Here is a 63,851-nt window from a genome sequence, read left to right as displayed (position 1 = left end):
AACCTTTCATGGCGGGGGCAAAGAGCAAAAGCGTTCTTTTTGTTCTTGATTTTCAGTTGCTTGACTATGACTCATATATATATTTGTTGCTTGTTTTGCTTCTTTCTGTATTTAGGACAGGGTCTACAGAGCCTACAGGTCTTACTACATAGATCAGACCCATAGTGATTCTCCTGTTTTCAACCTCCCAAGTGCTGGGATTATAGGCTTGCACCACCACACCCAGTCTCAATCACCATTTTAGCATGCCCAGGGGGTGTGGGCAGCATGGCATGCAGGGGACCGAACCCTATTCCCTGCACCTGCCCAGGCAAGGGGCTTTAGTCTGCTGAGCTATAAGGCCAGCTCTTGTACTATATATATTTTTTAAAAATTTAAATAGCCATTGTATATTTTGATCACATCCTGTACTTATGACTTTAACTTTTCATTATGTAAAATAAGTCTTGGTAAAAAAAAATTCTTATAATAATAAAAAAAATTTACTCTGCACAGGGAAAAAATAATGCTTCTATTATCAGAACCATAGAACATAGGACAGGATGACTCAGGCAATCTGATGGCTACTGGACTGCTTTGCCAGTGGGGAAGGAGGGCTGCCAGGGCAGAGTGGAAGCCAGGGAGGGGGCAGGCAGGACCAAGCCTTCCATTCCCATTTGGCTGTGTCAGGCCTGGAGGGTACCTTCTAGAGGGAGCTTCTAGGACTGACAAGTAGTACTTGAGCATGTGTGGCCAAGCTGGGGTCAGAGAGGCATCACATGATAACACTCTTCTTTCATGATCATCAACCCCCTAAACACACACACACACACACACACACACACACACACACACACACACTTATCTCTATGCCATGGGCAAATAATTTTTTCTTTTAATGTGTCTCTCAGAATTCATGCAAAACAAGTATTTCTCATGCTTTCTAAATTCTCCTGAGCATCCTCAAAATGCTGAGTCATTTAGAAAAAGACTTAGGTTTGCTTTAGTTTTCCTACATTCCCAAATCAGTTTCTACAAGAAAATATCACTTCGGTGTCATAATATGACCTTTCCCCCCCCCTCTCTTGCGCGTGCATGCACACACACACACACACACACACACACACACACACACTGCACATGTACTGCCTCCATCCCCAGCAGGTCGGCTGGAGGCTCTCTCCTTGAATGTACATGTAAAGCAGGGCCTAAATGCATGGGCCCTTGAGGTGGCGTGAGAGCCAGAAGCCAAGTGTAGCAATTGTTCCCACCAGTACAGTCAGAGAAGAGCAAATTCTCCCCCACACATCCACCCACACAGACCTCGAAAGCTAAAGAAGTGTACTGGCTTCAACTGCCACTGCAGCAAAAGGCGCTTAATTCAGTATCAGGAAAAAAGGCCTAAGATGCTTGTTTCTGCCCCCTTTTCCTACTCACCCCCCACCTTATCCAAGTCCCATGTGTGAAACCTTAGGCAACCTAAATTCGTAAGAAACTTGCTGCACCCACCTGCCTCATATCACAGATGGGGAATCTGAGTTTTGAGAGAGAAAAGAATTGTCCAAGGACAGATGATCAATTAGGGCTAGAAACCAAACTAGAGCCCTGAACTCCTGACTTCCAGTCCAGTGTGCTGTGTACTGCAGAAGGCCACCTTTCTGAGGTTTTGTTTCCATTGCAAAGTACAAGAAGGTGGCACTTAGGATACAGGCTCCTCCAGTGACCTGCTGAGGACATGATATGACAGGTACCTTGGTCCTGGGGTGGAGACACAACTAGGATGACTTCAGCATCTTCAATGAAGGCGTGGTCTCTCCTTTATTTTTCCTGGGGTTTGCCTCACAAAGGTACAGAGCCATGGAATAGACTTTAGGAAGCCCAGGGCAGTCAAATCAAGTCAGTGTTGCAGAGCCAGGCAGGTGCTCTGGGACCTGCAGCTTATAGGAAGACATGGAGAGAAAAGGTAAAATCCACAGTTGGAAATAGTCCATGTTTCTTTCTTATTTTGTGATACTAGGGATCAAATCTAGAGGCTTCACACTGGGCTACATTTCTGACCCTTTATTTGATCTTGCCAAGTTGCTAAGTTATCCAGGCTCGGCTTGAACTTACTATTTTTGAAAAAGAGGGGACAGTATAACTCAGAGATTAAAACGTAGGGTTGGGAATCCAACAAACCTGGATGTTGTACCTCACTGGGCATGTGCCAGGAGACATAGTTCCTGAGCCCGCTGCTGGGGAGAAACCCCGAGCACCTGTGCCACACATGGCAACTAGGGTTGGCTCATTCTGAAGACTCAGTTTCAGAGCTCAGCAGACATAGCACCCAGAGGTCGATTCTGGGCTTCCACAGCCAGTGCTCTTTAAAGCTATTAGAAAGCTGCTGGTGAAGAGGAGGGAGCTGTCCGCCTTCTTGGTGCTGACTTGCCGGGTTCGCAGAGACTTGCAACCACTCAGCTGGCCTGGGATCTTCAAGGCAGTGATTGTGGGTGAATGGGGATGGCAGTGGGACAAGGACTAGGCCAAATGACTTTTCCTGAAGGATCTCATCCTGAGGATACAGGACAAGCCCCACTGGCTTCACTGCATCCCAGAGACAGGAAATGAACAAAGGCAGATGTTTCTAGAAGACAGTACAAACCCAGAGAAGCTGCCGTTTGTGAACCAGTTCAGTGCCTCGAAGTGTAATAGCCTGGAAGATAAGTTACACACTTCTCTGCTCCTGGAGTGAGCTAGAGTTGGAAATAAAGAAGCCACTCTGCCACAGGCAGGTTCAATGCATTTCTAGGGCAAAGCTGGCTTTAGTACAAGTGTATTCAGTGAGAGAAAAAGCTCCATACCTGGACCAGGTAGACTCTAGCTGAATGGCAAATCTTACCCTTTAATCAGCTGCAGTTACAGTGTCAGAGACAGAGTCCCAGATGAGGGGGGGATATCTGTATTTTTCATCTCAGATCTGAACAAGAATATTTGGCAGACCATGAGCAAGTAAGTTTCCTTGCTACAAGTCTATGGTATCCAATCCAAAACATGGCTGGTAAGCATCATACCCACAAATATGAAGTAGGAAAAAGAAGCGCTAGCAGAAGGCCTGGCTCACAGTGTGCTCTTGGAGAGACACTGAGTTCCTGTACTACCTAGCTAGCTGGCATCCAGCCCAAGCACCTCATTTGAGAAGAGAGGTAGAGGAGAGAAGAGTGGGAGTGGTTGTTAATTGAGCTTCATTAGAAGAAGCCAGGCAGCCAAATTCAGTATCAGAATAGTCAGTCCACCTCATTTCTCTTACCAGTTCTGGGTCCTTGGGATGCTAATTAACCTCTTTGAACTTGTTTCCTTTTCTGTTTCATGGTGGTAACTGCAGTGTCTCTCGTATATGGATGTCATGAAAATTAAATAAGGCAAGTCGAGTGCCTGGGTCTTAGCAAGTCTTGGCTAAAAGCATTCTGGGTTCCATCAGAGAATGGGAAGTCATCTTTCTCTATGAGATTTCACTTGAAACTTCAAGGCACTTGGCTTCCTGTTCCCTTGGCTAGGTGTTACTTTTAATAGCTGGCCTGAAGGGGCAGGTATAGCCATAGAAATTCAGGAGTGGCAATGGCCCTGTAAAGTGAGTCAGTTCTTCCTGAAAATGGACAAGTGAGTCAGAAATCTGATGGCCTGCTGAAGGACTGTTCAGTTTGAAGTCTAGGCCAGGTCTGTGTTCATAAACAGGCTATCCAAGGAAAGCCACCAGGCTGATCTGATGGTGGAGCAGAGAGAGCACTGGGTAGTGAGTCAGGACTGGTCCCTCCCTAGCCAGCCACATAACAACAATCTCCACCAGAATCCTGGTGTCCTTACCTGTACAACCAGAGCATCTGGGCTCATTGCTATGATAAGAGGCAGCAGTTGTATAAATGTTTTGAGAAGTGAAGGCAGTTGTAAGGCCCACTTGGTGAGGCTGGTGGGGAGGGACATGCCATCAGGATGAACGTTTCTGAGTGCTCTGGGTCATAGGAGCCACTGTCATCTCCATGGGCTTGGTCTGAGTGCTCTGGGCTTGCCACCACCTTCCTTCCTGCAAGCCCACCTTCTGCTCCAGAACCACAAGTCTGTGAGGTACCAGGCTTCAGGTCTTAGGTATTCTCTCAGACACCTCTCCTACATGGAATGTCAGGTATTTGATCCTACATCTCAACTTGCAGATCAAACCCTTTGTTTCCCCAAAGGGATGTGCTGTCTGTATTCACAGCACTTCTATGGGCCCTCTCTTGGGACACTGGTGCTATTTTAGCTTCTGTTGAGTGTAGATCAGTATTTCATCTTTTTCTGAAAACAACTATGGAAAATACTGATGAAATCACCAAACTCTCGGTGTGTGTGTGTGTGTGTGTGTGTGTGTATTTGAGCAATAAAGATAGTAGCACAGTAGGAAAATGTGGACTTTAATATCCAGTAGTTGTGGATTTGTAGTTAGTTTGTCTTATTTTATCGATTGGTGCCCACTTAGAGTGACTTTGAACAAACTATTGGACTTTCGGGGTCTTGGATCCTTTATTTGTCATGAAGGAATCACGATATTTACACTAGAGAGCTGCCACAAGGATTGGCACTGGCACGTACCTCTGCATCTTCCTGTTGTTCAGCCTCCCTCAGGGCCCAGTTACAGGACTTAGTGACTCATGGTGATGCTGTCATCAACATTCCATCACTGCTGACTGTTTCTGGCGCCATGAAGCATGCTGTGCAGACCTGGTCACGGTGTGCTTCTTAGGCAGGCACACACCGGGTCCCGTAGCCCACGGCCAATGGGTTGAATTCTTGAATCCTTTCATGGAGGGGGAGTAGGGAGAGTATCAAGACCTGGACAGGCTATACATCTTTCTAAGCAGCAACTCTGACCTCACTGGTGGCGTCTAACCCCGTGTTAGAATGTGGATTTTCTATGAGGTCAAGGAGGCCAAGGACTCTGGTGTTATGGAGATCAGTCTTCTCACTCCCCAGTGGGGCCAATCTGTGGGGCCAAGGGTGCTGGCTTCCCCTGTTATCAACACTGTCACCCTCTCCAAGCTTCAGTGTTCTCATCTCTAAGATAAGGAATATAATAAGCTATTATTATTATTATTATTATTATTATTATTAGGATTATACAAGTGTGGAAATGTTTGCATGTGTTTTGTAAATTCCAACGTGTTCTGAGGATACTAGTTAAAAAATTTATCTTCTTCTTGTAACCCTTTAGAGAGTACGTCTGGGCCAGAACATTAGGAAGGAGGATGTGTCCTGGTGGTGCTTAGCCATCTGGTTGTCTTATTTGGGCACTTCCCCTTGGATATAGTCCTCAGAGTGTGTGTTACAAGTGACTCTCATCAAAATCACCCAAGGAGCTCACGAAAAATGTAAAATCCCAGACTTTCTGATGAGGAAATACTGGGAAATCCAAATCTTTACCTAGTATTCCAGGTTCACTGAGTGATGCTAATGAACACTTAAAATGTGAGAATCAAGGATCCAACATTGTCGCCCGATATAGTGACTGATGCTCTTCCTCTACGAATACTGCCCGAGCACCTGATTCCAGTACCTCTCTGCTTGTGTGGGAGCACAGGCAGGTGTGCCCAACCCAGAGCACTAGGGGTCAGTCTCTCCTGACAGAAAAGATGCCCTAGGTGAGCCCAGTGGGACTCTGTGTCCTTTGGGCAGCTTTGAGGATACTGGTGAAGCTCTGGCTCAAGTGATGGGAAGATCTGACAGCCACCACATCATCACAGCAACTGCCCTGGGACAAACTGGATGGGTCCTGGCAGACATCAGGGCCCATGGCTGTGCAACACACAGAGAGGCGGGCTCTTTCCTTTCTCTGTCAAAGGATTCTGCCTAAACTCCCAGCTCAGCTCAGAAATGGAGCAGCAGCATCCCTGGAAAGCTCCGCTGTAGGACTGATAGGCTGGAACACCCCTCCATGGAGGGGGGGGGGTGTCAAGGTCCAGCCAATGTGTCCTTTGGGCTGGGACAGGTGGCCCAAAGGTGTGAAGGTGCTCAGGCATCCTTCCCTTTTCGCAGTTAGAGCGTCTTGACTCAGTCTGTCTTTGACACTCTAGGGAGAGAGTGGAAGGAGAAGGAATGAGGGAGGAGGAGTCACGGGGAGCCAATCACCCTGCACAGGAGCCTCCAGGGCTTGTTCCCTCCAAGTGTGCCAGTGTGTGTGTGTGTATATGTGTGTGTGTGCGCACCAGTGTGTGCCAGTGTGTGCATGTCAGCGAGCGCATCAAGGGGGATTTCCGTGAGCAAAACAGCCAGATTCCAGAACAAGAGAAGAGGAGGGGGCAAGCAAGAGGAGAGGACGAATTGAGAGTAGGAGAGACGGAGGAGAGAGAGAGAGAGAAAGAGAGAGAGAGAGAGAGAGAGAGAGAGAGAGAGAGAGAGAGAGCTGAAAGGAAGAGCAAGCAAGAAGCGCAGAGAGAGGGAGAGAGGGAGGGGGAGAAGAGGCAAACAGCGGGGGGTGTGCGGAGAGCAGAACTGAGCGCGGACGGGAGCGAACCGGCAAAGGCGGAGGCAGAGCAGGACCGCGGGCGCCTGCCTTCAGATCCCCAGCCCTGAGGTTCCAGGTTCAGCAGTGCACTCCACCGCTTGGCAGAGGTGGTGCGGGGATCTGGGTCTTAGCGGGGAGTCCGGGTGCTCGTCCGGAAGGTGGCGGGGGGCTCCGAGGTTACTTAACCCGGACGACTGCCCGGGAGGTGACGCGGGGCTCCAGGGTGGCTGCGCGCTCTCCGAGGAGCCATGTCAGGCGGGGCCGGGGGTCGCCGGGTGGCAGCGCCGAGGGGCTGAGCCGGCCGCGGGCTGCGCCATGGCGGCGCGAGGTTGCGGACCCTGAGCGCCGGCGGCGGGCGCGCACCATGAACTCGTGGGACGCGGGCCTGGCAGGGCTGCTAGTGGGCACGATGGGCGTCTCGCTGCTGTCCAACGCGCTGGTGCTGCTCTGCTTGCTGCACAGCGCTGACATCCGCCGCCAGGCACCTGCGCTCTTCACCCTCAACCTCACGTGCGGCAACCTGCTGTGCACCGTGGTCAACATGCCGCTCACGCTGGCCGGCGTCGTGGCGCAGCGGCAGCCGGCCGGTGACCGCCTGTGCCGCCTGGCCGCCTTCCTCGACACCTTTCTGGCTGCCAACTCTATGCTCAGCATGGCCGCGCTCAGCATCGACCGCTGGGTGGCCGTGGTCTTCCCGCTAAGCTACCGCACCAAGATGCGCCTCCGCGACGCTGCGCTCATGGTGGCTTACACGTGGTTGCACGCGCTCACCTTCCCAGCAGCCGCTCTCGCCTTGTCCTGGCTCGGCTTCCACCAGCTGTATGCGTCCTGCACGCTGTGCAGCCGGCGGCCTGAGGAGCGCCTGCGCTTCGCCGTCTTCACTGGGGCCTTCCACACGCTCAGCTTCCTGCTGTCCTTCGTCGTGCTCTGCTTCACGTACCTCAAGGTGCTCAAGGTGGCCCGCTTCCATTGCAAGCGCATCGACGTGATCACCATGCAGACGCTTGTGCTCCTGGTGGACATCCACCCCAGGTGAGGCTGCGCGCCATGCACCGGGCAGGTGCTGTTGGGTGTGGGAGGTCCCCACACCCTCGGCTCTCTGTGGCAAACAAGGGCAGGGCCAGTAACCAGTGCTGGAGACTTGAAGCTGGCTAGAACATCAACAAAACCAGGGCTACAGAAAATGTGGGTGACATGACCCACACAGGCTTTCTGAAGCAACTGGGTAAGAAGCAGAGCCAAAACTGGCCTGGGTTTCTTTGTGCTTGTAGTTTTCCTGCTAAAGTGGCCCATAGGAGAGCAGTGGGCTTTGTTCCCTGTTTATAGTCTTTAAAAGGTTTGAATCTGGCCTTGAGAGGGGCCTGGAGGCTTAGGAAGCCCTTAAGAGCTCTTCAAATGGAGTGTGCAGCGCCTCTGTGTTTTCCCTCTGTCTCTGATGGCTGGTTGCCTGTGGGTGCCCATGATTCCTAGCCAGATGGACGCAGCCTTCTCTTGCCCCTATAGTGGGCTCTAAGGATGTGAGGTTTTACTGCCCAGTGTCCTTTGGACTCAGAGCCTTAAGGCCCTGCAGGAGGGCCACCCTGCAAGGTTCTGGGTCTAAACCTGCCCACCCATCTCCATCTTCACTGGCTGTTGTCTCTCTGTTAGGTAGTAGAAGGCAGTCAGCACCAGTACCTGCAAGAAAGCCTGCCATGCCCAGGAATACCTTGGAAAAAGGAGAAACTTAGTTCGGTTGTCCTGAGCTCACCTCAGCTTTCCTCATGAGAATAGTGCAGCAAAGACAGAAAGTGCTGTCTGCTGCCTTACAACCACAGAAAGCAGGGCTTTAGCATCAGATGGATGACTGAAAGAGTGAGGCAGGCAGAGAGATCACGGGTGGGGGAGGCTGGGGCCCTTCTGTGAGCAGAGCCCTGGAACTCAGGGAGCCTTGGGGCAGTGGAGTGAGCTCAGTCTTACGCTAGAGTATGCAGCAATGCCTTTAGGACCAAAAGGCCACACCTGAAGTGTTTATCGTAGAAAAGACAACTTGCTGAGATGTTCTGCCTTCAGCAATAACAAACAGCGCTTGAACTTTACTATGCTTGCAAACAGGGTATGATTGTGTCCATTGTTCCTGATTACATGCTGGAGCAGTCTCCTTACCACACAGAGCCACCCTCACAGAGTCATGCACTCACACCAGCTCTCACTGCCCAGCTCTGTACATAGTTCAGAGTGGTTTAAGGAAATATTTTGCAACCAGTTACAGAGGTATCTCCCTTCCCATGACGTTACCCTGGGACTGGGGCCAAGACTGCCCTTGGAAGATGCATAGAAATATAATTTCTGGATTTGAGTGAGTCCTAGAGAGGGCTCTCTTGTCATGACTCTCACATTGGAAGGCGACCCACTATGCAGAAAGAGGAACCAGTTCCCATTCAGACCAGAATAAATTCCTACCCCTTTCAAGCTGTTCTACTTCCAGGATAGGAGAGCTAGTGGTTCCTTTTCAGCCTAGTTAGGGCGGAAAACCAACTCTGCTAGAAATCTCTCTCCCTGTCTGCAAGCCAGAAACTGCAGAAAAAGTCTCTGAACATCTTGGAAGCAGAGGCAACTTCTCTGTTTGCATCTGACCCATTGCTTCTCTGAAGGGTGCCTTGACTTCATCTAAGCACCAGTATCTTTTGAGGAGTCCTTGTTTTCAGGCCCCTGGGTTCTCTAGGTAGCCTTGTTGAAGAACAGAAGAGCTGCTGAGCTAGGACTATCCTGGCCCCCTCGGTTGGCCCCATCTCAGCTGCCTGATGTTATGAACTAGATGGCTTCTCTGTGCACACAAACTGGTCCCAGAAGGCTTGGCCCCCACAGAAAAAGCAGAGGGGATGGGCTGCCCAGGAGGGGATATCTAAGCAGTTCACCTGCTTCTGTCCTCTTTGGCCAGAACTTTGTCCATACAAAGAAGCTGCAGCACTAGCTCTAGGGTTGCCTGGTTGCTTCCACCCCAAGACGCTGGGCCTCTTACCCAACTTGGTGCCAAAAGTCTCTGTACTCTGTGGGTGTCAGTCTTGGTCAGCAGATCCCTGCTTCCTTCTTTGGATATCCAGGAAGCAGATGAAATCTTGGCCCACTAGAATCTTTCTCAGCCACCATCCTAATGACCTGCTGAGACTTAATTAAAAGGGACCTGTTTTGAGTTCTGAGAGGCTCAGCATGACATTTGTCTATTGTTCCTGACAGATATCTATTGCACTTACTAATGCAATACGTAGCCCCACACGCCTATCTTTCAGTGGCAGTTTCTTAATTAGAATGTTGATAAAGTCAGTGGTAGTTTCCAGGGTCTCGTGCACACCTGTCTTCTACCTCCTCAGTGCCCACTGGACAGTGCTTCCTAGCCACAGCTCTAGACAGTGAGTGCCAGATTTGGTGCTGTTGGGGTGGCTGAGCATGTGGGCCAGGGCTGGATGAATGTACTGAGCTGCTCTTTCCAGCTCAGTCCAGGGTCAGCCCCACTGACTTAGGTTAAGGCCTGCAAAGAAGCAGAGTGCTGCTGAACAGGATGCAAGCTGGGGCAGCCTGAACTGAGTAAGCACGTCCTCTAGGTCTCTTCCAGGTCCAGTGGGCCTCCCAGAGTCTCTTGGCTATCCCATGGGTTGTGTCTACAAGGTGGACAATGGCAGAATTGTGGTATGGTAGATGGAACCTTACTGTGTCCTTGACTTTACAGGTGACAGACCTGGGACATCATTGGACAGGGGTACTTGCCCAGTTTTGCAGATCTTAGAAAGTTGCTCAAGCCTAGAGTCATTCCCTAGGATTTTGGATGGGGCAAATAAAATCTCACAAAGAGTATGTATTTAGAATTTCCAAATTAAGCTTGCAAACTGTAACAAAATATGCTCTATCCCTGTACCTTGGTAAATATAAAAAGCTGAAAGGCTGGGTTTGGATTTAGACTTCTCAGCCTCCTGGGAGCCTCAGTGGCTTGAACCTGCCGGGGAGTGCTGAGCTGGCCTACCTGCTTCCCTTCCCCATCCTGGCTCTACCAGTTCTGCAGGGGTCTCCCTTGCGTGGTCATAGACTGTAGGTTGCTTGCCCATGCGTCATGTACATGCAGGCTCACAAGCACCACCCCTTCTATCCTCTAGCCAAGCACACGATGACACCAGAGGACATAGAAGAGTTTAATTTGGAAGTAAGGTCAAGGCATTTGACAAAGAATTCCAGACTGAAGGAAGTCTGGGCCCAGAATGGAAGGCATGGACTATGGGTGGGAAATCCCCCACACCTTGGAAACTGCTTATTTCACAGGGTAAAAGGTAGATCCCTCAGTGTGCAGGGCCCAGGCAATGCCCACTCTTATTAGATGTGAGGGCAGGACAGCTCACATCAATACGCTTTTCCCTAACACAAGGCTCTTCCCAGAATCACTCTCTTACCTAAGGACACATTTTTCCCTTGTCTTAAAAGCCAGAAAACCAATGAGAGCCAGTGAATATTCTAATTCAGTCTCTGGGTAGACAACAGTCATATGGGACCACACAGGATGCAGACCCGTTGGAGAGCAGGGAGGTGTCTGTGGCGGAAGGTTTTATCAGAGCTCACCTCGTGTGCAGATTTCTCAGACATTTCCAGAACCTCCCCTCCCTTCGCCCAATTACCAAAGCTTGAAGGGGAGTATCTCTTTGATACCGAGTGCCACAATGCTTATGGCCAGCCTGCCTCCTTTCATCTCAAGAAAGTCTTTGTCCTGCACAGCTTCAGGACATATCCTGATGCCCACCCCACCACTCACCCCACAAGCTCATGCACTGGCCAGGTTGCTTCTGGCAAGCTCTGGGTTTCTCAACCCTGTGGACCTCAGATTTTGCCTGAGAGCCCAAGGAATCCAGACTTATGGGTCTGTGGATTGTTCAGCACTAGGTGACATTATGGGCAGTAGCGGGAGTCAAGTAAGTGCTCTAAAGCCTGGGGAAGGAGACCTCAGAGGAGGCCTGGTTCGGTCCTGAGCTGCCTGTGCAACCCTGACCGCATCCTAAACATTTCTGATGCTCAGTGTCTCCAATGACAAGTACATACAACAGGGCCACGGTGCTTCAGGGAGCTCAGATCTGCAAAGCTACAGTGGGAGAGAAGGCAGCAAGTGCCTGTGCCGTCACTGAGCACAGGCGCACTGTCTCACCCGTGCTCAAATAGTGATTATAACTGGGGGGTCCTGCTGTTCCTCCTGCATCCGGGGCCCACTTTGCCTCACTCATACCCTGCCTGTCACAGCCTAGTGCTCACCTAGAAAGCAGGAGAGTCAGGCAGGGCATGCAGGAAAGCACCATGTGGCTGAGGACTAGGAGAACCATGCTGGGAGCCAGTGACTGAAGCCAATCCCATCCCGCCTAGACCCCACTGTCGGGGGTGAAAGTCTCTTGTCCCTTGAGCTTCCATCTCCCTATCTCTGTGCTTGCCATGCTAGGAAACTGCACCCAGCAGTCCATGGAGCCTCATAGTGTGCCACAGAGCCCACCTTAAAGTCAGGACTCAATCGCCACCTGACTGCATGGTCCCTCTCCCTGGACCCCTGACACAGGCCCTGGCTACAGCCACTTCTCATAAATGCACAGGCAGGAAGGACTTTCAAAGGTGGAGGGAGCTCCGTCCATTTAGAGTGCAAGGCAGAGCTGGATCATAGCTCTCAGTTGTTCAATAAATACACACTGAATGAAGAATAATTACTTACTGAGTGTTTAACTGTTAAGCACTCCCTTGGTACTCTTCATACATGAACTCAGTTACTCTTAAGTATACCCCTATGGGGTAGCTACTCCAATCACCCTCATTTTATAGACAAGCTAATGCACAGAGAGGCTGTATAACTTCCCTAAAGCCACACAGTAATTAGGTGATGAATTCTGCACTTAAACCTAGACATGTGGTTTGGCTCTTTATCCACTAGGCTACCAATCAAGATGGGTGGCCACACCACTGGGAGTTCTGCATGGCCTCTTGTCTACTGGCAGTCCTTGCTTTGTCTTTACAATTCACAAGCTTTATAAAATTCACTCTTTAAAATCTGTTTTAGAACATATTTCTTGCTTACTATCATCTCTTCTGCAAGGATTACTTTAAAATGGATCAAATCTTAATATTTTGTTATTTTTTTCTAAAGGAGAGTTCACTAACTGTCACAGTACAACACACTAAATATTTTCTGAGTTTAAGGAAGACATTACATGTAGAACCTGGTTCAGTCCTCAGCATTAAATTAGAACCTTCGAGAATGGTTCTAAGAGCCACTCAAAGAAGCCGTGGAAGGCACAGTCCTTTTCTGCACAGTCCTTTGTCCTCCTCGGCTGCGTATGGCCTTAACCAAGCCAGTGCAGTTTGTCCTCGTGGATTTTGCAGCCTGCAAGTGTGATATCTGGCACCCCAGCCTGCACAGGGCCCATTTCTTTTCTCAGAGTCCCTGAAATGATTCTTGCTCTTCTGAAGATCCCCAAAGCCTTCACCCACATCTAGTTTTAAATATTCCTCATGTTCTGGGAAGGATTACTTGGTACGGACACCCAAGAGGACTGCCGCCCCTCAGGGGACACTGCTCTCGCCAAGGGACCCAGCCCTACGAGGTGGACATGGGAAAGTATCTCTGCCCCTGTGGTCCTGGAGGCTGGTGAGTTATGTCTGTCCCACGTGAGTCTGTCCCCATGATCACTGGAGCTCTAGCTCTAGCTATTGGGAAGTTTCTCTTGGATAAATGAGGAAACAGGCTCAGAGAGTTGTGGGACATCCCTGAGACTGTGCAATGCTGTGGGCGGAGCTTAGGACACCTAGGCCAGAGCTGCTTCACTCTCGGGAAAGTTCCTCCACCTCTCTGAATTTGACTTCTCATTGTCTTAGGGAAATTTCATAGTAGATATAACTAAATTCCTGCTCATCACAGGGTCAGACCTTTGTCAGGGACAGGTGGCCCTTGGTCCCCCTGTCCCTCTCTGTACCTTGTATGTGTCACATTACCCAGAGGACATCAGAAGAAAACACGTATGGAATCCCAGGTGTGATTGGAAAGTGAGGGAATTTAAGTCCCACTGCTGTATATGAGCTTAGACAAAGCCACTTCTCTGTCCCCACCATGCTACTGGCTGTACTGTTCTAATTTTCTGGATATAGTGATGCCCTCGTGACTCCCCAGGAAATGGCATCCCATAGGCAAGTTAAGAACCGGTGCCCAAATTCCAGAGTCAGAAGCCTGGGTGCAGAGTCTGCCACTGTCCAAGGTGACCAGCTGTCCTGGGTCTCAGAGAGTAGAATTTTCCTTTTGCAACCAGAATCATTCCCTGTGAATCACTGAGACACAGGACACTCCATGCTGGAATGGTGAGCACTGGGAGAAATCGCTCATCCTAAGGACACTACTACCAACTGTGTGATCTGGGAAGTTACTTGAGTCCTCTGTGCCCCAGTGCCCCTCCCTGAAAAGTAGGGACAATAACAAAATCAATCCTTTATTCATATAGACCTTGTGTTCTGAAGTCAACCATTGTATGTGAAACCATGTCACAGGAGTAAACGTGGTACATATTAAAGAGCTAGAAAATGAGGGTTGTTATCAAAATAAGTCATTAGAGGTTAAGTAGCAACGTTGTGAGCAATGCATTTTCAGCTACTCTGAAACCTGTTTGTACCAAGTTTGATATCAGTGCTGAACTCTATAAAATTCTGGGAAGACAAAAGCCAAGGGAATAATATCTGTAAGCATTCCGAAATCCTTTGATCCAAACTAACATAGAATTGTCCATTAGTGACAGGAAATCTGAATGAGAAAGGTCGTGATAATACATTATGCTCATGGCTCCTCTGGAAGGAAGGGGAGGCTACTCTTCATTAACAATGTACATGGATCTGCCTCATAAACCTTCTCGTGTGGCTTGGTTTTGTAGAGCAGACCAGCCTATTTGGGGAGCAAGCCACTTCCACCCTAGCCGGACTCTGCCAAGTTAGCTGCACTTCCTGGGCAACTGTGCCTGCTGTCTTCCTCTCTGCCCACTTTAGAGCCTTATGAATTATTCAGGACAGCAACGGTAGGGACACATGCTTATATGGGGTTCCTTGAGCTGAAGCACATGATGCCTTGAGCCAGGCTAGGTGAGGTTTTCCAGGCCACTTTTCTGTGCCCCATTGTTTGTGACAATGGGCAGAGTAGGTGTTGCATGAGCCCTTCTCTGCCCCTGCACACAGTGGATTAAAAGAGCCCCTGCTCTCAGCTTGCACTGAAATGACAGTAGTGGAGAGCTCCTAAGAGCAGGGAGTAGACAGAACGTTGGTGGCTAGAGGCTCCTGATTCTCTCTTCCAAGTTGTGCCCCCAGTTCCACAAGGACATGGCAGCCACTCAGCTTCTCTAAGAGCAGTCTCTGGAGGAATTAATTAATTTCTGCCTCAGTGAGCCTGCAATGCTGCGTCTCTAGCTTGAGGCAGGGACGAGGCTTTAGGATAGAACAAGGCTATCGATGCAGAGCACAGGTGGCCCCACCCATGCCACTGTGTATGCAGGGACCCCAGGCTGCCCCTGGCGAATTAGGACACAGCACAAACCCCCCTCCACAGGACAGCCCAGAAAGTCGTTCCACCTCACAGCAAAAGGCTTCAGCTCCTGGTCTTTGCTGTAAAACACGGCAGGTAAAAGCCACCTGGCAGGTAGAAGGCATCTGGCAGGGCTGACTTCTGGCAAAGACAGGAATTAGAGATGCTACAACTTGGAGAGAGTGGCTCTCTGGAGCTAGTGTATAACAGGTGATTGAGTGAACCATGGAAGTAGCAATAGTAAGAGTTAACATTTATTTGTTTCTTAATTAAACCCAATTGTTAATTGCTTCCTGTTCTTCATACATTGAACACATTTCGTGCATCTGTGGGCTTTATGAGTTTAATTCTCTAGATATCCCCTTTTGATGTTTCATTATAAGAAGCAAATAAATAAAAGATGCAATGTATAATATTATAATACAGGATGACCTTGCAGCTTGGTAATGTCACACACTTTGCCCACAATCACATGGCTACACGCAGCCGAAACTTGACCCTAGGTCTCTGGGGTCTCACCAAGTTTTTAAGGTGGAGGCCAATGCCTGTGTTTACCAATAGAACCTCACCACGACCAGCCAAGGCTTCCTGTGAGTCACTGTGTCCCCTCTTTCACTCTCAGTGTGCGGGAACGCTGTCTGGAGGAACAGAAGCGGAGGCGGCAGCGCGCCACCAAGAAGATCAGCACGTTCATAGGGACCTTCCTAGTGTGCTTCGCCCCCTACGTGATCACCAGGTGAGCTGGTCTGTGGGTGTGGGAGCGGGGCACTGGAGAATGAAGCAGGGCTCCTGACGGGGCAGCAGCTGCAGCCTCTCTTGGCCACAGGCATTTCCCAGTGGTGAAGTGGGGGCAAGGAAGAATTTGCCAGGACCCATGAAAAGCAGTGTACATATTTTTCCTTCTTAGACTCAAATTCTTCCTACTACTTGAACTATACATAGTTATGGGCTCTAGTGTGATAATTCAACACATGCATACAATGTGCAATGACCAGACTGGGACAGTTAACCTTCCTATATCCTTGAAGATGAAAAACATTTTGGTTAACACATAATTACTGTACATGTTCATGAGTAACAGCTTGCTAGTCAATACAGTGTAATATGTACTGGTCAAATCAAAGTAATTAATGTCTTCATCTCCTGCTCAGTACTCTGTGTCTGGAGCCTTTTAGCCTCCTCCCCTCCTAGTTGTGCATAAAATATATAATGAGCCACTGGGAGCCACAGTCTCCTCCCTGTGCTGGAGAACACCAAATTTTTATTTTATTTTATTTTGGTGGTACCAAGGATCAAACTCCAGACCTTGTGCTTGCCAGGCATGCTCTTATTCCACCGAGCTATCTCCCTGGCCAGAACACCAGATTTTATTATCTCCATCTCACTGGGTTTTGGGCCCCATCCTCTGACTCCTTTCTATCTCTCCTCCTCTCACCCTTCCCAGCCCGGGTGACTACAGTTCTACATGATGATTGGTTTGTTTAACATCTGCATGTGAGAGAGGACATGTGTTGTTCGTCCTGTGTCTTATATATTTTATTTAACACAATGTCTTCTATCTACTTTGTCACAAACAATAGCATGTTACTCTTTTATGGTGGAATACTCTTCCATTTTGTGTACATTCCACACTTCTTTACACAGTTAGCTGTTGGTGGGTATTTCATTTCCACATATTAGCTATTGTGAATAGTGCGGCAATAAACATGGATATCAGGTATGTTTATGATATGTCAGTTTCATTACTTTGGTATCTACCAGAGGTGGGGCTACTTGATCATATGGTAGATCTAGTTTTAGTTTTTTGAGGAATACCCATACTGTTCTCCTTAACCTCAGTTTCTTTGGGTTAGAATCAAAGCCAAGAGGTTGTAACTGTCTTCTAACTCCAAATCTCATCATTCTAATGCTATATCCCAGGTCCAAACCCCAAGAGGACCTAACAGAATGGAAATGTGAGCTGGGCATGGTGGTGCATGCCTACAGTCCCAGCATTCGGAAGGCCGAGGCAGGAGGATCTCTGTGAGTTCGAGGCTAGCCTGGGTTACAAAGTGAGTGCAAGGCCAGACTAAATGTTGGAGTGAAACACTGTCTCAAAATAAAAAAGGAAATATGGAAAAAAGGCAGAGAAACACATCATTCAGTGCCTGGACTCATGCTGCTCACTGAGTGCTGGATAACTGTGATCCACTGCAGGCCACCAGCCCCTCACGCAGGAACAGGAGGCACCCCTGTGCCCAGCCAAGTGTGGCTACCTCTCCTGTGATGGTGGGCTCCTGCCATTGCTATCAGGCTGGATGCTGTGAACCTGTCACCTTCTCTCCAGAGTGGAAGTCCCAGAGCCAACCGAGGCTGCTGTGCCCTGGCCTGCAGGCTCAGCCATCCTCAAATTTGCCTACTCTGACTCTTATAGTTCCCCCACACTGACTTCATCTAGAAAAAAATTACTCAGTCTATTTTATGGCCTGCAAGGGGAAAGAAGAATCCTGCAGCTTTGTATCCAAAGAGTTTTAATAGTCTGGGAAGTTGGCAGTAAAAAAGGGACTTTGATACTCTTTGGAGGTAGAAGTGGAAGCTTTCATTGAGTTCAGAAAGTAGAATCTGCACAATTGGCCTCTCTCTCCTCTCTCCTATTCTCTTTCTTACACACACACACACACACACACACACACACAGTCTCAGCACCACCAGCGCCCTCAGCTGCAGGGGCTGAGAAGGATGCTCCACACCTCCTTGCCCTGCAGTCCATGCACAGCCTGGCAGGGCGGTGCCCTGTGGGCAGTTTTCTTCTTTTCCTCATTCATCTATAGTGAGCTGAAGCCTGGTCTGCTGATGCTTCAGTCCACCACTCCAACTTCTGCCTTCTGCAGCCCAGAACAGTGTCCTTGGCTCCCCAGATCACTGTAGATGTGCACACAAGAAGTCTGGCCTCTCCTTGGCCAATCTCCTCTTATCTTCCTTGGGCATCATAGCTCCACTGCCTTCCGCTGTCACCTATAGCATGTTACTCTCCCTGGGGAGACCTAGTGGCTTTGCACCTAACTTTGTGCAACATACCTAGAGCTGTCCGCAGGTCCCTGAGTGAATCTGACTAGGGCAGAGCGTCTTTTCATCCATCAAAACTGTCCACTAGACTTCAACACTGTTGATATTTTGTGTACAGATAGTCCTTCACAGAGAGGCTGCCCCAAGCACTGCAGGATTTAGCAGCCTCCCTGGTCCCACCCACTGGATGCTCAGAAGACCTCTCTTCATCCTCACTGCCCCTAGTTTTCATAGCTAAACATGTCTCCAGATAGTGTGAGATGTCCTCTGAAGACGAGAATCACCTCTGATTGAAAATCATGGGTCTAGACCCATCACCTCCAGGTAGAAGCCAGAGATTACTAGGATCTTCACAGGACACCATGCCCGTGCATAGTGACAAAAAGTAGTCTGCTTGCTCTACAAGTGACATGTGGCCAAGTGGTGAGCAGCGTGACTGTGGCATATGCCTCCCTTAGGTCACACCACATCTTCAGCCTCCGCCGTGGCCTTGGACCAGTGACCTTAGCCCTCTGGGCCTCCAGAAGGGAGTTTGATTATCCAGGAGTTCATGAGCACAAAGCAGGGGCATGTAGCACAGGCACGGAGAGAACGATGCCTCTGGCCATCACTCACCGTCTCTTTGATATAGCTGTCCCAGGACTGAACAGATTCAGTCTAACAGAGGAAGGGCTATCAACAAGAGAGGGCAGACAGAGGTCCCTTCTCTTGGACCCTAGACAAAGAGAAGCCATACACTTATGAGGTGAATGTGAACCCTGAGAGGAGAACAGGTAATGTGGCTCCACTTTCAAGTGACTGGATCTTTCTCTGTCTTAATTTAATTTCCTAAAAAAATTTTCTTTGTTTCCTGATTATAGCTTGGTTCCCTCTCTTAGTGCCTGGGAAGAAATGTTTCTGTAAAATAGATTATAGATTCAGTATGTTCCCTCCAAATGGATTTGGTCATTTATAGCTTTTAAAAATATTCACAAAACCATTCATTCCTTATGGAGATGGCCAACAACTTACTAGGGAGAAAGGTATGGCCAGGAAACCCCATGAATACAAAATAGAGCTCTGATGAAGACATCCGGGCCCTACTGCCATCAATCCATGCTCCCACATGGGCTTTCCATGTGCAGGAAGGAACTATCCTAAGTGAACCTAAACCCTCCTAAGCCTCTACAAACATGTCTCATGGCATTTCAGCACATGCTTCTCCAGTACCAATGACTCCTTGCCAATGAAGTATCAGGTGGTGAGACCCTCGGAGTCTCCCTGACAGGGACACTGACCTTGTAGACACAGCCTGTTGTCCAGGTGGAAAACGATGTCACTGGGCAGGCTCTGAGGCAGGGTGGAGTTCCCATAGCTGGGGCTTCATAGATAGGGCTTGTGAAGCAGTCCTGAGCATGTGGGGGAGAAGGGGGGTTCAGGTAGAAGGGACAGGAGGAGCAAGGTGTAGAGCTGTGTCATCCAACGAGGGAACCGCCTGCCATGGAGGCTATGGAGCACTTGGAACATGGCCTGTCCAAAATAAAATAGGCTCTAGCCTCAAAAATTCACTGGATTTCCAAGATCTGTGACAAAAATGCATATAATTAATAACTTTAAATTGATTTCATTGTAAAATGATACATCATAGTAAATGATTTAAAAATTGAGTATATAATTAAAATTGATTTCATTACTAGAAAATGTCACATCACACCTGTGCCCTGATACTTCTCACCACTGACTAGAGCTTCTGCAGGGATGAGTGGACTGGGGCCTGGCCCAGGCAGGGTGCTGATGCGCCATACCTAGCCGTCCTTTCTAGACCTCTGGACATTCACATGACTCTTTAGGCACTAGGAGCCCCATGCAACCCATGCCAGTCAGTCCCAGAAGGTGCTCAGAACCTCTTCCCCTCGTCCTCCTTCCTTGTCCAGAGTCGGGCAGAATGTTGGAGTTACCGGAAATACATCCCCAGGAGCCAAATAAGTGCTTTCCTCCTGGGGGTGGGAGGACTCAAACAGAAGGGGTGTCAGGTTCTAAGATAAGGCACTAGGGAAGGGAGTAAAGGTGGGCAGATCCTTCTAGGAGGTCCTGCTGCAATCACACCTCTCTTAGGACAACCTCCTCTTGCCAGCCCTCCCGCACCCCCAACACCCAATCTGTGACCGAGGCACTAGGGCTATTCAGTGTTGCTGGAAGCCACAGGCGTGGTCAGGGAGAGGGCTGCCCATAAATGTGCTCGTTGCTTGTCAGGATCCCCTTGGGCTCCATGTGTGCGCTGGGACAGCCAAGACCACAACAGAGCTACTTTCACTGCCCAGGCCTCCAACTGCCAGGCTGCTAGGGGCCCAGCAGCCTCTAACCAGACATCCACCTCCAGGAACCTGGTTCCCACTCTCCCCTCTTCCTCCTGGTCAAGGTTGAAAACCAGTCGTTGATTACGAGGAGAAACCAGCCTGTGGCGAGGAGGAAGTCACCTGTATGGAGCCTTCACCATGATGCAGGCATGGCTGACACATGTGTGCGGCAGATGGCTCTTAAAACAATCACCCAGCTGGCCACCCAAGAGTCACCTGCACCTAGGCACGGGGGTGTGTAAGGCCACGGAGGAGAACATTCACACAGCTCCATCTTCACTCTTAACAGGAGTAAAAGCTGCCACTTTGGGTTCACAGTCACACCAGCTCGGGTGTCCTCAGAACCTTGGGTCAATAGGACACTTCCTGAAGCAACAGGGGGTGCGGCCTGCAGACCCTCAGCCTCACCTAGCACTTCTTGCTGAATATTTTCTGAATGAAAGCATGCATACCTAGAAGCAGTTGGAAGGCTATCCTCTCTGCAGCCACATACGCTTACAAATAATTATAGTTGTTCTTAATGATTAGAGTCAGGTTTTGAGGGATTGTAATTCTTATAGGTTCATTGTTATTGCTTTTCAAAATAATGGAATCACGTAGGTGGGAGAGGCGTTTAACAGGTAGCTCCTAAATGCTGATAGTCAATTAACGAACTAACTTTCTCACTGTAATGTCTCATGAAAATTTAAAGTATTAGCTTATGCCTCCAGATCTTCAAATAAAAATTCTCAAGAAGTCTTGGGAAGACCAGGGACTGACTTTCCCAGGAATGCTGTTTGGTCCACATTCCATTCCATATATACCATGCGTGCGAGTGTGAGTGTGTCTGTGTGTGACAAAGAGACAGAGGCGCAGAGGCAGAGGCAGAGGCAGAGTCAAAGATAGAAAAACAGAGACCGACAGGGTGAAAGGAAATGGAGTCAGAGACAGCAAGCCAGGCAGAATGACAGCAACCAAGCAGAGAGGATGGGTGACAGGCAAGGAGGGACGAGAGAGGCTCCACTTTACCACTTTAGCTTTAACATTGGAAAGCAAAGGCGTTTGGCTGGGCCAGGGAACCAGCGGCGAAGTCCACAAGGCCTGGGGCAGGTGCTCCAAGAAGGCACACGGTTGTTGTGCCCACAGACCACAGTTTAAATTCTGGCTTTCCTTTGTCTGGGCCACACGGCTTTGGCACATCACTGCCTCAGCTGCTTCTGTGTACAGTGGGAAGAACGCTTCCCGGTGCTAGCGATGACGCTGTGATGTGGTCACTGAGATGCTGAGCGCAGGCTCAGAGGCGTTGATGGGGACTGCAGCTCCAGCCCAGGAGTCCCACTCCTTAGGGACTCTGCTGGGAGTAAGGTCAGGTGCTCTCTGGGGGCCACAGAATGCCTCAGCTCAGGCAAGTGTTACTACGTCCTCACTCAGGGTACCAGGACTGCCCAGGATGGGGGCGGTGGGAGCTTCCTGTCATCTCTGTTGGGCCTTTACTATGACAGCCGGCTCACAGAGCTGCCAGTGAGCAGCGAGGTGCTGATTCCCTGAGAGGTGCCATGGCTCAAAGAGAAATCCCTTGGATGCACACCAAGCAAGGAGGCCAGAGGCAGGCAGGTACCAGGATTTGGAGGGAGCAACCATGTGCATCTGCCGTGTGTCTCATCTGGACTCAGAAGGGTGTACCTCCCTGTGTCATGCTCCAATTCAAAAAACTATGCACCTGTAATGTTTTCTATTTCCCAGCACATAGGTACATGCACACACGCAGGCATGCACGCGCTTACACACGCACGTACGCACGCACCCCTAGGACACTTCTCCATTTTCTTCCATAAAGGGCTGAAGCCTCCACATCAGCGTTGTCTAAAATGCTTAGAAAAGCAGCCTCCTCCCCTTCCTCCATAGCCCTCCCCTCCCCCAGGTGCTGAGCGGAGGGTCGTCGTGCCAGGGCACACACGTGGACATCTTGATTACACGTGCATAAACTCCCCCCCCCCCCGTACAATGGAACCTGATGGTAGAGATTTTCCAGTGTGTGCCTCAGGGAATACATGGAAAGTCACCTTGGTGCTTTTAAAGGCTGGGCAGCTGTTAGGAGCGATGCGTTTGGAAATCAGTTCTGCTTCCTGGAGGACAAAGGAGAGGTGTTCCCTGCTCGCGGGGCTCTCAGTGCTTTGGCAAATCTACCCGTGCTGCCTGCCACTAGGAGCAGGAAATGAAAATAAGCTACCCATGTGGAATGGGGGAGAAATAAAGGCAGAGAGTGGCAGTGACTCTGCCCAGCCGTAGAATGTGGCTACTGTGAGCCCTGATGCCGGTCTTGGAGGGGAGGGTCCTCGGAAGGGGTGAGCAGAGTGGAACTTGGCGTGAGAAGACAGGCTGGAGCCCTCCCTTTCTAAAAGTTCATCTGGAATGACCAAATGCCCGCCCACACCTGGAATTGGGAAGATGTAGTTCTAGCAATGTGGAAATCCTTGCCTTTGCTCAGCCTCCATAAACGACTGGAGACTTGACACTGCCATCTAGGAGAAAGCCGCCCCCATCAGGCAGGCACACTGCGTCCATGTGCACAGGAAAAGCGGGAGGACACAGCCAAATGCATCTGCACACAGAAGCACGAGCACAGCTGAAGGAGCCGCCCAGAAATCCCCTGGTTGGAGGCCAGGGGGACCCAAGTCCAGGGCTGTGCCCATCCCAAGCTTCCCTTTGCCCTGGACCTGTGACAAAGGCTACATCCTAGCTTTCCAAAGCAGAAGTTGCCACGTGCATACGGGGCAGAGCAAGAGACAAAAATTCTGTCTAATAAAGGACCTCGTGGAAAACAGTTCCCTTCCCACTCCTTATTGCCAAGATTCAGACCCTACCGTGGCTCTCAGCCAGGGCCTGGACTGCAGGCAGACAGGGCTACATTTGCCATACAGGAGGCCCCTGTTTGCTGCTCAACCTCTGCGAGGCTTGATTTTTTCACCTATAAAATGGGAATAATGATATCCACTCTGCAGGATAATTTTAAAATTAGAGACTATGTTTATCCAGTGATTGGCTCACTAGGGACACTAACTAGGACTCTAATTACAGAGCTGGCAGTGAGTTCAGGCTTCACATAAAGTCACTTGGAGAAGCAAATACAATAAGTTTTACCTTTCATTTTCTAATGCTGAAATTTTAAATTATCCTGAATAATTTTATTCTGTGAAATCTAGAGAACCGTCAGATGATAATTTTGATCAAGATAGATGATTTGATGGTATTGGACTCTTTTGAGGAATTCTTTCGGAAGAACCAAAAGGGTGAATTCAGCAATACATAGGAGAGTCACATTTTGGAAATGCGATTTGATATCACCCAGCAGTAGTGGGTGATGGCATCCAGCTATGTCATTATAATTATTAGGTGTGGATTCTAAATTTTTTACCTCAGTAAATTCATCACTGCTCAAAATAGACATCTGAAAAGTACATATTTCCCACACTCTAACAGCTCCAGTTTCTCATTCAGGGTTCCACGGACATGAGAGAAGGAAGACAGCTGTGGGCATCCATGGAGCCAAAGGGCAAGAGATAGAGAGGGGTGCTAAAACTAGGAAGGCAGAGAGAGGGGCTCAAGGTAGATTGCTTGGGGCTCTGTTTGGGACAGGGACACCTCTGTGGAGGGTGGAGCCACATCAGCTTCCTCCTCTTCCCTCTGCTGGCTCTGCAGCCCTTTCTGGAGGCTTCTAGGAGATCAGTGGAAGCTCGCAACAGGGTCATAACTCAACTGCCTCCTTTTCATTACATGCACCCTACCTGGGCAGTCTACCAAGATGAGAGCCACCACTGTCCCTATTTTATAGGTACCTCAGGCAGAACACAAGTGCCAGAATCTCAAGGAATAGAGGTGCTGGGTCTTCCATGGCTACTCACTTCCTTTCTCTCTCCGGACCTCAATTTTTTCATCTGACAAGGCATGGGAAAGAGGGTAATTTATGACCTTACATCTCTGTCCCAGCTCTATGGGGCTTTTTCATACCTTGGGCTAATGCTGGATAATGTCTAAAAATACTCAAGCAAACTAGACCTACTTGAGAAAGAAAAGTGGTTTGACTGGGGTTGGGAAGTTCCAGGTATACAACTTGGAGCTCTTAGTGATCCCAACCTGGCATTAGTACCACAGAATGGAAGGTTCAGTGAGCATCCATGGGGACTCTTAAGAACCCATGTCTTGGGGCCGGGGAAATGGCTCAGTGGAATAAGTGTTTCCCTGGCAAGCGTAAGGGCCTAAGTTCAATCCCAGGTTCTGAAAAAAAAAACCCAAAAAAACAACCCATATCTTCAGACCTGTGTCTGTATCTTCCCTCACACTCCCTCCTTGAATGGCAGTCACCTTGACTTCGGCTACTGTCAGAGACACAGAATCCTAAATCTAAGAAAGAATCCTTTCTTGGCAGCAGATTTATTCCTGTTACATGACAGGCTCTGAGGTTGGCAGAATGTTTGCCAAATTGTTCTCAGCCCTCTCTCCCTTTCAGCTTCTTTAGGAAGGCAGAACCAGGTTTGAAGTAGAGTCACAGCAGACATCTAGTTGAAAGATCATAGATACAATTGTCCAACCTCTTTACTCCTTATACAAGACCTGCAGGTCCAAGGAGGGCAGACAGTTGCCCAGGGTCATACAGCAGATCAGAAGAACTGAGCCAAAGCCAGGATACTTTTAGCTCATTAGCCTCCTTCTTTGTGAAGCTTGGGACTCAGAATCAGACAGAGCTAGGTCTAAATTCTACTTTTTTATTTTTTTTCCAATAGATACCAATTTAATTTTAATTTTAATTTTATTTTTCCCATAATTTTATTGATAAACAAATAGCAATGAGACAGTTTCAAATCAAATTGGTAGGACAGTTTCAATAATTAACACATTGCATACATTCTTCCTAGTGGTTAATTGCTGTACAAGATGCAGACATGATATCCTAATACCATTAGAACAAATCTCTCTATTCATTAAGAGAATGTAACTATATATCTATCCTAACCACTTTGAATACACAGATACAAAATGTACATTCATCTGTATCCCCTTTTTTGGTTAACTTTCATTATTTGAATATTATAGGTGTGTAAACTCAGCAAAATATTCTAAAAGAGTCCAGCAGCCCATAATAGTATTGGGTCTTCCGCTTGACTGGCAATGTCAGAAATTGTTGACCTGAGTCCCCTACAGCTCAACCTAACACCATGGCTTTACTTCTTATACAAATTCTACCTTTATACTTGGTTGGCCATGTGACTGTGGGCAAATAATTTGACTTCCTACAAAAAGGTGGTAGCCGTATCTCCTGGCTCGGTGCACTCTCATGTATGATGTGGTTAGCTAGAATGGTGCTTGGAATAAAATAAATGCCTGATTAATAATGTCCTCTGTCTTCACTGTTATTGATCACATTGTTTTGGTTGTTATTGTTAACTGGATGCATGATCTCTGGGAACGGAGCATGGCCAGAGCTGTGGTTGGGTATAGACTTGAAGCTCAGCCAGTGATGCTCTCAGTAACACCCCCTGTCTCCACAGACTGGTGGAGCTCTTCTCCTCAGCACCCATTGGATCCCACTGGGGAGTGCTGTCCAAGTGCTTGACCTACAGCAAGGCTGCATCTGACCCCTTCGTGTACTCCCTGCTGCGACATCAGTACCGCAAAAGCTGCAAAGAGATTCTGAACAGGATCCTCAACAGACGCTCCATCCGCTCCTCAGGCTTCACAGGTGACTCTCACAGCCAGAACATTCTGCCCATGTCTGAGTGAAGGACCCTGCTCCTGCTGGAGGGTGTAGAAGGAGTTGACTGGGAGAAGTGGGGGCAGGCGAGGGGATCCTGGATGGACACTACCCACCACCACCACCCCCAGCAACCCCAGTGATTCAGGGTTCTGGGGTCTGTTTCCTGGGTTCTCAAGGGCAGATGTTGGACTGCCCCTTTTTACCACCAAAGGATGGCCATGGGCCATGCTGTGGCCTTTCTTTCTGAGAGGCTTCTTTGAGCTCCTAGACTTGCCAGAGGCTCCCCTAGAGATGACCGTCCAGTCACTGTCAAGGATGCAGTGCTGGTGGCAGGTGGGGGAGGCATGGCATTCACCCAGTTGAACCACTGGACATGGGGCTCCATGCTGAAGAAAAGTCATGGTCACCATGAATCATGTTAGTCATGCTAAAGGTGAGACTGGTGGTGGCCGTGTAGCCCCAGATCTGATAAAATGACTCTTTTCCACTTGGTAGCTGTGGTTGTTTTAACCCAAATATTATCAGCTAGTACCAATTAAATTGTCTTCAGCTGAGACCCTGGGGCTCTGTTCCTAGAGGGAAGATGTTTAACAGTCTAGTGGCCATCCAGTTTCTGGCCACCAGCTGTCCCAGGAATGGCAAATTGGATGTAACTTTTTTTTATCTCTTTTTCCCCACAAAAAGAAAGCTCACGTTTGTGTATGTAGACAATCAGCATGAAAATGGTTTCAATAAGCAGGGTAATATATGCATTAGGTTCTTCAAAGTCTGACCAAGAAGTCATTTTCTTGTGATTTACATGTCATAAATGTGAGAGCCAACTAAAAGCAGGAAGATGGTAGCTGGTGGGTCTCCCTGTCCCCATCATGACCTGAGTCAGCAGGAAGAATTTCACCTTGTCTTGTGCATCTTGTCCAGCAAGTCTTATGAAATGGATGGGCAAGGACTGAACCGAGAAGGGATAAAGCCTTGCCTTTCAGGCACTGGATTCTGTCATTCTGGTGATCAATATCCTACTGTCTGCACATCCATCTATAGAAACCAGAGACTGTGAAAGACCATCAAGGAATCTCCCTGTGCTACTGGTTCGATAGTGAGACTTTCCTGAAAGTGTCATAATACATATCAGCCCATTAGCAGCCGTGGTCTTGATTTCATAAAACAGCAAAATGAGTGAGCCATGGTTTCTGCTCATCACATTATTATTCGCCATTTTTAAACTGATTTGTGAATACTCAAAGCAAGGATTTCTCAGTCCTCTAAGTGATTCCTCCAGGATGGAAAGGATAGGGAGCCGTAAAATCAAGTGGCTCATTTTCTCCTTGTAGCTTCTCTGTCTATAAGGAGAAAGAGAGCAGGACATTGTCTGCCAAGGGCCAAGCAGAGTTTTGTGGTTTTCAATGCCAGGCAGCCCCAGCACTTAAAGGTAGAGAAGTGTCTGCTCATTTGAGAAGATACTGTCTTATTAACCATTAGAAAGCAATTGAGCCAGGCCCAGTTTTGTCAGGTTTTGAAGTTTCCAGGGAGATTAAAATGAAGACAGATGTAGCAGCTGAGGAGACTGTGACATCTTCCCACTGCTGACACAGGTATGCTCACATCTGTTCACTTCTGGCTCATTAGAAAAAAAGAAACCTGTGCATTCTGAGAGATTCCCTTAGGATAGTGGACTGGGTCTCTAACCAAGCTGTCCCAAGCCAGACTTCTAGGGAGTCAACAGGATGTAATCTCTTGCCCTCCTGTGATCTGTGATCAGAGACATCACATTTGTACCTTTAAATAAGACTTGGTGGACATTTCTATACCACACAAATGCTATTAATCAGGCCTTTCCCCAAGAAAGTTAAATGTCTCCCAGCACATCACTGCCAGACATGACTGTGTGTTACTGAAACAAGCTTGGTTTGATTCAGAGACCATTTGGCCACTCAAGTCCAGACTGCAACAGACACTTTTGTTGAGCTTTCCTAGGGACAAGAAGCTGTCTACCACCCACTATCCCAACACCAAAAGTGCCACTGAGGTTAAAAGAAACCAAGAGTCAAGACAACAAGCACAGCTGGGGAGATGGCTCAGTAGAATAAGCGCTTGCCTGGCAAGTACAAGGGTCTGAGTTCAAATCCCTGGTTCCACCAAAAAAGAAAAAAAGAAAAGAAAAGAAACTACTGAGCCATCTCTCCGGCCCCAGTGAAATGTATTGGGGACCGGGGAGATGACTCAGTGGAATAAGCACTTGTCTGGCAAGCACAAGGGCCTGAGTTCAATCCCCAGTTCCGCTAAATAAATAAATAAATAAATAAATAAATAAATAAATAAATAAATTTATAAGACAACAAGCACAGCTGAATATGTGACTCTTCCCCTTTCACACAATACTCCTAAAGTTGGGTAAAAGAATAGCAACCCAATGGACAATGACAGCAGACAGCCCAATGTGAGCAGTATCAGTTTTAAAGAATAATTGTGATGAATCCCCTCTCTGCTTGCTCTGTATAAGCAACATACTGCACTCCTGGTAGCAACTAGATCCTTTTTCCTCTTCCTTAGCTAATAAACAAGATCTTTCATCCACAATACCACATAGTGTAAATGGTACATTTCATAATTTTCACTATACTTAATTTGTTTGTTTGTTTGGTAGAGGGTCTTGCTACCCAGCTTGGACTCATAGGGATCCTCTTGTTTCAGCCTCCCCAGCACTGGGCTTATAGGCGTGTGCCACCACACCTGCTTCTGGGACCAGCATGGCACACCCTAGGCTAGCACAGCATGTGGTACCAGTGATGGAACCCAGGTGCTTAGACTGCTGAGCTAACTCCTCATCTCTCACTATACTTCAAAAACTGCTCAAACCCCATAAAACAAGTTACATTGGCATCGTGTACACAGAACCTTTAGGTCAATGGATGAATTGTACATTTTCATCATCATTTAGATATAGCAGTTAAAACTCAAGGAGCAATGAGAACAAAATTGGTGCATTAGAAATCAGTGTCCACCAACTCTGCTATAATTACCTTTCAATAAATATCTATATTCATCAATAGCTAGTCGCTAAAGTTTGCCCCCTCCCTTCATTATTCCCAGTTGAATTATCTACCTCATTTTGGGAATTTATCGAAGGTCACGTGATTTTCTCAGGTATAACATAGAGAAGCACCAAGACTTTCGGCCTCTAAATCAAAGGGGCTGGATGTGTTTTGCTTGACTTCAGCTAGTGTATGCCTGAACAGTTAAGGCCAAATAGAGGAAATGGCTGACCAGGTGAAAAACATTTTAAGAAATTTGAAAATAACACTTATAACAGAGAAAACTTCTGACTCCTAAATCCATGTAGGATTTAGGAGTTCATTGCCCTAGATATTCAGAATTTACTAATAATAATCACTCAGTCACTCTTCCAGCTATTTATTTATTTGTGTATGTATTTATTTATTTATTTGGTAGTACTAGAGATGGAATCTAGGACAATGTAAGTGCTAGGCAAGTGTTCCACCACTGATATACCTCTCCAGCCCTTTAACACTTTTATTTTGAGTCAGAGTCTTGCAAAATTACCTATGCTGACCTCCAACTTGCAGTCCTCTTGCCTCATCTCCCAAGTAGCTGAGATTACAGGTATGTGCATATCTGACTACTTAGATCTCTTCTTCTTCTTCTTCTTCTTCTTCTTCTTCTTCTTCTTCTTCTTCTTCTTCTTCTTCTTCTTCTTCTTCTTCTTCTTCTTCTTCTTCTTCTTTTTGCGATACCGGGGATTGAACTCAGGACCCTGCACTTGCCAGGCAAGGGCTTATTCTACTGAGCTATCTCCCCAGACCCTAGATCTCTTCTTGAATAAGGAGACTTCAAAGCCCGGAGGCCCTAGCAGAGCTGTCCACTGCTGAGTATCATGGCACAGCGGTCTGTGGCCGCTGAGCTTCCAGCTGTCTCCCAGAAGGTGGCCTGCATTTGCTCACAAGTCAGGCAGGGTAAGAGGGGTTTGATGATCTGAGTCACCTCATTCCAACTTTGTGCTCCTTTCCTGCAGGACTCAGCTCAGGCACTGCCGCCCTGAGCAATGAACCCCTCTCTTTATGTTCATGAAGTTCTTTTCTTTCTTATGTGCCTTTCTTCCTGAAAGAAGACAAAAAGAATGGGGCTGAGTATAGTACTGGTTGTCACCTTTTCACAGGGTTAAATGCCTTTGCCTGGCAGAGGAGGGCTCCTCAAGAAACTGAAGGCTACCACTTTTTAAAGCATAACCTATGGGCTGGGCAAATAGCTCAGCAGATTAAAAAGCCTGCAAGTAGGTACAGGGCCAGGGGGGTTTCGATCCCCACACCTGCTCTGCCCGCCCCACCCCCGGAGCACATTGAGACGGCAATTGAGACTGGGCATGGTGGCGTGTACCTGTAATCCCAGCTCTTGGGGAGCTGTAAACAGGTGAATCACTATGAGTCTGATCTAGTAGTGAGACCCTGAACACCCTTTAGACCCTTCTCTAAAATACAAAAAAAAAAGTATAACCTGAGTGCAGGATGAAGCGATCTGTAATTTTCCTGAGAATGCTTAATTGGGTGCCAGAAATCTCTTGGATCAGCTCCCATCAGTGGCTCAGAAGCAACAGGAGAATTCTGGGGATAAGCTCTTGTTTCCTTCCTGAAAGTCTTGTGTGTCTGAATAGACCCACTGGCTCTTAAACTTTCCTGCCCCTATGTGTCACCAAGGTTTAAACACAGAATCTGCCATCTGCTCCTCAGAGATCAATTTGTGTGGCTGAGAAAGATGTGGGATTCTGTGCTGACAACCATTAGTACCCAGCTAACTGACACACATGGTCTCCAAACTATCCTCTTAGGAAGAATAAATGAGCCAAAAGGAAAACTGGGTCTTTCCGAATAGCTAAGTTTCCATTGTCTTGTATCTTTCCTTAATCGTCCAAATAGTTTGTTCTCCATGTTTATTCAAGAGCTAGATAATTTTGTTCTCAGAAGGACAGAAAGGCTTACTTCATGAGATGCTGAAAGCTTGTTTGCAGAAGAACGTGGCATAACAGAGGCTCTGGGGCTGTGTCATGTGCTAAGGTAGGATGCTGGCAGATGACAGCAGAGTTGGGACTATTTGTTAAAGAAAAGGCATTCAGAGGAACCCTCTCAGGACATTTGCATGGCCTCTGAATCAAGCTATATCCCCAGGCAACCTGGTGGTGGAAGGAGATAGCATCTGTCACGTATGCCATCGACCAGAGCTTGTTACACCCAGCTGACTAGCTAGATGCTGAGCGAGGATGAAACGTGGCCAAAAAGAGATGTTTCTGAATGCCAGTCCTTGGGTGTGGGTCTCTTGTGGATTTCCAACTTCCTCCATTGTGGTTACCCCTGCTAGGTACCCCAGGAACCAGCTAGGCTCCCTAGGAATAGCAAGTCATGTGAGAACAGCACACCTTGTAAGCTTCCCAAATCCCAGTGGCTCACAGTATCTCCCAGAACAAAGTGGCCTCCTGTTCCCCCCCAACCCTCACCCCAGTACGTAGTCTCTTCCTTACCTATGTGCTTAGCCTGGGTGAAGGAAGGCAGTGGAAACTACCATCTTCTGCCCCTCCTACTCAGATACACCAATGAGGTCCAAGGCCTCCTCATGCTTTCTTTCTTAAATACTAGAGAAACAAAAAAAACTAAATACTTTTAGGGGTCAACTGCCTGGAAGAAAGAATCATGAGTTCCAAGGAAAGGCCTATAGTGACATCTCAGCCTGACGAGACATTCCTGTGTAGAGACTGTGACCTGCCAGTGGTGCAGTGAGCAGTGTCCTGGAATGGCAAGCAGAGAGGCAAGTGGCAGCAAAGGACTCTGATCCAGGGCTATGGAAATCCTTCCCCATCATACCTCAGTTCTAGAGATGCTGTGTCAGGCTTAGGAGGAGATGAGCAATTACTCTTGGGTTGGAGGTCAGGTTGTATGTCCTGGGGTGCATGCTCAGGGCTGTAAAACTTGACTGGTCATGAGAAGGAGGGTTCTGGAAGGATTCACAGAGGCAGTGAGGGACCAACAGGAGGGAGCAACATGTGACAAGAGACAGGGATATAACCCTGCCAGGTGAGGGGTTGAGTGATATGGTAACTGATGTACATCTTGTAGTGGGACCCAGTGAAAGGGGCGGAGGTCGCACAACCAGGACAGGGCCAACAGCATCTGTCACCAGCAGGAAAAGGTGAAAGTTTTGAAGTTGGGACTATCAGAATTAGAAAGAGGAGATATAGAAGAGGTATGTATCTATTTAGCTACCCCAAAAGAGAAGGAAGAAAAGAGAAAAAAAAAACACAGAAAGAAAGAGCAGGGAATAAGGAGAGAACAAGGGGGGACCAAAAGAGATTGCGTTCATTTTTGAGGGACACTGAGGTTTGTCCTTAAGAGCACAATCTACACTTTAGAAACCAACCGTGTCCATCCAGGGCCCATCCCCAACCACATCCTGAGTGGGGCCAAATGCAGATCTTTGGGAGGGGAATGTTACATACTTAGTACCATGCAGGGTCTGAAGACGCACTGCCACATACACCCCAGGACAAATGGCAGCAATCACACAGCAGAAACAATCATGTCACAAAAGTCCCCATGCTGCTTTGCAGTCCGGCACCCACACCTCTCCAGATGGTGCACAGTTCACTTCCGTGATGCATCGTGTAAATGCGTATCTAGCATTTAAAGGTCAAATATGAATCTGGTTAGTCTCAGCAGTGCTCTAGCTTGTCCTGTGCACCCACACTTAAGGACTTCTAACATATATTGGGTTTTTGACATGAAAGTATGTATGTGCCTTGTGGGCTTTCATGTACTCTTAGGAAGTACGAGTCTGTGGTGTTTCTGTGTCTTTTCATGTGTGCCCAGTAACCGTGCCATTGGTGTCGTCCTTAATTCCTGGCACAGAAATTGTGCACGTGCTTCATAAAACTCAGAGCCCATGTTCTGATGGTCTCAAAGGCCAAAAGTCTGTGTTTGGAGACAGGAAGTTGGTTTTGTGAGGTTCGTAGTAGAACACCACGGTCCAGATCTCACTCACACGTCTTTCCATCTAGAGGGTATGAGTTTGGACCAAGACAGTGGAAAATGCCATCCCAAGGACACTTGAATGAGTGATTATGATATTCAGTTTCATGAGGACCAGATTGCACTGTTTGCTTAGGCATGGCTGAAACAGCCAACGCCCAGCCCCTTTGCAAAGGTTCTGCCTACCTTTGTCTTCACTCAACTCAATAATTAGCAAACACTTATATTAACAGTGAGGCTCTGCCACATTTTTTTTGAAAAAAAATTCAAATGCCAAGTTTCCTTATGAATTGAAATCATTCCAAACCTCAAGAATCCTGTTTTACAATATGTGCATTAAATATAACCAGTTCTGGAGTGTGGGGATATTTATGGGGAGTGGCATCAACCCTAGTGGGATCTCTCCAGGGAAAACCTGGGTGGCTCCAGGACACAGACAGCTCTGTAAGTCCAGTGACAAATAAAAAAGGTGCCTTGCCTTACCCTCATTACCACCTGCCGTGGTACCCTTCCTAGGCATTGGAATAGCCCCATTTTTATTTTCTTAGGCTCATCTGGGAAAAGCAATCTAAATCCTTGTCATCCAGATATGCATTCTTATTTTTTGGGAAGCTTCTGGGAGAAGGCAGATCTCTTCCTTTGCCACGGTGTCTCAGGCAGTGGATGACAAGAGACAAGATCAGACCTAGCTGTGGATTTTCCCTCCTGGAGGAAGCTCAGAGGCTCTTCTCTATCAAGTGCCCAATGCAAGGATCATCACTTCCTGTAATGAAAAAGGAATTGCTTAACTACCTTTCTAGACGTTGGGGTCTCCAACTCCTGAGAACGTCTAAGTCCAAAGCTTTGCATTCCTTGAATTTTCATAAATTTATTTTTTGGTGGCTGTGCAAAGTGAGGTAGAAGGACACACGTCATCTGTTGCTAGGAGCAGCCAAAAGGTGGCCAGTAGACCACAAAAAGGAGCCTACCTTGAGGAAACTCACATGTGCCAGCTGGTTTAGTATTCTGCAAGGAAATGCGTGCTGTATTCGCACATCCCAAGATTACTTTTGGAAACCAGGGTTTAGAGAATAAATATTTCATTCCCAGGGACAGACCGAACTACAAATAATTGGTTTCTACACAGCATTAGGATTTCTTAATATCAAACTAATAGGAACACAGGTGGAACATCTGTGTGTTTGTATTGGAGCAGGCGCACCTACAAATGTGGGTCCTTAGAAACACGTGTGCCCCTAACTCTGTGCCCAGGGGTGCATACCCATGGGAGAATGTTCGTACACACAAATAGCTGCACACTGAGTATAAAACAAACAAAGCAAAAGTTTAGCATCTTCTTCCTGTGTCTTGACACTACAGCTTTAACTTTCTTCTAACTTATGAAACAGAAGTAAGGCTCCTCTTGTTTTTAACAAATGTTACCAGACGCTCTCCTGATGTGGCAATACTATTGTTCGTGTGATACACCTGCCAACAGCTCTTTTCTTTTGAAGTAGGACTCAAGACTTTTGAGTTCAAGGCCAGTGCTGCCTGCTCTGTTTACAATAGCTTGTGTTTCGTGAATACATATCAAATGTTGTAATATATTTTTATGATAGAATTGATGGTGAATTCAGGAGCAAAATATATATTGTGAAGCTGTCCAATAAAGACTCTTATTATAAGATACCCACCCCTTGCTGGTCTTGTGTGGACACGTTTTTATTTATAAGTTAATTATCTGAAATATTGGCTTTCCATAATTTCATGGTGTCACCATTTATAGTTTATATTTCTGTTCTCTTCTACCTTCCTATGAAGTCCCTTTTTTTGTCTCCTACGTCTACCACCCAAGGTGGCCCTGGCCCACACAGCCTTCTGAATGGTAGATATGAATGCTGTGTAAGGAGCTCTTCATTTTCCCAAACCCAGACCAGCCACCCCAGCTCCGGAACATCGCTGTCCAGAGAGAGGCATGTCCTCCGGCCTCTTCAGGTACAAAGGGTCTTAGTCCGTTCTGTGCTGCTATAACGGAACACTTGAGATTGGGAAATTTATTTAAGAACAGAACCTTAGTTCTTATAGTTCTGGAAGCTGAGAAATCTAAGTTTAAGAGGCCTTCTTCCGGCAAGGCTCTTCTTGCTGTAGCATAACACTGCGGGAGAAGTCACGTGGCAAGAGCGGGAGACACAGTGTGTGAGAAAGAGGGTGCAAACAGACATGCAAAGGTGGAACTTTGAACTGAAGGCCTCAAGCTTTTAAATAATTGATGCTAATCCATTCATGAAATTGGACCCCTCATGACCTAAACACCTCCCATCGGGCCTCACTTCCCAAACACTGCTGTATTGGAGATTAATTTTCCATCACGTGCGTTTTGGGCACCTACCCAACCCACAGGCACAGGCCACTTCCTCCACTTTGGGCTGGTTCCTTAGGCATTTCCAAGTGCCTGATGTGCTGCTCCTGTCTCAGAGACTGAACAGGTGAGGCCTGGAGCTGGGAGGAGCTGCATGGCTGTGGATAACATGCTAGAAGCATGGCACTATGCGAAGGGACTCGGCCAGCATGGCCCTGAAAGCTCTAGCTGTGAGGATCTCACTTTCATACCTTAAGGGTCTAAGCTTAGAGAGGTAAAATGATTTTCCCAGTATAGCACAGCTTGTAAGGGAGTATTGGACTTGAACCCAGACATGACAGAATGATGCTAAATTCCTGCTCTTACCAAGACCAGAAAGTGCTTCTAGAACTTAAGCGATGCTTCAAGAGAGGCCTCTCTATTTATAGTTGGAAAAACTGAAGCACAGAGACGTGACTTCTCAGTATTAACTATTAAAGCTCAAATGTCCTGAGATCTATTTTTCTTTTTTTTAAAGTGCAGGGTCTACAGGGTCTCACTACATAGATCAGACTCGTAGTGATCCTCCTGTTTTCAGCCACCCAGGCACTGAGATTACAGATGTGTGCCACCATGCTCAGTCTCAGTTGCCAACTAGCTTGATTGTGGGGGAGCTGGCACGGCATGTGGTGCTAGGGATCGAGCCCCAGTCCCTGAGCCTGCCTAAGCAGGCGCCTTAGTCTGCTGAGCTATCTGGCCGGCCCTTATCCTGAGATCTCAAGGAAATTTCTTTATTCTTTCTTCCCCCTCCAACCCTCCCCTGCTGAGGTTCTGAGACATGAGCAACACATCAGGAATCTGGCAAGACCTAAAGAACCCTGACTATGGTCTGGTTCAAATATGAGAGTTGTGCTTTTCTGGCTGCACCTGTATACACATTTGTCTTTCTGTAGCACTGGGCCCTCCTCCCTCTCTGGGTGCAGAAGGCCCTGGCACCTGCCTGGGAGCAATGTGGCCAGAAGCAGGAAAGCTGCTGTGCTTGGGAGTGGGATATGCTGGTCAGCAGGTCTGCCTTCACCACCAGCTCAGGGCTGAAGGCTCTTGTGCTGAGTGAGGCACGGAGAGCTACAGACCCTGAGCAAGTGTCCTATGTCATAAACACAGTGCTGCACATTTCAAAGCACCACCTTGTGTGTCCCACCCCCACCCCACCCAGTGCTCCTATGACAGTGGCATTATTCCTAAGTGCAGCTGAGTAGAAGCAGCAGCTTTGAGTGCAAGAAGCTGCAAGGGTGGAGCATCTTCTGTAGGGTGTCAGAGCTACTGCATGACGAACCAGCACCATCTCCCTGACACTACTGCCTTCTTCTTTCTGCAGGGATCCTCCCAGCAGACTGGAAGCTCCGTATTGTCCATAGATAGAATCAATACTGACCCTACTGGATTTTACAGTTGTCCTCCTATATCCTCAGTTTTGTTTGCCATGGCTTCCTCTATTCTCAGACATGGTCCAAAATATTAAATGGAAAGTCCCAGAGATAGAGAATCAGTAACTTCTAAATTACACAGTGTTATGAGCCATGAAATCCCACATCACCCACTCCACCCCACCCAGAATGTGAACCAACCCTTGGTAGACATTTACCTACACAATGCATGCCGCCTGCCTCTCGGTCCTCCTCAGACACTTCTGTTATCATATTACTGTCATGGTATTTCACGTTTTATGCTCAAGTAACATTTCTCACAGCTCTTGGGAGGCTGTAAACAGGAGGATCACTATGAGTCGCATCTAATAGTGAGGCCCTGAACACCCTATATACCCTTCCCTAAAATATACATAAAAAAACATTTCTTTTACTTATTAATGGCTGCAAAGTACAAGCATAGTAATGCTTGCAATTTGTGTATGAAAAGAAAAAAAAACAGATCAGAAGTGCTGCCTTTAAGCAATAAGATTAAAATTCGTGACTTAAAGAATAAAATAGGCCAAAATTACTAGGATTTAATAATCTCATGATAATGATGTATTTTCCATCTATGGAACTGTGAGGAAGGTAAAAGAAATTGGTGCTATTTTTGGTGTTGCATCTCAAAAAGCAGAAGTTATGGGAGCCTGAGTGCTCAGTGCTTAGTTAAGATGGAAGAAATGTAGACCTATTGGGTTCAGTAATAGCCCCAGTTCCAGCTATCCACTTGAGGGTATGAGGACAGATCTCCAAGGATAAAGGAACAGCTGCTTTTTTGGCAGACTTTCAAGAGGCTTAAGATATTACATATTTACAAGGACCACATCCAATCCTAGCTCCTAATGTGTTTGGTTTGGCCTTATGTAAAGCTTTCTGTTCACTTAGCCCTAGTTATTCATCTTTAAAAGTAAAGGCATGTAAGGAGAGTTACATGGAAAGAAAACATTCTCTCAGGCTTTCACAGAGAGCAAATTGGCCAAGCAATGGCTGTGACTCATCCACATGGCTGACACTGACAAAAGATCTGCAAATTGCAGTACAGGGTTTCAGGGCAAATTCTGAGGAGATTTGACTGACCTTGTCAAATACAGAAATTACACTCCTTGTTATATAGGTCTTGCTTTATCTTGGTCTTAACCATACAGCAGAAAAGTATAAAAATGAAGTATAAAAAGTGAAGCCATATTAATATGCTGAGCTGTAAAATGCTCAAGTCAACAACTTCTGACATTGTCAGTCCTACGGATAACCCACTACTATTATGGACTACTGGACTAGATTGAATTATTTTGATGAATTCACACACCTACATTATTTAAATGGCAATGGAAATTGCCATCTCTGACAAAACTAAACAAAAAATGGGATACAAATGAAGGACCATTTTGTATCTGTATATACAAACACTTAGGATAGATACACAGCTACTTTCTCTTAATTCAATGAGAAGAATGATTTGTAATAATAGTGTTTGGACAGGATATCATGTCTTCATCTTGTACTATGAATAACCACTAAGAAGACAACAATATGCAATGTATTAATTATTGAAACTGTCCTATTATTTGGTTTTGAAACTGTCTCATTGCTACTTGTTTCTCAATAAAATTAATAAAAGTATAAATAAATAAAAGTAAAGGCATGATGTAAGTTTAGACAAAGAAATGGATATGAAAGAATCAAATCCAGAGATAGACTGACACATACATGGTCAGTTGATTCCACAAAAATATTAAGACAACTCAGAGGGAAATGACAAGTTTTTCATCAGTTGGTGCTGGAATAGCTGGATATCCACAGAAAATAGTAAATAAATTGAATTAGACCCTCATGCACTAAGCTTCACTTGAAGTGTCTTCTTGACTTAACTACAATGATTTAGAATATAAAACTGTGAGAAGATGATACTGATGAGAAATCCTTGCAACTTCGGGGCATACAAAGTGTGCCTTGAAAGCATGGAAAAGCAGGACCATAAATTAAAAACTCAATGAAACATTTCCAATACCAAATGCTGAGGAAAGCATAAAACAATCCAAATTCCCAGACATCATTGATGGGAATGCAAATGAATGCAATCATTTTGAAAAACAATTCAGCACATTCTTGTAAAAGTAAACATAGTCTTACCTTATGACCCAACAATAGCACTCCTAGGCTTTCACCCAAGAGAAATGAAAACCTGTCTATGGAAAGGACTCTACCTGCTTTGTACCACATTAGCTATAATAACCAAAAACTGGAAGCAACTAAATCAGTCCATCAGTGGGTGAAATGCAATCATGGCATATTCTCTTTTATTCTACTTACATATAATGGTCAAAAAAGAGGTAAAGGCATCATAGTACAGTGACACAGGCATACTCAACATGTATAGCAATGTCATTCATAAATCTTGAAACCAACCTGTATGTTTAACAACAAATGAATGGATAGGAAAGTGTGATGTTCACATACCATCAAGTACTTCTATGCCATCAATAAAGATAAACTTGAGTCATTTATAGGAAAATAGATGTGGTTTGTGATCATAATGAAGTGAAAGAATTAAGTGAAATCAATCAGACACACCAGCGTAAATATTGCATGTATGCCCTACAAGAGAAACCTAAATTATAAATAAAGAGCAAAATAAAAGATAGATAATAGGAAGTAGGAAGATAGAGCTTTCTAAATGGGAAGGGGTTCAGCAGATGGGAGGCATGAGGAGGGAGAGAAGGGGAAGGAGGATGAAGAAAATAATTAAGAGGTGTTGCGCATAGGTACCAAATCCACCCAAGGAATATAAACGTTATGTACTACAGATGTATACCAATTTAAAAAGAAACCAAATCTAACCCGTAATGATGAAAAATTGACAAAGAATATTTGAATTTAACATGATGATAAAGATAATAAAGAGCAAAGAGCAATATTTGAGTGGTCAAAATATTATGTCCTTGAATAGACCTGTTGGTTGTACAAGTCTGATAGGTTTGACACTTGTCCAAATGAACACCTAAAATAGGTGTGTATTATATACAGATACATAGTGACTAAATAAAGTTGATTTAAAGCAGTGTATCTCCAAGATTTCTTCTAGCTTCTATAAATCTTGACAAATATTCTAAGCTACCTTCTCCACATTATTGAAAATTGTCCCTTTCCCACACTCCTGAGATTCTCCCCTAAAGATGAAGTTCATCCCAACAACAAGTCCTCCTCTGGAGCAGGGGTCTTTTACCTCTTTTGGCTATTAGATATTAGCAGCCAGTAAAACCTATCTGTGTCTCCAAATAAATTATTTTTCAAAGCAAATTACACAAGATTCCAAAGGGAATCAACTTTAGTAAAATATAATTTCTAAATTTTTTTTATAATTTTCATGAAAGTAATACATATGTTTTGTTTGTAATACACTAAAGGGCAAAAGTAAGTAGCAGTCCATAAGTCATAATTGTTTCAAGAGATGAGCCTAAAAGTCTTTCAAATATTTGCAACAAGACCACAGAGATATAAAGAAACCTGTGGTCTCTACTGGTAATGGAATAAGAAATAAGTTAACATCTCTACAGTCTATTCTTCATTTATAGCTGAAGTTAATGTTAAATTTCCACTAAGACTTAGAAAAAATAAAGTGAAAATGAGAAACTGCTTCCCACAGTAATGGCTGTTTTTGGAGGGAGTGGGTTTTAAATGTTTCAATGCTGGAAGCCATGGTCTCCTGTGACTTAAGTCATCATTTACCCAAGGACCCCTGCAAGGGTCTGTGTCCAGGCTTAGTTAGCCCCTTCATCCTAGCAACAAGTTTGCATTTTTATTTCTTGCTTTGATTTTACTCTATTTTTTTTTTGGTTGAATTGTTTTTTAGGGGAGGTTAATTTTTTGTTTTTAGTGCCGAGGACCGTATCCAGGGCTTCTAGCTTGCTAGGCAAGCATTCCACCCCTGACCCAAATCCCCAGCCCCTTTTGCTTGCTTTGGAAGACATTATTTCCAAAGATTTCTCTGGCTTCTAAGTACATTAGTGGTCAATGATAGACATCAGGTCAGAGTCCCCTCCCTTTCAGTGATTCCTCTTCTGCTTTATCCTTGACCATCAGTTACTGACCCAAGATCTCTGTCAAACAATTACAGGGTATGTATCTGAAGTGAACTGAATAAATGCTCCAGTGGCTAACATGGAAATTTAAGGAGGAATGCACATAGTATCCCCAGTTCATCTGATGTTCTTGTAGACACAGCCCTTTTGGCAGCTCAAGGGCATTTCTAGAAATGCAAAGCCCCAAGGGCCATGTGCAAGTCTCAAGGGGAGCCTCTGCTTTCCAGGAAGATAGTTCAGAAGTGTCTAAATAAGGATGCATGGAACTGAGTTGTATCTCAGATATTAGATCAGTGTGTCTGGTGGAGAAAACACTGAGGCTCTTGTTTCCCCAAGCTGTGGGGTGCCACTGACTTTACAGTGGGCAAGCTCTCTCCAAGGAAAAGGAAGGTTGCTGGACAGGCAGAAATAGGGAGGACACTGCAGAAGTCCCCAGGTAGTTCTGAGCTCCTTGCTAGAGTTGGTGACCCATAGATCTGTGTCAGAAAGCCTGAATCAGTCCTAGTATTGGAGCTTACTGGCTGTGTGAACCTGGACAACTCGTTTAACCTCTCTGGGTATCTTTCCACACCTGTAAAAAGAGAGTGATGATGCCTTCTTGGAATGGTTTTGTTTTGTTTTTTGTTTGTTTGTTTTGCAGGAAGGACCAATGTGACACTTTTCTCCCCAGCCCTGTGTACAGATACCTATATTTACTCATACATTAATCTACATGTCTTCATCACCCTGCCCACTTCCCCATATAACCTCTCTTGGTTTTTCCTTCCCAAAAAGAAGGGCGTATAGTTGCACTCTAGGAATTTGCTTCAGCCTAGGAAGAGTCCTCACTGAGGACCAGTAATTGATAGAGCCACTCTGACTAGCAACCTCCCACTGGCTGTGTAACTAGGTCTTCTCTGCTGACCCATCATGGAAACCCAAGGTCCTATGTCCAGGTCTGCTTCTCTACATACATCATTGTTTTCCCTCCCCATAGTCCCATTCAGAAGCATCTGTTCTTATGTAGTTACATATGGCTTCTTCTGTTCTTGTTTATTCCCCTCCCCGTAGCCTAAGTGTTCAGCACAGAGCTAAGTACACAGCAAACACTAAATAAATACTTCTTTAGTTGAAGTCTCACTAATAGCTACATTGTGTGAATGTCACTTTCATAATAGATTTTTCTGCCACCCATTGAGTGTTTGCAGGCGTTACCTACCGCTGAGTGATAATGCTGGACTCCAAGTAAAATAGTCATTACGGCACATCCTGTTGGCAATTTCCACCATCCAAGTTGGTGCCCTGCAGCATACCTCAGAAGAAAACCGTGTCTTTAGGGAATGCCACTATGCAGTGGCTGAGGTCAGAGCTCGGCCTCCACACAGTGACCTTGCTGGAAACACTCCTCTGCGGACTGATGTCCAGGAGCCATCCTGGGCCTGGGAGAGCTCCAGGGTATCCTCAGTCAGTCACACATCTGAGATAAGATCAGGAAGCCCAAGAGCCCCGGGAATGGCAACCCTCCCGACATGCGCTGACTGCAGCATGTCTTTTGGAAGACTGGGTACCCTTTCAGACACTGAAGCAACAGGGAGAGGCCTCTGTTTGACATTTTCCCCTGTTTATCCTATTAAAGAAATAGTTGTGCAGTGCAGAAATTTGCTCCTGGTCTCATTAGGTGTCTCCTTGTAATTGCAGGTTTTAAAGCAAGCTCAAGGCAGAACCACTCAGGGAAATTAAACCCAAAGAGCAAGAGAAGGAGAAAATGCGTAGGAGCTGGGTAATTGCATGCCTGTGTCTCTCGTGGTAGGCTGGGGCAAACAAAGCAGCAGATGGGATCTAAATTGAAGGAAAAACTAAAATGAAGCGCAACTCAGACAAATGGTAATCAGAGCCAGCCAGGAAAACATTTCTGGACAAGCCTCTAGCTAGTTACCTACCGGCTGGTGATTTTACCTAATAATTGGCTCGGTCGTTTCAGCCCCTTCCCTGGCAACACTCAGCCAGGACTCTCTTCTCCTCTTGGTGGGGGAGGAGCTCTAGCATCTGCTACCTGTCAGTGGACACCAGCCAGGGAACGTTTCCTCCATTTTCTGACCCTGCCTCTTCAGCCAACTGCTCATACTTTCATCCCACCAGCTAACAAACCTAACCAGAGCCTGTGGGGGTTCCTATGAGTGCACTGTCCTACAACAGGTGTTAACTTTTATTTGGCTTTGTTTTGTTTCAGTTGGGGTAGGTCCTCTAGCATGGGTAAGTAGAAAAGCTGTGGAATCAGAAGGACCTAGATCAGAGGCTGTTGCTTGGTACCTTGGTAACCTTTCTGTCAGTACCATCATCAGTGAAGTGGGGACAATGGTAGTTAAACTGTTAGGCATGTGAAAGGAGTTATCTTGAAAAGGGCTGGTGCACAGTAGGTGGTTTATTCATGGTAGCTCTCCACCTAGCCTCCAATTTCTCTAGAACTGGAGATTTTCAGGTTTTCTAGCCTGCCTGGGCAACAACTCTGGAAGACACCATGTTGCTCAATGAGAAGAGCTCTGCATTGAGTCTCTGCCTACCAACAGGACCTGGGCCATGGCCTTGATCTCTCTGAGCCTTATCTAGGCCATCAGCGATGTACAAGCACTGTATCAGGCTCCCTGGCTCAGCTCATGAGGCTGGCATCAGTTCTTATTAAGGCATGAAAATAAGCCCTATAAATTCTCCAAAGGAGATACTCATGCCAATCCAAATTGGTAGCTTATGGGACTTTTGAAAAGTCCAAAGAAATAGCAGTTCATTGGGGCTTTCAATAGGGCCTTCCTTGGTGTAGTAGCAGGACTCCAACACTGCTGATGTAATGGGAAGAGGGATATTTCAGAGCTATAAGAGCCCTGCTAGTCCTCAGAGACTGTGAGACTTAGACGGTGCCCAAAGTTTCAAAAACCTCAGTTTTCACAATTAATAGTAAGAATTATTTTGTGATCATGTAAATGTTTTTATATAAAGCACATTGCAGTGGGAATTGTCCTCTGAACACTAGCTAAAGTAACTGCATCTTGTGGTGCCACCACAGCATCTAGCTGTCCAGTGGGGCCCCTGCCAGGTGCTGAGGCTGGGATCAAGACTAGCATGACAAGGTCATCCACCACAGTGGTTAGACAGTGCTTGTGGAGTTAGACAGAGCTCCTGATAGGCCTGTAGTACAAGCAGAACACACGTAACTTTTCTCAAGACTCCTCCAGCTTCTGATCCTGCCTTTGATATTTTAATTAGTGCCCTAGAAGCCAGTAGCTTAGAAAAGAGGGGTTAGAAAACCTGATCATGCCACAGCCCACTTGTGGTCCACAACTCCATAAACAATCCCTAATAAACTTATTTACTCACTGAATTGGACTTGCGCAAGTCATTCGTATGCTCAGCCTCTTTCAGTTCAGAGGCAGATTATATTTATCTACCTCTGGGAAATTTACATAACAAAATATCTATTTGTACTTATCAAAACTCTTCCACTTAGCACCAAGGATGCTCAGCCCAACATTGTACACTGGTTGGTACTTAGATTCAAAGTTTCATAGAAGGGAAGATACCCAGACTCTCACTGAAGCTCAAGTATGTTCAAGAAGCATTTGAAGCTATTATTTTTGACCTGGTGAGGTTTCTTGAAGATTGTGATTGGCAGAATGACTCTCTAAAGATGTTCATGTCCTACTTCCTACCTAGAGATTATTATCTCGTCTGGCCCTAGGGACTCTGTAGATGTGGATAAGCAGTCTAAGATAGAAATAGTGCCTTGCATTATCTAGTTGGATAATAGATTCACAAGGTCCCTCAAAGATGGAGGAGGGAAGAGGAAGCATCAGAGAGATGAGAGGATGCTGGGCTGATGCCTTTGGGAAGAAGGAGAGGCCATGAGCCCAGGACCACAAATGGACTCTGGAAGCTAGAAAGGGCAGGCACTGGTTCCCCTGGGGAACCTTCTGAAAGATTACAGCCTTGTGACCTGTGGAGTTTAGCCCACTGAGCCTCATTTTGGACTTCTGGTCAATAGGACTGGAAGATGACACATTCGTGCTATGTTAATGCATCACATTTGTGGTGATTTGGTACAGCAGCAAAGGACATTAATATACAGATAAATAGAAAGCTCTGCAACTTGAGTACAGAAATCTGATAGGGAAAGTTGGTTTAACAGCTATACTTTGGAACACAGCTCAAAAACTGTATGTTAGCAGTGTGGCTGTGATTAGGGTCAGATTCAGAGCTGAGCTTTTTATGAGAACCAAGGGACTGAAATAAGAATTAAACTGGCCTGTATGCATCATCATGTCACAATGTCACATAGAAATAGTGGGTTCACTTCTGGGCCAAGTAACCCCAGGAGTGCACTACCATGTGTTCTAAGGGTTAAGAGACAGCAGCAGAGCTCACACTTTGTTGTGGTTTAGATCTAAAATGTCCCACCAAAGTGTCATGTGCTCAGAGGTAGGACTTTGGGAAGACAATTGGATCGTAATCACTAATTTCACCAGTGGATGAAACCACTGATTGATTCATAATACAATGGTAGTATTCAGAGGTAATGGGAGATTAAACATAGACCTAGATGAAGGGAGTGAATCACCAGAGCATGAATGTGGGGGATACATCTGGTCTCTGGTCCTCTCTTCTCTACTCTTTCCCTCGCTCTCTGCTTCCTGGTTCCCATGAGGTGAGCAGCCTTCCCCTGCCACTACCTGCTCCCATGAGGTTTCTGCTTGCCTGAGGCCCAAAACCAATGGAGCCCTCTAATCATGAATTAAACCACTGAAACTATGAGCCAAAGCAAACCTTTTTTTTTTTTCTTTTTGTGGTACTAGGGATTAAACTCAGGACCCTGTGCTTACTAGGCAGGCGTTTAATTTACTGAGCTATCTCTCCAGCCCAAGAGACAGGCCTAGGCCAGAGCCTGAGCTTTTTTATTTATTTTTTTTATTTTAGAGAAGGGTCTACAGAGTGTTCAGGGTCTCACTACTAAATCAGACCTAGATCAGACTCATAGTGATCTGCCTGTTTACAGCCTCCCACGAGCTGGCATTATAGGCATGTGCCACCATGCCCAGTCTAATGGCCATGTTCTCAGAAGCTATATGCAGAGTTTTTTTTTTCTTTCAGAACCAAGGATTGAACTCAGGCCCTTGCACTTGCCAGGCAAGTTCTTATTCTACTGAGCTGTCTCCCAGGCCCCAAGCAAACCTTTTCTTCTCTAAGTTGTGTGTCTCAGGTATTTAGTCATAGCAATGAAAAGCTGACCCACCACCGAGTAAACAGAAAGCCAGCCTTGCCTTGTTGGGTAGCAATTTGGCACTAGAAATTAAAACCTTAAATATCCATGTTCTTCCACTGTGTTGACTAAATCTATCATCCTGATGACATGAACCAACAACTGTAGACAAGGCAGACAACTGACTACTACTTTGTCATAGTAAAATATTGGAAACTGCCTATGTCTATCACTAGGCACAGGGTTAATAAACAGTGGCATAGCTAAGACCTGGAAGATCATGCAGCCTTTTAAAAGAAGAAGACAGTGCTCTGTGACCTGATTTCAAATAACTTTCCAAATTTTATGATTAGCTTTTAAAGAGAAGGGTAAAAAATAGCACATGTAGTATTTTTGTCTCAATGTGCAGACGTTGCAAATGCACAGAATTCCTTTAAAAAATAAGAAAGCAGTAATATGCTTGACTCCTGAAAGAAGTTTGGGGCTTGGAATCTGGAACATGAGGTCCATTTGCTCTTTACCACAAAGCTGTGTGCATCTTCTCCTTCCATATGCTAGCATTATACATCAAAGGAAAGAGATTAACAGGAAGAAAACAGAAGTCCCTGAATCCAGCATATCTGTGGAGTGTTGAGAACTCTGTGATGTTTTCTTTATAGAGAAAATTGAGCAAGGTGGCACCAATACAATGGATTGACTAAAATTATGAGGATGCCACCACCCACGAGGAAGAAAGGCTGTATTTCTGGGTTTCAGAAACTTGCACTGATGAATCTTCTTTCTGGGACAACAGTTTAGGTGGTTCTAGAATCATGGCAGGAACTTGTAAAGTCATAGATGCCCGCTCTCCACTGCTGGTCAACTGAATCAGAACAAGAGGTTTGCCCTCCACTGTAGATTCACCCAATCCTACCCAACAAAGAGCTTGGAGTGAATTTCTAGGATTCCAACCTGTTCATCTCTTGACCTCTTCTAGAACATTTCATTGTTGCCTGCTATGGGCAGGACAAAGCTCATCATTTAGCAAAGCCGCAGGATCCTTGAGGTCTGCTCTCTGACAGCCTTCTTCACACCATTTTCCCTGTCACTAGTTCAGAAGGATGCACTGTGCTGTAGACTGATGTTCGTGCCTCTCTTAGTTACTTTTCTCATTGCTGAGACAAAGTACCCAAAGCCCAAAGTTAAAAAGAGAAAAGGCTTATGTGGCTCACAGTTTATAGAGGTTTCAGATCATAGATGGCTGAGTCCAAAGCAGGGTGGCATGGCAGGGTGGCATCACATAGAAAAAATAGTTTACAGTAAGCAGGCAGGTAAAAGCATATTAGCTCTCTTTCTGGCCCTTATAATTTATGTTGTCCACTTGCTCTAGGGTGTGTGTGACACTCACACACTTAATGCTATCTAGAATTTTGTCAAACTAAACAGTGGACCTATTTAGTAACCACACAACTTTGATTCTAATGCCACACACTCTGGATCCAGTCCCCTCTGAAAAGAACCTCCTCATGACTTAATGAGGCTTTTGAGAGATATCTAGAAACAAGCTATAGCATCCTGCTTCTGGTTCCCCAAAGACTAACACACATCCCTTTACACAAAAGGGATTTAATCCATCTCTGGGTGTTACCAAAGTCCTAACATTTTCAGCATTGCTAAAAGGTGTAAATCTCAAGTCTCCACTGAGATTTAAGGGAGACTCATAGCTGTGAGCCCTGTATAAATGAAAAGAAAGCCAAACGCTTCCAAGGCACAATGGCACAAGATAGACATTTCCATTCCAAAAGGTAAAAATAGGGGGATGCAATGGATTGGGATCTAAGTAAGTCCAAAATCTAACAGGACAAAAATTAAGTCCTCTAGTTCCATGTGCGGTATCACAGGCAATGTTTGCCAAGTTGCGAACTCCAAATGCCTTGACTGACCCCACACCTGTGGCCCTGCTGGTGGTAGTAGTTTTCATGGCTTCTCTCTTGGGTTGGCTTTTCTCTTTCCTTGTACCTTTCCTCAGATGATCCATGTCCCTAAATTCTCCAAACATGGGTTTTCCACTGCACCTTAGATTTCACACTCACAGCTTCACACACTACCCTCACAAGGGCACACTGCCTGGCCTCCCAGGCTTTATTCTGATATCTGAGTGGAAGACTTCCTGACCCACCCCACAACTCTTGCATTCTGCATGCACCTGAGACCAGTGCCACAAGATAATGCCAAGGTCTGCTGCCAGCTAGAACAGTAACCAGGCTTTCTGCATTCTTGGCTGCAGAAGTCTAGTGTCTGGATCACTGAGCACTGTGAAACTAATCCTAAGGAACAAATTCTCTAGACCACAGCCATTCTGGAACATGGTGCTCTGGGGCTTTCTTTTCAAAGCAAGGCATTTCACCTTTGCAACTCGGAGGCTGTAAAAGCTGGAGTACTATTGGTTCTTACATTGTCCTTAGGCCATTTTTTTGTTGTTTTCATCTTCTGAAATACTTGGCTTTTCTTGCTAGTATTTTTCAGTGACCAATTTCTCTTCTGCTTCATCTTTGCAAGATGTGATTTTACTGGAGCTTCCTTTCTGGCCAAACTCACAATATTTTGATTCTGATAGGCTCTTTACTGTTGATTCTTAGCATAAATCTTGCTAAAAATCTAGCAACAGTAGCCATGCGACTACCTCAATATTAGATTGGCTTGAAATTTCTTCTGTAAGATTAATTAGTCCATCATCCTTAATCTCAATCTCCAGCAAAGTCTCTGGGCATAAGCAAAAAGCAGAAAAGCTTTCTGCCAAGGTATAATATACAAATTCTGGAGTACAACAACCAGTGTAGTCCTTCCCAAAAGAAACCTTCCAAGCTTGGTCTTTACTGGCAGGATTTCTATCAGACTTCTGGTCTTCTGAGCTCTGACAAGGATCTCCCATCAAGCATATCCTCAGGCATTCCTAGGGTGTTTCTTCAGCTGGCATCTTCAAACTATTCCAAATCTTTCCCACAAGCCAGTTCCAAAGACTTCCAAATAGTGATGTATAGTCAGAGCAAGCATCCTACTTCTTTGGTACCAAATTCTTAGTCTCTTTTCTCATTACTGAGACAAAATACTTAACACCAAAAGTTAAAATAAGGAAAGGTTTGTTTAGCTCACAGGCTGTAGAGGTTTCCAATCACAGGTGGTAGATTTCAACACAAGATGGCATGGCAGAGGGACATCACACAAAGAAATAGTCCACAGCAAGCAGGCAGGCAAGAACACATTAGCCCTCTTTCTGTCCCTTATATCTTAAGCAGGCTAACTTCCCTAGAGAGGGTGTAGTACTCACACCCTTAATCCTACCCAGAATGTTGCGACTCAATAAGTGGGATGATTTAGTAATCACATACCCTTGATCATAGCACAGTGCACTCCAGATGCAGCCACCTCTACAAAAACTCCTATAACTGCATAAGGCTTTGGGGGGATGTCCAGACACAAGCTATAACAATGTCCACACTCATGAGGTGAAATCCTCAGCACCATGGTGATGGTGTTAGGTAGTAGGATGGGTCTCTCATGGGTAGGATTAGTGCTCTTATAAAAGAGAGTCCTCCCTAAGAACTCCCTTGGCCCTTTCCACCACATGAGGACATAGCAAGAAGATGGTCATTTATGAACCAGGAAGCATCCTTCACTACACACCAAATATGCCAATTCTTTTACCTTGAACTTCTCAGCTTCTGGAACTGGGAGACATAAATGTCTGTACATTTGCTATTTACAAGCCACCTGGTTTTGAATATTTCATTATAGCAACTTCAAAGGACTAAGATACATTCTGATTGCTTAATGGCATGAATTTATTAACAGCACCCTGACACATTTGCTGTGTTTCTTGAGTACCCTGGTTATTATCTTTTACTTTGATTAAAACACAGGCCATATACTGTTTGTTTCAGGTGGTATCTCTGGACACAGGTATCAAGTTGTCCCCTTACAGAAATCATGTTCTGTACTTGGAATGATGATTATGTTTCAGAGTAATCCAATTCCATTCATCTAAGTGAGCTGAAAGCATTTATATTGACCCTTAAAGCAAGGGATGAGACTGGCGTGTCCCTAGGGGAGGGTCTGGCTTAGATAAACAGTAAGTGCAAATTCTACCAAGTAGGATCCAGAGTATGAGAGTGGAAATGATGATTCCAGGCAGGGATATGCAGATTTGGAGGAGCTATGGGGCCTCAAGATGGGATGTGCAGTTGATGGTGGTGTATATGATCATGAAGGAGGGCGAGTTCTAGGATAGGAACAAGGAGATTTAGAAAGTGGTTGAAACAATGTAAGTAAAGAGATCATCCCGTAGTCATGTATTCAGTAAGAAAGACCCAGACAGCCTCAAAGCTGATGGGGCAGGTGAAGAGAAGGAAGGATGGAGACTGACAGAAGAAGAGGAGAGACATACAGTGAGAACTAGTAAGAGAACAGAAACCAAGGATTAAAGAAATTTTAAGAAAGAGGAAATGAGGCAGAAAAACCCAGCAAGGTAAGACCACCTTGATGGGCTTGACTGGAGGAAGCAGGAATGAAGTCAGAAAGAATATGAGACAGGAATGGGAGATGTGGAAAGTTTTATGAAGACACAAATGACACCATCAGTGGTCTACCTGGGGCAGGAAAGTATTCATGTGCATGACTTGGGACATATGAGAGTCAGTCTATGAATCTCTTAGCTAGGTGAGAACTAGTAAGAGAACAGAAACCAAGGATGCAAAGGATTGCAAACTGATGAACTGGTGGCTTCCTCTGCACACTAATTTAAAAAAAAAACACACAGGGAAAAGAAAAATAAAATGTCCTTGTGTTTCCCAGTTGCCAATGTCAATTTGTTTTCAGATTTTGCCTCAAAATATTTAAAACAGAAAAATAAAAGGCATCCTTTATCAGTCAGACTTTTCCAGAAAAATAGAGCTCATATATATTAAGAAATTTATTTTAAGGAATTGAATCATGTGATTGTGGGGGAGGCAAGTGTGAATAGAGGCTGGAAATCCAGGAAAGAGTTGATATTGCAGTATTAAGCAAGCCTTAATTATTTTCTCCTCTAGAAAATTTCAACTTTTGTTCATCAGGCTTTCAACTGATTGGATGATCCTCTACCCCATTATTGAAAATAATATTCTCTTTTATTTGAAGTCAATTGATAGTAGATGTTAACTACATTTGCAAAATACCTCCACAAAGCACCAAGATTCATATTTGATTGACCATCTACTCTCACCTAGCCAAGGGATTCATAGACTGATTCTCATATGTCCCAAGTCATGCACACGACTACTTTCTTGCCCAAGGTGGACCACTGATGGTGTCATTTGTGTCTTAATAAAATATTGGAAAAAATGGAAGAAGAGAGACTTAGAGTCCTCCTGCCTCCTCATGTAAGTCATGGAGATGCAACAGCCTGCTTCCTCAGAAAACCACAGCTCCTGTGGACCACCCTGTGTGGTCTATAAACATCTTACACAAAAGCAGGTGATACTATTTTTCCAAAGTTGCAGACTTGAAGTGACTTTCTGAGGATGTATTAGCAAACCAGAACCTTTTCAGTGACAGTCAAAAGCTGATAAAATACTCCCTGGTGTATTTAGCAAGTCTAAATTGGCCCAGTGCCCTTGGTATTATACACACACACACACACACACACACACACACACACACACACACTCAGCAGCTTGAGGCAATGTTCCTTGAAGTTTACACATCAGTTATCACAGTAGAAGTGAGATGTCCACGAGCTACCTCTGGAGGAAACCTTTTCTCCCACCTGAATATGCCAACAGGAAATGCAGGCACTGTAGGATCAACTCATTGTTGTGAGATCACTTGCTTTCAACAAGGATTGGGGAAAGGGACAGGGGTGCTGTAGGATTCTACCTACTCCCTTTGTAGGTGAATTTGCTGCCTTTATCTCTCTGCAGCTGCTATTCCTTCCTGGGCTGTTGAAATCAATGGATCCATAGTGATGAGTATGCACAAATGCATAGTTACAGATCTGCTTGGGGTATAGATCAACATTTCACAACCTAACCAGTAGGCTCTGTAGATGACGGGGAAACGCTTACCCAGGAGCACTTGAAGTGTCCTCTGGTTGACTGTAGCAGCTGCTGAGTGAACATAATGTACTTACTTCTTTTGTGTGCTCTTGTCTCAGTGTCAACATAAAAGATAATGCTTTGATCCTCTGCAATAAGAGGTTTGAGTTTTTGACCAAGGGTGTGGATCTGCCAGACCAAGGCTTCATTCATATGGGTATCCATGAAGACTGTGGGGTCTATGAACTCAAGTTGGGAAAAATGCTCATTCGTTTACACTAGCTTGTGAACTTCAGCATTCATTTAACTATGAGTGTAGGTGACACTTCAGAGTAGTATGAGTAGTATCTGTGACTTGATCAACAAGAGTAATCACAGAGGTTAGATCCTTGGTACCACATGCCACATAGGCCCTGCCCCAGAGTGCACTGAGCTAGGGACCAGTCCAGGCATGGTGGCACAGTCCTGTAATCCCAGTGCTGTGGAGGCTGAAAACAAGAGGATCACTACGAGTCCAAGCTCCATAGTGAGACCCTGTACCAAATACATAAAAAGAGTAATTACAAATATTTTTATTACATTACTGTTGCAGAATTCTGAAAATACTATTTCTGCTCATCATTAATTCAAAAGTACAGTCAGTATGAATCAGCTGCCAGATCTTGTATTTAATATATTAATAACAAATCAGACATATTACTTATCACACATTTATTTAAACATTTTTATAGTTGCATTTCAATATGATAGATTACTTCAGTAACCCTGTTTACATTGTTTTATGCCTTGAAACTGATAATTCTGAGGGATCCATGGAAGGTGATAGATGTCAAACCTTCACAGTAGATCAATGCTTTCAAACTGTAGGAGTGATCCAAGAAGTCATGGGTCACAAAAGCAATTTAGTAGGTTGCAAATGCCATTTTCTCTTAAGGAAAAACAAATAAAATGGGAAATACAAGGTAGACCTTGTGTACCAAAGGTATATTAAGCTTTTTATTGTATAGGTTATGAGCAGTGTTCCACAAAATATAATGTATTCTCAGTGTCTTTCAAAATGTTTGAAAGTCACAGGTGTTTTTTTTGTTAGGACAGGGTCTGCAGGTTCACTGTGTAGATCAGACTCATAGTGATTCTCTTGTTTACAGCCTCACAAATGCTGGGTTTACAGGTGCACGCCACAATGCTCACTCTCAGTTGCCATCTCAGCATGCCCTGGGGGCAGGACCAGCATGGAAGGGCTGGGGATCCTGGCTCCACATCGGCCTAAGCAGGTGCTTTAATCCACTGAGCTATTGGGGGGGGGGCCCTTGAGAGTCATAGTTCTAAACAGCAAGGCTTGTCAGAACAGGAATTGCATCTACAGGTTGCTCACAAGTTCTTACCTCTGTAGCACTTATGATGGCGCTTAAGTTTATTAAGTGATCATCAGATACCTCTAGAATGGAGAAATGAAGAAACCTAAGAAGAAAATCTCATGCATACCCTTGTTTATAGCAGCATGATTCATAGTTCCTAAATCTTGGAAGCAATCTATGTATATATCCATCCACAGATGAATGGATAAAGAAAACGGGGAATTTAGACATAATTATATCAGTCAGTGTTGTACTAGAGAAACATATGTAACACAAGATGTACAAATGTAGAAGTAATTGCAAGATTGGCTTACGACAGTCACCCACAGAGTTAGAAGAGGAAGAGCACAGAGACTGCACGCTAGAAACCAAAAGATTCAGCCCAAGGGCTGCTGGAGTTCACTGCAGTGTCTTACAAGTCCATATCAGGAGGCTGATGGGTCTGTGACAGGGCTGAAGAGTCTACACTGGCAGGCTGAAGGAACCATGGTGGAAGCTGAAGTGTCTAAGCTAGAAGACCGAAGAGTTTGCACTGAAAGCCAGGAGATGACCTCCAAGCTGAGGGCGACGACTGGAGCTTCTCTGAAGAACAGGAGCATTTTACCTCTATACCATTTGTGTGATGAGCTGTCCTAAGGTAGGTCATTTATACCCTAAGGGGTAGAATTGCTAAGCCAATATAGTTAAGCCTCTAAACTTCTCAAGTTGACACCATTAACAATGAAATACTACACAGACACAAAGAAGGAAAAATTTGAGTCACTTGTAGGAAAACATATATACTTTGAGACCATAATGTTAAGAAAATAAACCAAACACACAAGTTTAAATATCACATCGTTTCTCTTGTACGAGAACCCTTAAATGTAAGGGCAAAGTAAAACATAGATGATAGGAAATAGGGAGACATGGGGAAGGGGACCAAGAGGTAGAGGAGGGGAGAGAGGGAAGGAGAAGAGAATGGAAAATGAACTAAAGTATGTTGTGAAGAGTCACTAACTCTCTATGAGGAATGTAATCATTACATATATTGCAAACATATACGGACTTAAAACATGAAAAGCCCTTATAACACACATCCACTAAATATGTATACAAAGTCATTTAATGCTTTCGGAGTGCTTACCTTGGGCCAGGGAATGTGCCTAATGATGGAATGTCAATAGTAAACAGTCGCAACTTGCCCTCATGAAACTTGTGGTCTAGCAGAACAAACATAGAAAGCAGGACTTTCCTCCAAAGGAAAACCAGAGGAAGAGGCCCATGTAGTTTCTTTCATGGACAGCTCACTGGACCTGGGGGAAAGCCAGCAGGTCACCAGAAAGCCAAAGTGCGGTGCAAAGTGTGCTAAATGCCTCCAGGCAGCCAGCAGGGGGCATATTTTGTGGTAGCAAGAGAAATTTCCAAACTCATGAGTTATACCAGTCTTGGACAACACGAGAAGTTTTGATCATCTAGCTTCTTAATTCCCATTCAGCTTTTCTTTGTATACACTTAGAATAGCTAGACTTCTCCTGGTATTTCCTGACTATCGACTCACTGCTCCCCAGCGAGGACCTTTTATAGTAACGGCATTGGGGCTAGAGGGAGGTACTTGGAGAATACAATCTAAGGAAATTTACTAGCCCTAACTCTCAGGTGCTGTCCCTGAATGGCACAGCATGCGTGGTTCTTGAAATCTTAAGCTCTGGCAACTCACTTGTCTCCCGCTAGTCCTAGCCCTCGGCAGTACACTTCATTTTTATTTATAGAAATATATTTCATTCTTTTCCTTGAAAGGTAGTTTCGTCGGCCACACCAAGTGAGCAATTATTTTCTTTTACTTATCTAATGATGTCATTTCATTGCTTGTTGCTTGTGTTTCGTTTTATTGTTGTGCTTCTAGGAATTGAACACAACGCTGAGCTGCAATCCCAGCCATTTCTTATTTTGAGACAGGGTCTCACTCTATCACTAAGTTGCCCAGTCTAGGCTTGAATTTTCCATCCTCCTGCCTCAGTCTACCAGAGTGCTGGGCTCACCGTCACGTACAACCACACCTGGCCCTTCTACTGTGTTTTAGCTTTCATTGTTTCTTCTGAGATCTATTGTCAGAATCACTCATTTTCTTTCCCAAATAATCTGCTTCTTCTTTCAGACTGCTTGCACGTATTCCATTTGGCTTCAGCATTGCAGTGTGACTAACTACACTGGGTCTAGGTCTGGACTCTAGTTAATGAACTAGCTTAGTTTTAAAGGATTTCTAAAGTTTAGTCTCCCCTCATCTTGATTTGCAGATAATGTACAGTAATTTTCTTCCTCGGCCTCCATTTTTCTTCTGAAGCCTCAAGAATCAAGAATTGAGGCCACTGCGTCCTCCTCAGTTGTTGCCATTCCAGATTTTAAACCCCTCCTGTCTGCATCTTGTACTATGAATAACCACTACAAAGACAACAATATGCAATGTATTAATTATTGAAAATGTCCTACTAAGTGGTTTTGAAACTTTCTCATTACTTTTCCCAATAAAATTGATAAAAAATTTAAAAATGGTCTTAATTTCTGTTACTATATTTTCAGTTTCCAAAATTTATATCTAATAATTTTTGAGAGGCACTTCTACTTTTTAAATAACTTTCTCTGTACTTACTGTACTTTTACAGTTGAAAATTTCACTGTTCAATGCCATTACAGTTATATTCTCTTCTTTGTTATTTGATCTTACACTGGCTCAGACATCTTATTTATCTTGCATAATTTGTGAGTTTTTAAACTGAGTGCTCACACTTACTGGAACTCTAACCATTCTGGGTGGTTACCTAGGGGAATTATTCTTCCACGGAAGATTTGTGTTTGCTTCTGTCAGGCTGGCTGCTGGGAACATTGAGAGCTCAGGTCCAATTTAAGTAAAATATACTCTTTAAGTCTCTTGAATTTCATCAATAATATAACTTCTAGTTTCAGGGGTCAGGTATAGTAACACTGTTTTAGGGGCTACTTTAAAAAATACTACCTGTAACCAAGTATGAGGTAGAGAGATTTCATTGGTGTCTTGTACTATCAGGTAGTTGTTCTTTTGGTCTATACTTTCAGAGTGTGGAAATTCTGAGGCTTCCTGCTGCAAGGATATTTCATGGGACAGGGAAGCTCTGGGCCACCAGCATGTTAATGCCTGGACCACCAGCATAGCAGATGAGCCTGGGTACAGGCTATCTGCCTAGCAGATGTTATCTGCCTAGCCCCCAGCTTCCACATCATGCTGGCCTCCGAAACTTCCTTACATTTTCTTGGGAATTGTCTGGTCACTTATAAAGGACTTTCTGTATATGCTATACTTTGCTGTGTTGAAGCTGGAGAACTTCAGGACCTCTGGTCCAGTACACTGGCAACGCCTGGAATTTGGAAGCAGCTTTGAGGTGAAGAGAGCACACCCAGCTGGGGAGACATTATTCACAAGCACCCCCTCTGGTCACTGCTGGCACCCATGAAATGCTCCAGAGCTTTGCAATTGGCTTAGGAATGTAAAGAAGAACTGACATAGCTACAATGCCTGCATCTCAGGCACAATTCACATAGTCAACAAAAATGTGTCAGGCATCTGTGATAAATGTACAAATTCTAGACAAAAATAGGTCAAAGAACAAACCTTACAAAACCCCTTCATATTATAGCTCCACTTTCTAGAAGGAAAAAAAGACAGAACATATAGGGAAATTCCATAGAACGCTGTATGATAAATGATTCAGATAAAATTAAAGCAAAAAAAATGCATGTGGGACCATAGGGAGAAGACCTGAAAATTAAGATATCGAAGTGAAATCTTGGCGAGGCAGTGGGCCATGTGGGGCTCTGGAAAGAGGAGAAAGCAACTGCAAAGGCCCAGAGCAGGAGCAGGTTTGTCCTCCTTGAGAGTACAGCAGAGGAGCAAGAAGGAAGTAGATATGAAGAGGGTAAGCTGATGAGGTAAAAGAAGAACTGACCATGCAGACCCTGTGGACCCCTGGAAGGATATGGATGAATAAAACAGGAGCCACCAGAAGGTTTAGGGCATAAGAATGGAGTGAATAGTCTTAGTAAAATAGATTCCTCTGATTGCTGGGATGGCAGTAGACGGAAATAGGGTGGAAGCAAAGAGAATTAGCTGGGAGCCATAATCTTGACTATTAATGATGGAGGTGCTAAGCAAGCTAGCATTTATCAGTCAGACTGTGGACACATTTGGGCACTGGTATGAACAGGAGGCTGAGGACACAGTCTCCACTGGCTGAGGACAGGAGTACAGTGCAATGGCTCCAGAGGATTTGCCAGAGCAACTAGAAGGATGAGATTTTCACCAATATAATAAAGGAAAATGGTAGGAAAAGCAGAGTGGGCGAGGACTCAGCTAGCTGAATGGAGATTTCTGAAGGACATCCATGGGGGTGTCTCCAGGTAGCAGACGGATGAACAAGTCGGAGATCAAAAGGATGGTCTGGACACAGACGTCTGTGGAGTGAGGCGCAGTAGTCCTGACCACCCCTCTCTGCACCACTGGCTTGGATTCCTGATGCAATGATTAATACCTGTATTGATATATTCTTAAAATAAATTCAAGATTCTTCACTTCCTGTCTCTTGGTAGACATCAGATGAATATTTCTTGTGGGACTGATTATAAAAAGCTCCACAAGCTGCTTTTATCTCACCTGGAGTTACTTTAGTAGCTGGCTTCTGGAAAATTCTAATACTTTCATCTTTATGTGTTCCTCCTCTCCTTAGGACACTCTCTTTTCTCTCAAATATTGTGGTACTTGTCACTTGGTGAAATGAGTTCTCCCCATTTCACCAACTGATAAGTACTATAATACTTAGGAGCCAGGTCACAAGTCACCTCCTACATAGTGGAATTGGGGATTTGCAAGTGTCAGGAAACACTCTAAACCTAGCCTAAGATGAAATAAGCAAACCACAAGTGGGTAGCAGAGGTTCAGCCAGGTGACAGATTATGTGGCTATCAAATATGACTACCACTCTATTTCTCAGGTAATGAAGACCCCATTCCCTGTATTTAAGGAGTTAAGTAAGTCTTCTCAAAGAGTTTTAAATTTTCTTGAGTACAAGAGTTGGTGTTGGCTCTATTCTCTGGGCTCTGCAGCACTCTGAAGCATTTGGTGACATGTCCACGGTCCCTAGTTTACTTGTCTGCTTCCCCATGTAAAGTGTGTCTCCTACCACAAATTACTGCATTTTATGCAGTATCCTGTAGATCAATTCCTGGGAAGAACTAGGCATTCAGTAAAGAGTTTTACACTGAAACAATAGAAATAAATTCCTTGATAGAGAATGTAAGATAGAAACACTTCCTCATTTTGGTTTCCTCTCACAAACCACAAGTTAACATCAAGAGGAATTTGATGGCATATATGGATCTTACTCCATGCCTCTGCACCTGGGACAACAGTGGGAGTCCAAGTACCTTGAGATGGAGGCCACAAATCCTACCTTTGCCTCCAGAGTAGATCAAGTTCTTATACCCAATTAATTCACAAATAACTGACACTATGATGCAGTCCAGCCTCTGAGCAGTTAGTATATGCATTTATCACATAAAGCCAGCCAACATTCACTGAGCATGGCCCCTTTTGTAGAAGGATTTGTGGTTGCCAGTTTTGTGGGCCCCAGACTATCCTGTGGATTTCTTTCACCTCTTCTATCATGTGTAACAGCTTTTCACTGTGATTTCCAGGATCACATTTTCCTAGAATATCAGAGAAGACATCCTCTGTGCATATGTATATATAATACAAACCCCTAACAGCATACACCTTTGCATACACACACACACACACACACACACACACGCATGCACATTATCACACAACAGAAGAGAAGAGCCCAGAAGAGCTGCTGTCTTCTAACTGCAAAAGGGAAAGTGTTGAGGCTTTTGAAAGCTACTGCTGCCTTCATCCTAGTCTCCATGGAAACCTTAAAATAAGACAGGATGAGGCCAGGCTGAGTTATTTGTCTCCTAAATGAGGATCCACAACAGAGCTCAGTTCCTGGGGCTACAAGTTAATAAGACAACAACTTTTCAAATAGACATACACAACACTTCTCCACCTTTAAATACTGGAACCATGCAGACTAGGGATGGTATCTTTGAACAAAGCCAGATACGTCTTTATATGTAAGGCCAGCCAATGCTTGGACAAGTACAGGATGACAGGTGCTGATATGTGCAGAGGTAGGGACATCTGTTAGCATATATGCCACTCTTTAGTAATAGTAATAAAAATTAAATAATAGGAAGTATCAATAATTGAGAACTTTCTAAGTGTCAGACACTGGGTGGAAGGCTTTACCCAAAATTTTCCTCTGTGGCCGGGGAGAGCGCTCAGTAGAATAAGTGCCTTCCTGGAAAAATTTGCCTCTGTAATGTACCAAATCTAGTAATTTTTTCATAGCTATTCAAATATCCTTATATTTTCCATTGCCATTTAAATATTGTAGGTGCATGAATTCAGCATGGAATACCAATCTCTGACAAAACTAAACAAAAAAAGGGGATACAAATGAAGGACCAAGGGGCTGGGGAGATGGCTCAGTAGAATAAGTGCTTGCCTGGCAAATGAAGAACCATCCTATATCTGTATATGCAAAATAGTTAGGATAGATATACAGCTACTTTCTCTTAATTCAATGAGGAGAAAGATTCGTACTAATAGTGTTTGGACAGGATATCATGTCTGCCTCTTGTACTATGAAAATAACAATATGCAATGTATTAATTATTGAAACTGTCCTACTAATCTGTTCTGAAACTGTCTCATTGCTATTTGTTTCTCAATAAAATTAATTAAAAAATTCTTATATTTTCATAACCACTCATTGCTTACTTCTGCTGAGAGTCCTTTATGGTCCACCTGTACGGGGAAAGTTGCTTTGATCTGCTCTACCCTGTGAAGAGTGACTCTTTGCAGCTGCAGTCTGCCTTTCCTCCTCAGTCATGGAAAGGCACTGTTGGGGTTCCAATTTCATCTCAGTTCCAGAGCTGGATATATGACCCAAGCGCTGCCTAGCGCCCTCTTTGTTGCACTGTACTGGCTCACAAATAGAAATGCAGTTTCAATCCATTCTGTGACAATCAACCTTAATATATTTGCAAGAAGTGCTCATCAACTGGCTTTGTTTTACAATAGAATCACCAAGCTATTAGACTACTGCTTTCAAGCTGCTGTAGTTTGTTTGAGTTAACTATTGCTCTATAACAAACTATTCCAACTTGGTGGGCTTAAACCAACAATCATGTTATTATCTCTCATTATGTTTTGGTTTGACTGCTAAGCTGAGAGGTCCATCTGTTCCTGAAACACAGCTGGGCACAGTCACTGGGGCCCCGGCTGTGCTGGAACATCCAGGACGGCAACTGCCCTGGTGGCTGGAAGAGAGCTGAGGAGGGCTGCTGGCCTCAGGGCCTCTGTTCTCTGTGTGGTGTCTCCACGTGGTCACCAAGCGTCCCTCCAGGCTAAGCTCCAAATGGTACATACTCAGCCCACTTCTGCTTATCAGCTCAAGGACAGTATATAAACAAAATCATAACTTCTTGAACTTGGATTTTTTTTCATTTACATTATGACTTTGAGGCCCATCCAATTTGTTATATGTTTCAATATTTTATTCTTTTTATTATGGAGTAGTATTGCATGATATGGAGGTACTGCTACTTTTTACATATATTTGAACAATTGAGCTCTCACAAACAAAGCTTTTGGAAATGTTCATTCATGTATAAGTATTTGTATGGGTATAACCTTTCATTTTTCTTGAATAAATAACTATAATTGGAATTGTTGGATTATTTAGCAGATCTATGCTTAACTTATCTGAAACTATCAAACCATTTTCCAAAGGGATTGTATTATTTTATATTGCAACTAGAGGTGTGTGAGTCCTCGTTCCGCAAAATTGGTATTCGTACTTGGTAATGTTCGGTTAATAGTTTTTTATTTTTTAATTCAAGTCATTCTCATAGGTGACTTCAATTAGCCTTTTCCTAATGACTGATGATGTTAATTCTATTTTCAGGTGTTTATTTGCCCTTCGTATGTATCTTTTGGCAAAATTTATTCAAATTCTGTACCCATTCTTTAAATAAGCTGTTTGTTTTCTTCTTGTTGAAATGTAAGAGCTCTTTACATCTTCTGAATACAATTTTTTTATTTATCAGAAGTGTTGCAAAGGTTTTTTTTCCTAGCAACTGACCAGATAATTAAGTGTAAAACCAAAACTACAAAAATGTGTCGAAGACACAGGAAATGCTTGTAACCTCAGTTGATCAAATATTTCTTCGATTAGAAAACCAACACTGTCATCTGTGAAATACACATAAACTGAACTTCATCAAAATTGAAAGCATTTTTTTTTTCACAGGACAAGTTTATGACACTAAAAATTTGAAACTATGTTCATTTGGTTTTACAGATAAGTGTGTTGCATCTCTCAAAGATGCAGTAAATTCCTAATTTGTCTGGAAGTAATGACCCAGGTCTTGTGCTTTTTGTAATCTGAACAATTTCAAATTACAAAACTTCAGTCAGTTAGTTTTCCTTAAGTATTTATTAACAATGAGCTAAACCTTCAGTTTCTCCTTTCGGGAAAAGGAACCAAACCACTACCTTAGTTCCTAGTAACTCAGAGAGCATGAAATTCTCTAACATGGCCAAATGCCAAAAATCAAAGAAAAAAAATGAGACACAAATTTTGGGGGGGGACACACACACAACCTCATTGCCATAAAAAACACCTGAACCAACACACCCCTAATTCTGTCGTTAGATGTCTATGAAGTGCAGCTCTCTTAGTCTCTAAAAAGGATGTGGTAAGATTTTGTGGTGGATTATCCATAAAATAGCCAACTTATAACACCCAGCTGAAATGAATCAACATGATTCAGGGTGTGGAAGGCCCATCTGAGGACTGTTGCCAACAGCGCTAAAAGGAGAACTGGAGGGGAAAATGATACTGTGGATTCTCCTGGAGAAGCTTGTCACACTGATATATATATATATATATATATATATATATATTTGTTCTCATCATCAGAGGAGCTTGGGTCCTCACTGCCCCTGAGGACGGCTGTGGTTCTTTTCTGGGGAGCTCTGGTCTTTACCTTCAACACACTTCCTGGCTCCAGTGCAGATCCCTCAGCCTGGTGGCACAGGTCCTTCATCCTGTTGGTGCAGACTTTCTAGCTTCCACCACTGACCTTTGGGCCTTCCCAGTGATAGACTTGCATGAGGCATTGCCCTGGAATCTGGGCCCCCAGCTGAACTCGTGCAGGATTTTGCTACGGGATCCAGGCCCTCAGCTGGATTCTCCGAGCCTCTGGTGCATGGACAGATCTCCTTCACTCTTTTGCATTTGACTTTTTGGATGAATATTATAAAATAATCCTGTAACTTATGTATCCTGTTTTAAATCTATCTCCTTGTAAATCCTGATTACAACAGGTCTATTTGGAGAAATGTTCTTGGCTAAGTGCTCAAAGAAAGGCCTTCCTTTCCAACAAATTTTACCCCAGTACTCTGACTTCTGGGAGAGTTAGGCAATGCTCCAAACCTGGGCTGTGAACACAATCAGGTAAGATGTGGCTGGGTGAATTCTGCCAACTCCCTAACTGTGCCAACAGCAAGGCCACATGGACTGACATCCTGTGGAACCAGCATTCCCCCTACGTTTCTCATTCTAACTTGAGTTACATAGAACAGATCTTATTCTCCTTGTGTCAGCACATGCTGTGGAGCGACTGTTCTTGGGTCACTTGTTAAATCTGCAGGCCAGAGAAGCCCATGAAGAAGCAGACCATGAAAAGGAATAGTTTTTAGTGTACAGCCCTTTTAATCCTTTAATTCAGCTCCTGCATAACAACAATAATAACAACACAAGTTGTTCAGATGAGCAAGAATGCAATTCTTAAAGAGAAAAGTCACAGAGAGGGCATTCATAAGAGAAGTTGGCAGAAGGGAAGGAAAATGCATGCAGTTTCTTGAGTTGGAGCACAAAGAAGCTCAGTAGATAACACAATTACAGCAAGGGAGAATGTGTGAGCCATTATTCCCTAGAATCACTGCCTGTGTGGACCCAAACATTTCAATCAGTACTATATCAGCACTGATGAACTTGGTGTAGATATATTTTTAAGAAAAGAGTTCATAGCATTTATTTT

At 45.0% G+C, this 63,851-nt stretch overlaps 1 protein-coding gene across 1 annotated transcript; it reads left to right on the top strand.

Moving 5' to 3' along the window:
- The first annotated feature begins 6,854 nt into the window (after positions 1 to 6,854).
- Gpr26 (G protein-coupled receptor 26) lies at positions 6,855 to 26,173 on the top strand. The gene is made up of 3 exons (XM_004625595.1): positions 6,855 to 7,522; positions 15,658 to 15,771; positions 25,942 to 26,173. The coding sequence occupies exons 1-3, from the start codon at positions 6,855 to 6,857 to the stop codon at positions 26,171 to 26,173; spliced, it is 1,014 nt and encodes a 337-aa protein (XP_004625652.1).
- Positions 26,174 to 63,851: the final 37,678 nt, after the last annotated feature.

Source organism: Octodon degus, unplaced genomic scaffold, assembly GCF_000260255.1.
Source record: "Octodon degus isolate 3935 unplaced genomic scaffold, OctDeg1.0 scaffold00010, whole genome shotgun sequence".
NCBI lineage: Eukaryota > Metazoa > Chordata > Mammalia > Rodentia > Octodontidae > Octodon > Octodon degus.
Note: the sequence above shows the minus strand (reverse complement) of the source record. Positions and strands in the feature narration are given on the sequence as shown.

Bases quoted from the DNA above. Each gene is read 5' to 3' on its own strand.
- Gpr26 (XM_004625595.1), top strand. From the start codon at position 6,855: ATGAACTCGTGGGACGCGGGCCTGGCAGGGCTGCTAGTGGGCACGATG. The intron at 7,523-15,657 runs GTGAGGCTGCGC...TTTCACTCTCAG, and splicing joins CTGGTGGACATCCACCCCAG to TGTGCGGGAACGCTGTCTGG. The intron at 15,772-25,941 runs GTGAGCTGGTCT...CTGTCTCCACAG, and splicing joins GCCCCCTACGTGATCACCAG to ACTGGTGGAGCTCTTCTCCT.